At 42.4% G+C, this 72,089-nt stretch overlaps 2 protein-coding genes across 2 annotated transcripts; both read left to right on the top strand.

Annotated features, from left to right (window-relative positions):
* The first annotated feature begins 54,610 nt into the window (after positions 1–54,610).
* On the top strand, positions 54,611–61,480 carry LOC18423887 (disease resistance-like protein DSC1). The gene is made up of 2 exons (XM_020675358.2): positions 54,611–55,337; positions 60,313–61,480. The coding sequence occupies exons 1-2, from the start codon at positions 55,231–55,233 to the stop codon at positions 60,872–60,874; spliced, it is 669 nt and encodes a 222-aa protein (XP_020531017.2). The 5' UTR covers positions 54,611–55,230; the 3' UTR covers positions 60,875–61,480.
* A 4,297-nt stretch (positions 61,481–65,777) lies between these two features.
* LOC18423888 (uncharacterized) lies at positions 65,778–69,210 on the top strand. Its single transcript, XM_011630064.3, has 2 exons — positions 65,778–66,644; positions 68,462–69,210. Exons 1-2 carry the CDS (start codon positions 65,799–65,801, stop codon positions 68,528–68,530), a joined length of 915 nt encoding a protein of 304 aa, XP_011628366.1. The 5' UTR covers positions 65,778–65,798; the 3' UTR covers positions 68,531–69,210.
* The last annotated feature ends 2,879 nt before the right edge of the window (positions 69,211–72,089 follow it).

Below are 72,089 nucleotides of genomic sequence, written 5' to 3'. Positions count from 1 at the left end.
TCTTGGAGGGGCGAGCTGCGACGGAGAATTTTTCAGCAGCGAGGGATTCGCCGTGTTCGCTTGTGAAGTTTCGGTCACCATTACGCCTTCAGGTCGAGTAGATGAATTAGGGGATACTGCCGTGATTTGAGCATGAGGGATAGGATGGGTGGGGATTGTGCCGACACGGTTGTTTGGGCATAGTTGGAGGCGTATTTGGCCGTGGGGGTAAAATATTCTCAGTTTATTCTGACCCAGAGGTGGGTCGTTGAGAAGGCTTGGACTCTAGATAGGGGACTAGTGGCAGTCCTAGATGTTTCAAGGTTTTGGAGGAGGGGATTCTTGGGTCTGACCTGAACTTCCTGCCAGATTGCAGTCGCATTTGATCGACTGGAGATGCAACATATCCCTGATGGAACGCCAGCAAGTAGCAAGGTATCAACTGCGAGGAACTGGGTCTGCCTGGATTCTCCGACGCATTCTCAGGCAAAGGCCGTTGAAAATCCACTGCTACAGAGTTTGACACTCAAAGGCCTTAGGACCAACGTTGTGGTCGGTTGCGACAGCAAAACGCTCGAGATTGGGCTCCCTCTATTTGCTCATGATGGCCTTGAGGTTGAGGGGTTAACCAGACGGGTTCGACATCCCGTGTTCTGACATCGGGACTTTGGGTGACACCATCGACTCCGAATTCCCCCGCATGCTGCAGTGGGTAGAAACGATTCCTCTTTAACAGGTTTTCTGAAGTTTAAAGGCTCACAATAGTCTATTGTGGTTCTCCCCTCTTTGCGTGAGAGGCCGGTCGGGTGGTTACCTTCAGTGTGTCCTTCTTCTGATCGATGGGGCGCCTGTTCATGCACATGTGTGTACGATCTATCGGAGTGCTTGGGATGGTATTAGACCCATCCCTTCGTGCTGCATAGGATTGGGCACTTGGAATGCTTGCCCGGTTGGCTTGGTGGGCCTTATGGCCTTCGACATGCATGTGTAGGGGTTTTCGTGACGTTTGGTTGATCCGAAGGTCATGTGCTCGCCTGGGTCTACCCTCTGGGTTGCCCCGAGCGATGAGTTCATTATGTGGCATGCAGGCGGCCGACGGACTATGTCTATGTGGTGAGTTTGGGTCTAAGGCAACCCACAATGGGTGAAGGGATCGAGATGGGCTGCCATCTATCTTGATTTGTCACAGCGATGGTATGTGCGAAGGAGGATGGACACGTGCTAATGGTGCGCGGTACGGGTAGACCTACTTTATTGGTGCCTGTGGAGGTAGCAACCCCATTGGGGTCCACCGAGCGCAAAGGAAGAGCGGCGGGGAGCCTGCACCTGGGTTTACAGCTGACAAGGTGCTAGTCGTGAGGACGTGGGGGAGTGGCTGCAGCGCAGCCCTTAGAGTTAACCTTAGTCGGTTCTCTCCGGATATGGGCGGAGGAAGGAGTAGGGGCATGGATGCCCACACTTCGAGTTATCCTAGGTTGGACTAGGACAGCAGGACTAGCTAATCTGCTCGTGGAAGAGTGAGTCATCGATATGGGGATGAGAAATTCCTCGATTTGGAGGAGAGAAGAAGAGTGGGAATTCATGGAAATTTTAGAAAGAGAGGAGAAGAGGGTTTTCGTCTGAAAACAGTCCGAGCTAACTACATAGTGGTGTGTCCCCAGTGGAGTCGCCAGTTGGTCGGGGGCTTGATTTTCTCTTGATTTCTCATGCGGGGCACGAGGAGAAAATCGTCTCTCAAACAACTGCTGAAGGCTTGCGCGTGTGACGTGTTAGGTGATAAGCACCCGTACTTTCTCGAGCGTGGATAGACTACCAACAAAGAGAAAGATTTTAAGACGAGAGAAGGTCAATTTACTCACCTCGTCGCTGCGGGTTCGTGGGACACGTCCAGACGGTTCGCCCTCTTAGATCAGTTACGAAAGCCCTCCGACTGTTCACCAGCAAGGTTTGGTCAGGGACTATCTTCAGATGTTATCAACTCTTTTCTCCCCTCTCAAGTTTAAATTTCAATGGATGTCTCGATTCTTCTCTCCTGGGTAGGCTCTCTTCCAACGATGTTTCTTTGGATGGTCGAACCGGCGAGTGGGGGGTTTTCTTGGTTCGGTTAAACTGGCTTGGAAAAGAGGGGGCCAGACACCGCTGCACGTTAGTTTGAGCCCTTCGACTTGCTCGCACCCACGCAGTTTCACACGTGTGAGGGATTACGTGTTTAGAGGGGAAGAGAGAAGGTTCATGTGTATCTTCAAGAGAAGAGAGGTGTGTACCCACACGATCGGGGGTATTTCTCTTTTGTAAAAGTTTTCTCTCTCCTCTCTTTAGGATGCTAGGGTTAAGAGAAAAGACAAGCAAAAGCAAGCGTAATGCATCTTCTTTATTGAATTGTAATCCCCTTTTTCACAATTGACCTAAGCTTGTTTATATAGAGTTCTCACCAAACAGGGGTGGTTACTAAAAAACTAAGCCTAAATATAATTAAAATAAAGTCCCAAAATTGGGTACAATGACCAAACTAACCTTAAACTCTTTTGTGCAAATGACAGACTTGTCCTTTCCTGAGGAGCCCTTTGTCATTGTCAAACTTCGAGAGCTCTTTCCGGGTACTTGCAGCATGAGTTTGGTCAATCTATTGTTATATTCTTGATGTTCGTTTTCTTGTGATTGTTTTGATATATTTTGATGGTGATGAGGGAAGGAGTCCGGTTAGTTTTATGAACTCTTTGGTGGTTTCTTTTATGATCTGCAGTGTCTCTATGTTGATTGCGAGCCTAGGGAAGGTCTTTTCAATGTTTTTACAATAGGTTTAGTTTGCTTTTTTTTGTTTGTCTTTATTCTGTGATATTTCTTTGGGTTTTCGGGAGATCACCAGAAGAGAGATTTTGACGACAGGGGATTTTGTTTTCTTCTGTGGCCTTGGGTTTCGTGCCTTTTCTATTTTGTTTTGAATGCCGCTTGTCGTGTAGACTTGTGTCTCTTTTTGGAAGTATTCTTTTGGTCCTAGTTTGCGCATGGCTGAGTTCTCTATGGGGGCCAAGACGTCCTTCTGCAGATTCCGATGTCCATGGATTCAGGCCATCTTTCTTCCTTTGCAGGGCAGACTTATCTTCACGTTTGCTCGTTAGGAGGACGAAGCCGTTGAGGCTTTGTCGGCGTTTGAGGCCTCGGCCACTCTTGTGCTACAAGGATGGAGTCGCGAACTCATCAAGGAATGGCTAGAAATCTCCATGGCCGTCGACTGGTTTGGTGAGGTTGTGCGGCGAAAACCTGCCTCTACCCTACTCGCGATGGTCCGGGCTTAGTGCCGCTGGGTTGACCTGATTGAGCCCAAGCCCACTTCTTTTGGAAGTTGATGATAGCGGATTTTTAACGTATCTATCCAGTCCTATGTACACAGTGGCGGCATAAGACTTTGTGTCTTGGACGTGCAGGTGTTTTCACGTGGTTGTTCTGGTTCGAGGCTTATTCTCGGCTACTGTTCTCGTGCGATTGTGTCTTGCGTGCCTTTGTGACTAGGTTGTAGCAGGCTCTCTCCTTTATTTGCTTGAGGGACTAAGGTACGTTAAAAATGATGTATAACACACTCGACTCCAGGTTCGTTGGTGGAAAGTCATCAATTTTATCACTAACCCGAGATGATAGAGCTTTTGTCTCAGCAATGTGACATCTAAGGATGACCATGCCAGCCTCAATTCATGGAGCGAAATCCCTCCAAGAGGGATGTCTTCTCCCTCCTCCAGCGTGTAAGTCTGAAGGGTCGGGTCAAAGCCTTCTCTATACAACAAGTCACTCTTCAGCTTCCCTAAGAGACCTTTGGTATAGCCAAAGATGGAAGGTTGATCTGGGAAGAAGTCAAGCAAAGGACCAATAGACAAATTTAGCGTTGGGGAAATCAAGCCTTCTTGTTTCGAAATTTCTCCCGCCTCTTGAGCTAACTCCCCTATGATCCTCTTGAGCTGGGAAGCCCATGGTACACCAAAGGCCGTCAGATTTGTTGTCGTTCTCTCTAAGAAGTCTGAAAGCTGTATCAATTCCTCGAGAGAAGATCTGCCTGGAAGACGGTGGACAACATTTAGAAGTTCCTTCCCATAATCCATCATCCCGATATCAGCACTCAAATAGTCTAACCCCTCTATCTGGGTGGAAAATGGGATCCTTAATTGCTCGAGAATGATACCCCCATGGGTAAACCAAGGGTGTGTGAAGAGCACTCGACCCAATGGCGTAAGTTAGCTATCCTCTCCGATCGTGGTGGCTGATTCGAGGATGATGGCTTGTCTGAGTTGATGTTAACCGCATGCCCCAGGTCCTCTTTGACCATCATCACAAGCGACAATGATTATCGTATCCTCTGGGGTGTTGTTGCCCACAGGATTTCTCATCCGTGGGCCACCAGAGACCCTGGCCACATGACATGTAGTCATTCGACGAGGCATGTCACCAGCAACATCAAAGAAGCTAAGTCCCATATAAGCTTATAGGGCACTATGAGCTTACGAGAAAGAAAACAAGAGAGTATGGGCTTAACAAAAATTCGTCATCATCTCCTCTATAAACAGGACCTTTGACAAGCAAGGTGCTCAGCTAATCCGAGACACCCCGGAGGATACTTCAAGAACTGAACTATGGGACTTACCCAAGCCAATCGAACCCCAGTAGAGCCCCTTTCTATCCAGGTGAGATCCATGCATAAACGCTTAAAATGCTTAATGAGTACTAAAACTGCTTGAAAAGCACTAAACATACCTAAAAAGCATTAAAAAAGCACCAAAAGCAATAAAAATGCTTAAAATGCATTAAAAAAAGCTTTTAAAGCATTGAGAATGCTTAAATAGCATTGAAAATTCTTGTCAGTGTGAAAAATGCTTCAACCAACATTAAAGTGCTTAATGAGCATAAAAAAATGCTTAAGGGGCATGCAAAATGAAGAAAGCATGGAAAAGAAGCGAAAATAATGAGAAAAGATGGAAGATTCTAGGCTTACCAAAGCCGGGTGTGCTGGACATTCCCGCCATCAAGCCCTCCACATTTGAGATAAGCCCCCTTGAAAATTCCTACAACCCACTTTCTCACACTACAAAGAGCTCTCCCACTTTCTCTCACTAAAATTTAAAAAATGAGTGAGAATGGTTGAAAATGGACCCCCTTTAACTCATTTATACCTCTTCAAAAAGGTCACTTTTCCCTTCCTCTCCCATTACTCCTCAGAAGCCAAATATTCCAACATAGACTACTACCTAAAAAGTGGTCATCTTAAAAAAGGTGAGGGCTTTCTATTGAAAGGTAATAAACTAAAAAGACACCTTTACCCTTGGGAGTACCCCTTTGATAGAAATTAGAACATGGGAAAACCGTCAACTACGGGCAAATGACATCGGATTCGCATCGGATTCACATGAAACTGGCACCAATGCGTACAAAAAAATTGGACTAGTGAGAGGGTCCCCACTCATCAGCCAAAGGAGGGCTTCGAGTCGGACTGTGGGCTCACAAAGGAACCTACGGACCCTACTCTCTCGTCTCTCTTCTCTCTCCATTTGCACACGTGCCGAGCCAGGCCTTTGGCCCGAGCCCAAGCCCAAGCCCACCCCTTCTCTCCCTCATGTACACCCCTTCACTCCCTCACGTGCGCTCTCCCTTTCCCCTCTACGTGTGGGCCAAGCCGGGTCTCTGACCTGAGCCCCACCCCGCAGGCTCGCCTCTCTCTCCCTCTTGCACACACGTCACCCCTCTCACGCGTGCGCCACGCTCTCTCTTCCCTGAGCGCCTCTCTTTCCTCACGCTCTTCCTTTCTCTCTCCCTCACGAATTTCTCTCTCATTACCACTCTCTCCCCCTTGCGTGCACGCATCTTTCATCGTACGTGAATCATTCTCTCTTTCCCCAGTCACACATATCTCTCTCCACACGCACTTCTCTTTTTCCTACCCTTCCATCTCACTCATCCCATTGAGACCTCTCTCAAATACCCCTAACTTTCGACTATCCCCAATACCTCACTAAGCATTTACCCCAAGCTATCATACTATTTACCATTTTAAAATACCAAAACCACCATTAAAACCTTCATCAACACCATTAATCACTTTAGGCTACCCAAACCACTTAAATTAACCCCTCCATATTGGAGGTCCATTAACCTCATTAAATTCCATTGCACCAATTTACCCTAAAGCACCGTTCCAAACCACGACTGGGTGCTTATACCCTAAACTGCCATGATACCCAGTGGATCCTCACCATAAATTAAGCCTCATTTAAAATTGAGAATGAGCCCTCTCACCTTAATCGCCACTTTTCATCCCCAATCAGCCTTATCAAATGCACTTATAGCCCTATATCAGCCTCAAAAACACCACTTTAAGACCACCTCCTACCTTCATCATCAAGGTGAGACCTTCCCATCACCCATTCCATTATATATATGAGCGGACATGGTCATGAAACCATGGGTAAAAATATGCAAAAAGAAAGAACCGGACATGGCGAAAACCTGAAAGGGCGCCATGAGTAAAAATAGAAAAGACAGACATAGCCATGAAGCTATGTGCAAAAGCATTCATAAAGGGAAACCGCGTATGGTGAAAACTCGAAAGGGCATCATGTGTAAAAATAGAAATAAAGATGGATGTGACCATAAAGTCACGGGTAAAAGAGCCCAATAAAAGAAGGAAGTTGGTGAAAACCATTTTATAATGCTGCTTTCACTCAGTTCAGGTGATAACATGAAAGGGCGCTTTGACCAATAAGCATGTTGATACAATATTCGTCCTCACAGGCAACTTCAGCCAGCATTCCAGACAAAGTTTTGGTAGTTTGGGAGTCAATACCCCTCAAGAGGGTACCCTACTACTGAAATAAAAAGAGCTCAAGGAAATTCCAATAACTTTGGGACGATCCATGAAAGGGGCCTCGAAGTCAAAAAAATCAACAAGATGGCAAGTCATAACAGCCCCTTGCCTAAGGAGCTCCTTCCAAGAAGTCACCAAAAACAAGAAAGTCATGCCGACAAGTCAAGGCAAGTGCTCCCAAAAGGCAGTTGACTGTCAAGCCAGACCAATACCTCCCCCGACATCCAGGTTAACAGTCTTACTAAGGTTCCCAGTTGTTGATGGTTTAGACTTTCCAGGATGGCCAACAAAAAACCTCTGACTAAATCCAGTAGACTGGGGTTCAAGCCCCAAAGAAGTCGTCTCACCAAAATCCCCAGTTGTCGATGGTTCAGACTTTTCAGGATGGCCAACAAAAAGCCCTTGACTGAATTCGGTAGATTGGGGCCCAAAGAGGCACCCCGCCTGTCAAACAAGTTCCAAACCCTGGTGTAGTAGTTCATAGGCCCCGTAAAGGGCCCTCAACTGTCTATCCGAAACACAAGCTTTAGCTAAAGTGGGAAGAAATTCCTTAAGCAGGGCCCCCACCAAGAGACTGAAAATCAAAAGCCTGACCGATTGGGAAGAAAATCCTTAAGCAAGGCCTTTGTCTATCAGGCAAGCCCTGATTCTGACAAGATTGGGTCTACAAGCCCTTAAGCAAGGCCCTCAGTTGTTGGACCAAAAAAGAACTGCTAAAGTGGGAAGAAAGCCCTTAAGCAAGGCACCACTAGTGGCTCAAGTCCATTCTTCCCCAAAAGTCTTGATGATTCTGGTTCTTCAAGACCTTAAACAAGGCCTCAAGTTGTCGAAGCACCTCGGTCATCCCCCAAGGAAGAAGCACGGCACGATTCCCCTTCAATGGTCGTGTTGGTTCCGATAGTAAAGAAGAAAACGAAAGTTGAATGACCAATTATGATTCTGAGTGTTGCTCTTCTCTCTTCTCTCGAAGAACAACATTCGGCGGGGTAAGCTGTTATAGGATATTTTTCGATAGTTGTATTCTCGGTGCGAATCAGAAGGAAGTCAGTCGCAACCTAGGCCTACAAGTACCAAAATGCCTGTGAACTACAAAACCACTGATTGAATAATGCCTGATTTTTTTGTGAATTTTGAAAGGTGTCAGATTTGTCCCAAAGGCATATGGGGGTAGAATTTGACTCCCTAAGAACACCTATAATGATTCGTCATGATCTGACGAAGCTAAAGTAGATCAAACGAAAAATCAGTTTTCAAATTTGGCTCCTAGCATGCTAAAAACGTGCCTCATAACTACATACCTATTATCAGGGTCTCAGATGAACATCATACTGCTTCCATGGGATTCAAAAGGTCTGAAAATCAAATTTCAACTCAATCGGGTGCTTCTGGACCATTCTAGGGCCAATTTACCCAAAAATGGTAGGTTTTACACTATTCTAGTGCACCCTTTCCATTTTGTAAATTCAGGATCATCTTCCAAGTTCTCCGTTTTAAGCCCGACCTAGCCTAAATTTCAAAAGGTCATTCGCCTTGTCAACGCGCACGTTTTGGTCTATGGCATAGCCCGAGACGAAAGAAAATCTAGAGAGAAGTTGCATAAAGAACTCATGCATTACAAATTTTTGAAAGAAAGAGACTCCTTTGATAGAGTGGCCATTTCACGAAACCCCTACCTCAAATTGCTTGAAAACAGGTCCTTTGCAACCATGACGTCAATGGCATCGAGTTGAGGTAAAGATCAAGCGAGATACAAGACCAAAGAAACCGTATTTTGAGGTTACAAAAGAGGACATTTTCAGGGGACCAGAATCCCGTACTCCGGCAACTTCGCCAATTCGAAAAGTGACAATCTAACAACCAAATCGAGAAATTTTTATCATGAAATAATCGTGACAGCTTCCCTATCAATTTATGATAAAAAGATCGACCCAAAGCATCAAAGATTGGACAAGATCGAGCATTCAAGATTGCAAGTTTATCATCTTTCGCTGGATTTCAAAAGGGATCGAAACCTCAATTCAAGGATCAAATTATAGGTCAAAAATATCGTCTTGTCAAGATCATCACTTTTACAACATTATTTTTATCAAAAAGGCTGCTGGAAGTGCTCGAAAAAGGCTCAGAATGATGATCATGGTCTATGGAGTCTTTTTGGGGACCATCCGGTCATTTTCATGATTCTAGGTGGTGTCATTTTGCCTAAAAAATGGGATTTATTATTTATTATAGAAAAGTGTAATTTTTGACAATTTGGTTTGATTTTAGTCATCCGCTCTGGTTTTAAGGGTATGATATGTAAGCACCTTATGCTCATTTGTAACCCTAAGTTCAAAAGGTTGGAAAAATTAATGAGATGCATTGAGCTTCCCTTTTAGTTTGTGATTTTTTTTACTCTATCTTCTTCACCCCAAAGAGATGAGAGAGAAAACTTTCACCCATCGAGGATTACCCCTAGAACCTTCCACTTCCACCCTAAAACCCCTCATATCCAACTTAGAGCCTTCCACTTCCAACCTAGAACCCCTCACGCCCAACTTAGAAGCCTTCACTCCCATCTTTCATAGTCCCTACCCCATACACCTTAGGGATACTTTCCAAAGTCCCTAGTCTATAAGCTCTAATCTTACACCCTCACTTCCACCCCAACGACTCAACCAACATTGAGGGATACATCAAGAAGACTAGGACAAACCTAGGCCTCAGTCCGGACCCACGATCCACACTAAGTAAATGACCTTACCCTCCTTCTCTCTCCTCTTTCTCCTTCTCTCTCTCTCTTTATCTCTTCTCTCTCTCTCTTTATCTCTTCTCTCACTCATAGCCCATCGAACCAGGGGCTAAGCCATCGATCCCTCTCTTCTCTCTCTTTCTATCCATTTCTCTCTTTCTCTTTCTCTTTCTCTTTATTTCTTCTCTTTCTTTTTCTCTCTTACTCTGTTTCTCTCTTCTCTCTCTTTCTTTATCTCTCTTTCTCTCTTCTCTCCCTCTCTCATACCCCATCGGACCGGGGACTAAGCCCTCGGTCCCTCTCCTCTCTCTCTTTCTTTCTCTTTCTCTCTCTTTCTCTCTTCTCTCTCTCTCTCATACCCCATCGGACCAGGGGCTTAGCCCCCGGTCCTTCTTTTCTCTCTCTGTTTCTCTCTTCTCTCTCTTTCTCTTTCTCTTTTGCTCTTCTATCTCTCTCATACCCCATTGGATCGGGGGCTAAGTCCCCGGTCCCTCTCTTCTCTCTCTTTCTTTCTCTTTCTTTCTCTTTCTCTCTCGTTCTCTCTTCTCTCTCTCTCTCTCATACCACATCAGACCTGGGGCTAAGCCCCTAGTCCCTCTCTTCTCTCTCTCTCGCTTTCTCTCTTCTCTAACTCTTTCTTTCTCTTTTTCTCTCTTCTCTCTAGTTAGATGCCTCGATCTCGCTCCTAGGTCAAGATGACCTGGTGGCACGTGTCTCGGATTTCAAGGGGAACCAGGGACTTGAGACCACTCTCTTAGGAACCTTATTACAAAACAAGGGTAGGCACACCAGTTGGTGAGAGAAGAATTTAATGTGAGGCGGGACACACCTCACCTGGGTCCGAGACTCAGTCGGGCTGACTCGCTCGGGTGCCCCCTTAGATCACGATGGAAAGCCCCTCAGTCCTACAATTGGTTCGAAATCGCCTCTCTTGACCTGTACTCTTCTGTTTCTGCAATCACACACACACGTTTAATTTACAAGACAAGTGGGCCTAGGGACCCCACCTTATCTTTAGGCAAATGCACACAAGCATGCGCATTCATGAAAGAAAGGGAAGGAATGAGATAAAGAAAGGGGTGATAAGAGGAGAAGGGAGAAATAGAATAGAGGGAAGAGAAGAGAAGAAAGAGAAATTTGACCAGGTGGCTAGACTGACACAGTAGCTAGACCAGTACGGTGATTGACCTGGCGTGGTAGCAAGACGGGCACGGTAACTCGGACTAGCATGGCGACAATACTACTTGATGACAGAACCAACATCGACCAGCCTGACATAATGGCTAACTTGTCATGGCAGTAAGATGGGCACGATAACTCAGACCGAAACAACGACATTACTACTCGACGATGGGACTACCCTGACAGTGCTAGTCTTAGCATCCCTTGGTCAAACAAAAGAGGAAGAAAAGAAGAAGAGAGAGAAGAAAGAAGAAAGAAAAGAGAAAAAAGAGAAGAGAGGAGAAAGAAGAGAAATAAGAGAAGAAGAAAATAGAAGGAGAGAGAAGAAAAGAATAGAAGAGAAGTGAAGAGAGAAGAAGAGGAAAAAGAGAGAATAGAAGAGAGAGAGAGAGAGAAGAAGAGACAAAGAAAGAGAAAAAGAGAACAGAAGAGAAGAGGAGAAGAAAGAGAATAAGGAAAGGAAAGAGAAGAGAAAATAAGAGAGAAGAAAAAGAGGAGATGAAGAGAAGAGAAGAGAGAAGAAGAAGAGAAGAAAAGAGGAGAAAATTGTAGAAAAAGAAGAGAAGATAAGAGGAGAAAGATAGAAGAGAAAGAAAGAAAGAGAAATGAGAGAGGAGAGAATAAAGAAAAGAGAGGAAGAAGAAAAATAGAGAGAGATGAGAGAAGGGAAAATAGAGATGAGAAAGAACCGAGAGAAGAGGGCAAATGGAAGAGAGAGAGAGGAGAGAAGAGAAAAGAGAGAGAAGGAAGAAGAAAATGGAAAGAGAAGAGAGAAGAGAGAGAAAAGAGAAAAGAGAAAAGAAAAAGAAGAGAGATAAGAGAGAAGAAGGAAGAGATGTGAGAAAAAAGAGAAACATGGATGATGATAGGGTTCCTTCGTCCATGACAGATGAGAGAGAAAGGGGAGGAATCATGGATGGCGATGAGGTCCTGCCATCCATGACTAAGGAGAGAGAAGAAAGACAAAATCATAGACGGCGTCTGCCGTCCATAACAAAGGGACTCAGACATGACCCAGCCCGCCACTTGGGAAAGGGCCCGATTTAATATCTTTATCAGAGAATAGGGGAAGAAATGTTGTGCACGACGATGAGCATCACCGTGCACAACATGAGGGAAGAGGAACTTTGACAGAGGCCCGGCCCACCACTCGGGTTAAGGACCGGCTCACTGTGCATATTCCAAGAGAAGAGGATGTCGCGCTCGATGATGGTACTGCCACGCATGACTGGAGAGGAGAGAGAAAGAAAAGAATAGAGAGTGAAAAGAAAAGACGGAGATACGTTAGGAAAGAGATTAGAAAGAAAGGAAGGAAAGTGGAGGGGGAAGGAAGGGAGAGAAAGAAGATTACGAAAGAGAGAGAAAGGACTAAGGAAGAAGGAGGAATGAATGAGGAAAGAGAGCAGAGAGAAAGAGGAAAGAAGGGAAAGAAAGACACGCACGGTGGTAGCCTGCTGCCATGCATCTTGAGAGAGGAGAGAGAGACAGAAAGAGGAAGAGAGAGAAAGCGAGAAGAGGAGAGAGAAAGAGAGAAGAGGAGAGAGAAAGAGAGAAGAGGAGAAGAGAGAGAAAGAAAGAAGAGGAGAGAAGAGAGGAGGAGAGAGAAAGTTACCTTCATTGAGGGGTACCAAACTTTTTTTCTCTCTCCTCCCTCTCTCTCCAAGACATGGCCCTCAATCTCAAAGCTAAATCTTAATTTTTACTCATCAGAAAACTGAAGGTTCTTTACAATGTGGCATAACATGATAGTTATAGACTTGGGCCTAAAACTTGGGTGGATGCCCAAAATTTGACCTAATCGATGATAATTACAATTTATTTGAATTAAAATAAAATGTAAATATGGTTGCAAAATTATGGTTTTACCCCTGCCCAACAATACACGAAATTCTGAAACAATCCCTGTTGCACCCATGAAACGTGTGCGATTTTCCTAGCCCGATTCAGGGTTTTCCCAACACCCATTTGCCTAAAAGAGGATCACTTTCTTATTGGGCTTGGCATGACGATCAATTTGGTACTTCGAGCCACAGATCGTGTTTTTAAGCCACGATCACGCGACTTGAAGTTTGTATGAATCTAGGAAACTTTGGATCAATATTGTGCTCATTTCTTGATGTATCTATTTGATTTCTTTGTTGAATTATACTAAGCATGCCATCACGATTGTATTGCAACAAATGCAGCTCGATTTCGTGCCCGAACGAAGATTTTGCCAACTTAGGTTTTTTGCTGAAACTTGGATTCTGACGGCCGAAATTTACAACAACTTCGACATAAGGGTTTTCGACTATGCCAGATCCAATGGCGGTAGTCCCACAGTCATTTTACGCACTGAAAATAAAGTTCCAGTTACGGGGTCCGTTTCAGGGTGCAAGAGATCAACTGTTTCTTTGTCTTTACTACCTTAGACATGTCGGATTGCGACAAAACTTGGAAAGTGGCCTTCTAGATTCCTTCGAAACATCTTCACCCATTCTGGGGCAATTCTGAGACTGTCAGGAATTCCACTGTATATCAGGGCTTTATTGACCGACCTCTCTTTTATTCCGCATCAGGGACCCAAGGTGCTGAAAAATGTTTTCAAACAGCTTGCCCCGCTGAATGTTTTGCTTCGAGAGAAGTGAGAAGGACAACATTCAAAACATTTGCTTCGACTTTATTACTTTTTTCTTCCTAGCCACAAGACCACGTGAACGTCAAGGAGATATCCACGTAATGTTGTAACTAGGATGCTCAGACGTTTGGATGCATTTATTGCAGGTCCATCCATGGAGACTTTGGGGGAGAAGAGACTTGAGCTACTGGTGGGGGACATCTCATGGAGTGTCCATCATCCATGTCAAGAGCTCTTCTTGGGTTCCAACAACTGGGGGATTTTAAAAGATGTTAGACCCAGTTGGTCAGAATTCAAGCTTGTCTGGTAGTCGGGTGCCTTGCCTAAGGGCATTCTTCCCAATCAGTCAGGGTTTTTATGTCTTCTGGTGGTGGTCCATGTTTGAGGCTACGTTTTGGATAAAAAGCCAAGGAGCCCTTGGTGGGTGTGTGTGTTGCTACACCATGTTTGCTTTTTGACAAGCAGGGTACCTATATAGGCCCCATCCGCTCGGATCCAGTCGGGGGCTTTTTGTTGGCATGTCCTGAAAGTCTAGGCCTGTCGGCTAGGGAGGGGTTTAGCAAGGTGGCCTCTTAATGAGGCGTCACCCTGAAGTCTTTAGCAAGCGTTGACCTCGCTTTACAGTTATGAGCTTTTGGAGGCATCTTTGACTTGCCGTTGTGACTTTCTTCTTTTTGGTTGACTTCTTGGAAATGTGGTCCTTTAGCATGGGACCCTAACCTGTCGTCTTAGCGATTCTTTTGACTCCTGGGTCCTTTCGTGATCGGACTCAGACTGTCATTCTTTCTGAAGCTCGTATTTTTTGGTCTGATATCAAGGCATTCTGACACCAAGGATTTTTCTTTTGAATGCGGGATGAAGCTGCCCATGAAGCGTGTGCTTCATCAATCTGCTTAGTGGTCCAAGCTCCCTTTGCGGGTTTTTGCTTGGACTTGGGAAGTGGTGCCGTAGAGAGGGTTTTCACTAACCTCCTTTTATTCGGGGCTCTTTTACCCATTACCTTTCGGCCATGTCCACCCTTATTCTTCCATTTTTACTCACAGTGCCCTTTCGGGTTTTCACCATGCTCGGGTTTTTCTTTTTACGGAACTCGCTTACTCATGGTTTCGTGACCATGCCCGTCCATCATTTTTACTAATGGTGTTCCCTTGTTCAGGTATACACCATGCCCGTTATTCCTTTTTTTTTTTCGTGAAGGCATGTTTAGGGTCATGCCTTCGGGACCTGTGTGAAGCCTTTTACGTCATGCGGCCATGATGTGCACTATAGTTTAAGGTTATATAGCTGGACCGTGGTGGAGATGGATGGCAGTCTATGGGGGCCATGAAGTGAGTATGGTGGTGGTTTGACTCACTTTGGGGAGATGACACGAGGCTGCCTATGAAAGATGGATGGTGAATGGATGGAAGGTGGAAAATGGTAACCCACTTGCTGACAGTGAGTATGGATGGCGGGATGGCTCGTCATTTGTGAGCTCGGGTAAAACTCACTAGGGAATGATGAATAGTAATGGATGGATTCACTAGGGAGCTATGAGGGTGGCGCGCGTACACAGACGGGTCGACTAGAGAAGGCGTGCGTGAAGACGCATGTAAAGGGCATGTGCGCATGTGTGGGGGCGTGTTTAAGGTCATGCCTCCGAGACCTGGGCAAAGCAGTTTAACGACATGCAGCTAGGACGTGCACTATGGTTTAAGCTCATATAGCTTGGACTGTAGTTATGCAATTTAAAGTCATGCAGCTAAGACCATGCAGTTTAAGGTCGTGCAACTAGACCTTCTCTACAGTTTAAGGTCGTGTATTTTGGACCACGGCTTTGAAGTTTAAAGTTATACAGCTAGGACCATGCAGTTTAAGGTCGTGCAACTAGACCTCCACTACAGTTTAAGGTCCTAAAGTTTGGACCATGCAGTTTTAAGGTCGTGCATCTAGACCATTGTATGGATCGTCATGTAGGTGAAGCTCCATGGGGAATGGAGATCCGACTCCCTGGGGATAAAATGGTTGAGGCCATACACAAGCATAGGGCTCGGATGAAGATGGTGGCCTGACGAGGGTTGGCAAGTGGACTTCACTGGGGATTAGGGGGTGAGTGTGACTCCCTGGGGATGAAGGGCAGTGGCATGCTCATTACTCCACTGGGGATGATAGGTTGGGGCACCGGTGTAATTCCTCTGAGGATAACAGTAGAACTCACACGGCGGTAGCCAGGCTTTGACACGTGCGATGCTAATGTGAACGACAACAACATGCACAACGCTAGCATGGGTGGTGGTAACATAGGTGCCACTAGAATGGGCGGCGGTATCACACGTAGCACTAACATGGGCGTTGGTAACACATGCAGCGCTGACCTGAGTGATAATTGCTCGAACGGTGCAGAATGGTCTTTCACGCGCGGCATTAGTCACAAGCAACGTCAGTTACGCGCAGTGTGAGTCACAATTCGGGCCCGGCCCAGTCCCGATTCATTTGTCACTTGATGCTTGGGGTTTCATGGGCAGCAATAACCTATTTTTGGGCTTCGGGCCTGAGCCCGACCCAGTCCGATGCATCATCATTTGGCCTTTAGGGATCTGACTGGCATTTTCACTTTGTTCGGGGCACTTCAGTGGAGCATCTGCTATGTAAGGGGGTAACCCCCTTTTCATCGTTTTACCGAAGGTAAAACGACATGAGTTCAGTGAGAGAGAGTGGGAGCTCTCTGGCTAAGGAATTCCGATGAGAACACAGAGCACATAGGCAGTTGTTGGAAGTCCGACGAGCTATGAGAAACTCTGGCAGAACTCTCGCAAGGGGGTTGCAGTGGTCAGGCGAGCATCACTATTGCCAAGGTGAAGAAAACAGAGGGTTTTTCGGGGTGTGTTGGGATTCCGGCAGTGGTTCTAGGATACCGAAGGAGTGAGAAAATAGAGACCAAGGGTGTAGCAGAGGCCTTTCATAGGCTTCCGACAGTTTTCTGATGGTGTGGATGTAGGGAAAAGGTTCTCCAATAGGTTTTCGATGAGTGGAGGAGTTCTCTGGTGAGTCCCAGCTAGCGAAAGGAGTTTCCCTGTGAGAGACTGAAGAGTTTCAGGAATAGTGATGATCGGGGAAAGCGAAGGGTCTCAGGCAACCAAAGGGTCACAGGAATTGAAGGGTCGTCGGGAGTTGAAGGGACATAAGCAACTGAAAGGCCATGGGAACTAGGCACGAGTAACCGAAGAGACACAGGGAACCCAAAAGTCATGGGCAACTGGATAGTTCCTTGGGAGATGAAGGGTCACAGGGAATTTGAATAGTTGCTAGGAGACGAGGGCTCAAAGGGCATCTGATCGGTCAAAGGTTAACTCATGCGGCGAAAGATTGCACATGCGCTTGCGGCGGTAACCTTGCCCCCTGCACCCACTGGGTGATCTTTTCATGGACAGCGGCAAGTCGTGCCCGCCTATGGTCATGCTCGGCGATGAGTTGCGCACGACGATGATTGCGAACGACGTTAAGTCATGTGCGACGATGATCATGCATCGCACTAGGTTGTGTGCGGTGATGATCATGTATGGCACTGAGTCGTGCGCGGTGATGATCATGCACGGTGTTAAGTCATGTGTGACACTAGTCACGCTCAACGATGACTTGGTTAGGCAAAGGGTGGAGACCAATGGTAAGGCTAGGCTTATGAAGTCTGTTGGAAGCCAAGTCCTCCAACACAACTATGAACTCCATGTTGTTCTGTGGAAGGGTACTCACTGTGAAGAGGGCATGCTCTCCATCATAGGCATGTTCCTTGCTAGAAGGGTCTGCTTTGTACGTCTTATAAACTCGATCTAAAACCCTTCTGCCTTTTTTGTTGTGAGAGCGCTTTTGGCCTGCAACTGTCCTCTTTTCGTCAGATGCGGAAGAGACACTCTGGCGCGGCTACTCTCTTTTGTTCTGATGCGACAGCAAAATTTTGGCCTGTAACTGTCGTCTTTTCCTCAGATGCAAGAGCAGCACTCCGATGTAGCTACTCTCTTTTCTTCTGATGCGAGAGCAATACTGCATGATAGATTTGTAATCTCCCTAATAATGGGCTTTTTGGCTTGTAATTCCTTCTTATGCAATAAAAAGAGTTAAACTTTGTTTGGACTGTCTTGCTTCTTTTTCTTTCCCTCTTTTTGCCTTCTTTTTATTCTTACTTCCTTTTTGCTGGATATTGAGTCTTTTGAGAGCGTATCAAGGATAATACTTCTTTAGGTATCCCCCATTAAAGGGGGGCATCGCCTCCTCTCCATCAGGATGTGCTAGTATGTAAGCACCATTTGGTGAGACTTTCTTGACTATGAAGGGACCTTCCCATTTAGGTTCAAACTTCCTTTGCACCGCCCATGCATAACAATCAGCCTTTTGACGGCTAGAACCAGATCCCCATGGGCGAATGAGCAGACTTTGACTAACTTGTCAAAGGCCCTCTTCATTCTACCCTGGTTGAGTTTGAGATTCTGCTGAGCTTCTAACCTCTTTTCATCGAGTGCATCTAATTCTTGTTAACAAAGCTTGACTCTCTCATCTTCGGTCAGTCCTTGATGTATGACGACATGCAACGAGGCGAGTTGAATCTCAAGGGGTAAAACTGCTTCATCCCCATAGACTAAGGAATAAGGAGTGGAATCGGTGGCATTTCGCATGGTAGTACGATAGGCCGGCAGTGCTTCAGGAAGCTTCTCATGCCAGTTCTTTTTTGTTTTTTGTACTGACTTCCTTAAAATGTTGTACAAGGTCTTATTGAAAGCCTCAACAAAGCCATTCGCCCGAGGGTGGTACATGGTTGAATATTTCCACTCGAAACCGAACTGGTTAACTAAGCGATCAATGTGATGACTTATAAATCGAGGGTCATTGTTAGACATAATCCGGTCAGGCACCCCAAACCGGTATATGATGTGATGGCGCATGAAGTTGGCCACTGTAGCCCCTGGAACTTTCCTGAGGGGGACCGCTTCATCCCACTTAGAGAAATAATCTGTTGCCACTAGAATAAAGACATGACCCATTGCAGAAGGAGGGTTGATAGATCCTACAATGTGCAAACCCCATTGTGAAAATGGCTATGATGCCACTGTATGGTGTAAGGCCTCTGGAGGCTAATGTATGAGGTTCGAGTGCATTAGGCACACTTGGCACCTCTTGGCATAGTTTAAGGAGTCGGCAGCCATCAAAGGCCAATAGTACCCCAATCTGTGTATCCATTCATAGAGCTTAAGGTCAGACTGATGCAATCCACATATGCCTAAATGTACTTCTTCCAACACCTTATCTGCCTCTTGTGTGTCTACACATCTAAGAAGAATACTGTCAAAAGACCGTCTGAAGAGAGCATCTCCGTCAATGAGAGTGTACTTGGTAGACATTCGACGCACATTATTGCGCTCGGCACGATCTTCAGGCAGTCTACCCTGCTTTATGAAATTAATGATGGGCCCTCTCTAATCGTCAACCCGCTCGATTTCTGCACATATGGGGTCGAAGAACTCCAATCCTTGTTTTTGAACATCTGCTCCTTGGCTCTGTGTTATTTCTTGTTCAGCTTTAATAACCTCTACGGCTGATAGAAGTGCTCCGAATGGATAAGACGGGCACTTGGGAAAGAGGATTCTTTCATCATCTACGTTTACTTCGGTTCTCAGTTCGATGTGTCTCCACTCTGCTACCCAAACAAGTGTGGGCCCTGGTGAGGACAATTGAATGGTAGCTCTAAGTTTTGTGAGTGCATCAGCCTGCGAGTTTAATCTCCTAGGGATATGACTCAAGGATACAACATCAAATTGAGCCATATAAAATTTTGCGGTACCATGATAGGGCTTAAGGGTGTCCTTTCTCACATCAGAGATCCCATTAAGCTGCTGAATGACCAACTCGGAGTTACCGAAGATATTGAGTTGTTTCTAGTCTAAATTGAAGGCTATCTCCAACCCAATTATAAGGGCCTGATACTTTGCCTCGTTATGGGAACCAGCCTCGGTGAGAGAGAAGCAAAGAGGAAGTACCCCTCCTTTCGGAGTCATCAATACCACTCTGGCACCTCCGCGATCAGATTGGAAGGCTCCATCGAAGTACATCTCCCATGCATGAGTAAGTTCTACACATAATACTTCTTCGTAAGGGAGGTCCCTTGATAAAGGAGATTCTGCCGCTACTGGATGTGCTACAAGAAAATCAGCCAAAGCTTGACCGTTGACAGCCTTTTGTGAGACATATGTGATGTTGAATTCCATCAGTAATAATGTTCACGTAGTAGGCTGTCCTGACAAGCATGAGCGTGTCATGAGAAATTTTACAGGGTCTTCTTTGGATATAAGCTTTACTTCATGACCGAGTAGGTAATAACAGAGCTTTGGTACCGCGAAGATTAAAGCTAGGCACTTCTTCTCTATAGGGGGATAATTCTTCTCGGCCCCTTGCATCCTTCGACTAAGATAGTATAACGCGATCACTTTCCCTTCAGCATTGTTCTATGCCAATAATGCCCCGAGTGACTCGTCAACTGCGTTCACATACAGGATGAGAGGCCTTCTCAACACTGGTGTATAGAGCACTGGAGGATGGAGTAGATATTGTTTAATGTCATCAAGCGCTGCCTGGCATGCTTCATCCCATATGAATGGGGTATCCTTCTTTAACAGGTGTGTAAAAGGCTTACAACGACCTAAGAGGTTCGAGATAAACCTGCGGATATAAGCCAGCTGCCCTTGAAGGGACCGCAGATCTCGCAGTGTAGTTGGTGGTGGCATTTCCTGGATCGCCTTGATCTTGACCGGCTCAATTTCCAACCATCGATGTCTAATAATGAACCCCAAGAACTTTCCTGAACTCACTCCAAAACCACATTTTAGCGAGTTTATCTTGAGCTGATGAAGGCGTAACCGTTCGAACACCTTTTCAAGGTCTCACATATGAGCATCTTTCATTTCGAATTTCATGACCAGGTCATCCACATAACATTCCAACTCTTTGTGCATCATGTCCTTGAAGATGGTCGTCATTGCTCTTTGATACGTGGCACCGACATTCCTTAATCCGAAGTGCATCATTGTGTAGCAAAAGACCCCTTTTGGAGTCAAGAATACGGAGGCTTCCTCATCTTTTGGCACCATCTGTATCTGATTGTACCCGGAGTATCCATCCATGAAGGAGAAGATCTGACAGTGGGCTGTGGAGTCAATGAGCATCTCCGTAAACAGCAACAGGAAGTCATCTTTCAGGCAAGCGATATTCAGGTTGTAGAAATCGATGCAAACGCTAATCTGGCTGTTTTTCTTCTTGACTAGTACAACATTCGCCAGCCACTTTGGGTACTTGACTTCACGAATGAAACCTGCTTGCCTGAGCTTGCTTACCTCGACATCGATATGTATTTTGAGATCAAGCTTGAACCTCCTTGATTTCTGCTTGACAGACATCTCATGATAATGTCAGGCAAAGACGTCTCGATTTTCTCACAAGAAGACAGTAAAATTCTCTATTTGTTCTGGCTACATATTTGTCGAGATGAAAGTGGACTTGGGGTCAGCTTCATCCCCTAAATTTATCTCCTCAAGTTCATCAACTATGGCATGACCACCTTCTTCCCATTCTTCTGGGGGCTCTTGCAACTCGTCATCATTGGCTTCAGAGGGCTTCTAATTAACCTTCAATGAAGACACCCATACTCCTGACATTTCTTCTTCTAGTCAGACTTTGCTATGGAACATGGCTCTTACATCCTCATCATGTTTGTTGGTGAAAGGATCAACTTCAAGCAAGGTCGATGTATCCGGTTGAGTGAATTCTCTATGAGATACCTGGGATGGCTGTGACTCAGTGATTGTACAGACAGTCAGTGCCTCATAAGGGTCTTCTCAATGCTCCCTTGTCTCCACCATAGGTTTAAGTAATATGGTAAGTCGAAGGTTAGGTTTAGATGGAGGAGGTCTATTTTGGTTTGCTGGCTGACTTGGTTGCGCAGCCGGCTTGGTTTGGGTGGATTGCGTGACAGGGATTTGTTTTAGTGGAGTGGAGGTTTGAGGTTGAGGCTTAAGAGGTGGTTGGGTATATGGGATCAGAGGCTTCCCGAGGAATTTGAGGATGGGTGGATTACTCGGGGTATTTGAGAGAGGAAGGATCCTAGGGCTCTTAAGGATGGGTAGATTGTCTGGGGTATTTGAGTGAGGAAGAAGTGGTGGACCAAGAAACTTCAAGACCTTTGGCTTCTGAGGTGGAGGTTGTAGCATTGTATCCGATCTCAGGCTCATTTGCCCCGTGCTGGGTAATTCTTTCGAGATCTGCACCATATGACAGGCTTCTTGAAAATAGAAGCTCTGTCCTCTCGATTCTCTCAGCCTCTGCTCAAAGTTGGACTCAGGGGGCCACTAGGGTTTCTTCGGCTTTGACCTCTTGTGCTTCTTTGTGGAAGAAGATGGCTCTGACTTGACTCGAGCTGCCAGGGCATCAGCGACTGTCAAGAATCCAGCCACCTAGGCTAGCGTCTTTCTCAGCCGCCTCTGGTGCGTCCTGCTTATATTGGTCTCTGTCGAGGGCCTCGAAGTCTGGACATTCTTGGATTATACCTGTAGGAGACATAAAAGAGGAGGAGGATTAAGAAGAAGAAGAAGAAGAGGAAGATGAAGAGAAAGAAGAGTGGTTAGTAGGTGAGGGACTTTTAGGGTCATTCCTCTCATCAGACCGATTTGAGCAGCTTTTTACGTCATCACCGGAGTTGAACATGTGTAGGGAGTCTTTTAGGTCTTTCCCCTGCTTAGATCAATGGGGGTGCTTTTAACGTCGTAACCCTTGTTGGACATGCCCCGAGTAGAAGATGGCCCAGGGATGTCCTCCTGATGAGATGAGGGAGGAAGGATGATCACACCGGGGATGAAGTCCTGTACAGTTGGCAATGGAGGACGAGGCCTAAGAAATTGTTGCTCAACTGGTGGTTGAGCAATCTTGTTCTTTCAGCGAGCAGCCCTTGGCACCCGTCTCCTCCTAGTTTTCATTGGAAGTGCTTGATTCGTCTTACTAGGTTTGTGAACAGCCCTAGCTTGACGAACTGCTTCTCGTTTTAAGGACTTGAGTCTACTCTGCCCGTGGTAGACTCTCCATGGCTGGGAAGTCGAGGGTTCAGCAGGATAGGAGCCATAAACACGAGATTCTTGCACTGAAGCATTCTCATGGATGGGGACATTGACTTGCGAGTGTTCTTTCACAGCGGCATAAGCAATGTGACCTCTCTGCACCTTCTTTGTGACTATGGCTTTGAACCCATAGCATTCGCTCAGCTTGTGCCCCATATCTGGTGGTATGGGCACCAACGATTCTCAGTTCCCTGAGCAATGTGTGTGGGGTGCCTTGCTAGCATTGGAGTGATGAGCCCTTGTTGGAGCATCATACCGAACAGAGCCTGAAGAAGATCTGATGGTAGCTCATTAGAAGAGTGCAAACCTTCTCTTTCCTCCTGCACTGTCACCGTGTAGCCTCAGTTGCCCCGAATGCTTTTTTAAGTTCTTCGAGTTTTATCTGACCCTTCTGAATCAAAGCCTCGATGAAATCTTTGAGTGTGTAGCATTCTTCTGTGGGGTGGTTTATCCTTCGATGATAAGTACAGTAGTTTGCATATGTTTCGAGACTAGCTTGATCAGGAAACTTGCTCTCAGGCAGCTCAATCATATTTTGTTCTAGCAATAGTCGGAGTAGAGCGGGAACCCACTCTTTTCAAAAGGATAAACCTTATTCTTATGCTTGGCCCAATAATCATCTCGATTAAGGCTCGCAAGTGTACCCGGTTGTATGACTGTTGTTGTTTGCCTTCCTGAGGTGCTTTTGTTGTGCTTACCCCTTTGGAGAGGTCCAAAGTTTGGGAAGAAACCTTCTTTGAATCACTAATGGTGATGGCTGCACTGATTACCCCTTTCTGTTGATTGCCCCGGGTGTTGGTCCGAGAATTACCATGCCTTGGTTGTTTCCCTAGCTCGCAGACTGTTCTCATGACCCTCCATGGTGCCGTGATAGGATTTCTATGCGAACTGACTTAGATATCATCTCTGACATGGAGGTCAGATTGAAGGCCTCAACATGTATGGCAATCTCAGATCGCATGTCTCTGAACTGCTTCCTTCTCAGACATGCAATTAGAATGGTAAGCAGCCAAATCTCTCCATCTTGCTATGAATTGGTCTACAGGCTCGTCCTGCTCTTAGGTCAATGTGAGAAGCTCGATAGTTTGAACCTCTCTCTCGGCCTCATAGAAGCGTTGGTAGAACATTCTCTCCATTTCTTCCCAAGTGTGTACTGAATTCGAGGGAAGCCGAGCATACCACTGAAAGGCTGAGCCATTAAGAGTTTCAACGAACCGACAGAGGAGGAGTCTCCCATCAGCCGCTGTCTCTTGACATGCCGCTTGGAAATATGTGTTATGCTGGTGCAGAGATGTTGTACCATTGAACAGGGGAAGCTTCCCCTTTTGATAATCCGAAGGAAACGGAACTTGATCAATGAGGAGGGGTACAAATTTTGGTAAAGCATTGTACCCTGCATTCTCGAGATCAGTATGTTCTTTAAGCTGTGGATTACCATGAAATCGATGTCTTCCTATGAAAACATTCGAGGGGTAGAGATGCCTTGAGATGCCATCTAGGAAGTCTGCTTTGAAGCTGCGTCTGCCAGGGGATGGAAATTTGCCTCATGGTGGGGCGAATTAGCTACAGATCACATGTTTTCCATGTGGTAAATCTTCTCCGTCATTGCAAGCACCATATGTTTGAACCTGTCCATACTCTCCTCTTGGGAGTTGTTAGGTTCGTTCACAACCATAATGCTGACCATTTCTCTAGGGAGATCAGCCTCAGGTGCAGTTGAAGGCTTTTGAGGTTGGCGGGTCATACGCAGTAGATCGGTTAGCAAGGGCTCAGCATGTCACGATTGAACTCAAGTCTTATATGTCGACCGCGTGAGGACCTGTTCTTGACGGTCTTGGGGCCGTGGCTGTTAGGTGGTTGGGTCATCTTCGACGATGTTGACCACTGTGCAGGATACTCGCACCTCCTCTTCGGGCTCCGAGATTAGAAGAGCATATAAGGGGTTATGGTGAAGAGGGTCATCAGAGCTGGCTGCCCCAACCATTTGAATGACTTCTCTGGTCGGGATTTATAGACCCATGTCGCTCTTGGCTTTGAGGCTTTGATGGACCTCATGACAGAACTGCGATTGAGACTGTGGCTGGCCGGTTTTTCTTATGCAAGAAAGTGTCGTCTCCATCAGATGAAGCAATGGGTGTGAACCAAGAACCGGGATCAACCTGGGCCGGGGATGATGAAGGACTTAATCTCCCATCAGTCTTTGCCCCGAGCTCTCCTATGGGCTCCAGAGACATGACTGAGCTGATGGGGCTGGCTCAAGATGGTACTCTTGGGGAAGGTCTTCAAGTATCAAAGTTGGAGGTGCTTGCCGAAAGAGAAGGGGCAAGCATGGGAAGGATCGACTCATGATGGTGCCTGAGTCTAGAGCAAGGAGCGGATCGTGAAGGCGACGTGTGTGAGCCCCTTGAAGAAGGATCACATGTGACTTTGGGGTCAGCCCGGGCTCGAATAGGTAGTCTGGCCTTAGGAGGCTGAGAACTACGAGCAGGTGTCTATAAGAGAACAGGTGGAAGCTTGCCCCTTATAGGGTGCACTAGTGTGTGCTAAGAGGGAGGACGAGAGGGTCGTCTTCTATATACTCAGGTTGACGTAGTGACGACGTTGCCCCGAGTGGTGCGATGCACATGCATAACGTCTACAGGACCTGACACAAGGAGGCCTAATCCAAGACACTGACTTGAGGCAATACAAGGGTTGCCTTGAGGTGTGGCTCGAATGGACGACCCACGAGCCTTAGGGTGTGTGTGAGAGGTGGATGTCCTAGGGTCTTTACCTCGATGTGTCGAGCCTCTAAGCATAAAGTCTCAAGGTGGTGAGGGAATGTAGGGGGTAGCCTTGTGGCGACCCACAGGAGCAACAACAACTTCCTTGCCTTTTGTAGAGAGGGATTAGGTAGCCTTTCGGCATACCTCAGCAATACGACTGGCAAGTAACTTGCCGGTGACAGGGTGCATGCTGTGAGTGGTAGCAGACCAGCTACCGATGCAAAGTGCTTTGGTGGGGGCTCCACCAGAGCTAGAAGATGGGAGTTAGGGACCTTTTAGTCCCTTCTCACGCCAATCCAGGTCAAGACCTGGGAGCTTGACACTGGGTCTTTGCTCAGAAGAAAAGTTTGGAATGAAGTTCGAGGAACTTGTTCCCGGGGGAAGCACGCGAATGCGGGGATAAGAAAATCCTCGATTCGGATAAATGGGTTAAGAAACCCAGAAGCCATGTGTGTGCAGCGTAGAAAAAAAACAAACAAAGGAGAGACTAGCCAAACAAGGTCGATCCGACAAAGGGGTAGGGTATCCCAAGTGGAGTCGCCAAGCTAGTTAGATGCCTCGATCTTGCCCCTGGGTAGGGATGACCTGGTGGCACGTGTCTCGGGTTTCAAAAGGAACCTAGGACTTGAGACCGCTCTCTCGGGAAACTTGTTACAAAACAAGGGCAGGTACACCAACCGGTGAGAGATGAGTTTAATGCGAGGTGGGACACACCTCACCTGGGTCCGTAACTCACTCAAGATGACTTGCGTGGGCACCCTCTTAAATCACGACAGAAAGCCCCCCAATCTTACAACTGGATTGAAATCACCTCCCTTGACTTGTACTCTCCTGTTTCTGCAATCACACATATACGATTAATTTACAAGACAAGTGGGCCTAGGGACCCCACCTTGTCTTTAGGAAAATGCACACAAGCGTGTGCATTCAAGGTAGAAAGGGAAGGAATGAGATGAAGATTGGGGTGATAAGAGGAGAAGAGAGAAATAGAATAGAGGGAAGAGAAGAGAAGATAGAGAAATTTGACCAGGTGGCTAGACTAACACATTAGCAAGGCCAATACGGTGATTGACCTGGCATGGTAGCAAGACAGGCACAGTAACTCAGACCGGCACGACAGCAATACTACTCGACAACAAAACCACACCGACCAGCCTGACACAATGGTTAGCCTATCGTGGCAGCAAGACGTGCATGATAACTCAGACCGACACGATGGCAATACTGTTCGACGACAGGACTACCATGACAGTGCTAGTCTTAGCGTCCCTTGGTCAAACGAAAAAGGAAGAAAGGAGGAAGAGAGAAGAAAGAAGAAACAAAAGAGAGAAGAGAGGATAAGGGAGAGAAAGAAGAGAGAAGAAGAAAATATAGTAGAAGAGAAGAGATAGAAGAAAAGAAGAGATAGAAGAAAAGAAATGAAGAGAAGTGAAGAGAGAAGCAGAAGAAAATGAGAGAATATAAGAGAGAGAGAGAGAGAGAAGAAAGAGAAGAAGAGAACAGAAGAGAAGAGGAGAAGAAAGAGAAGGGAAAGGAAGGAGAAGAGAAAAGAAGAGATAAGAAGAAGAGGAGATGAAGAGAAGAGAAGAAAAGAGGAGAAAAGAGTGGAAAAAGAAGAGAAGAAAAGAGGAGAAAGATAGAAGAGAAAGAAAGAAAAGAGAAAAGAGAGAGGAGAGAAGAAAGAAGAGAGAGATGAAGAAGAAAAATAGAGAGAGATGAGAGAAGAGAAAAGAGAGAAAAGAGAGAAGAGAGAAGAGAGAGAAAAGAGATGAGAGAAAAAAGAGAAGAGGGAAAAAGAAAGAGAAAGAGGAGAGAAGACAAAAGAGAGAAGGAAGAAGAAAACAAAGAGAGAAGAGAGAAGAGAGAGAAAAGAGAAAAGAAAAAAGAGAAAAGAGAAAAGAGAAAGAAGAGAGAAGAGAGAAGAGAGAAGAAGGAAGAGCGATGAGAAAGAAGAGAAACATGGACGATGATGGGGTTCCACCGTCCATGACAGATGAGAGAGAAAGGGAAGGAAGCATAGACAACGATGAGGTCCCGCTGTCCATGACTGAGGAGAGAGAAGAAAGATAAAAGCATAGACGACGATGGGGATCCACCGTCCATGACAGAGGAAAAAGAAAGAGGGAAAGAATCATGGATGGCGATGGGGGTTCCACCGTCCATCATAGTGGGGAGAGAAGAGAGACATAAGCATGGACAGCGATGGGGTCTGCCGTCGATGACATAGGAGAGAGAAGAAAGACAGAAGCATGGACGGTAATGGGGTTCCACCGTCCATGATAGGAGAGAGAGGGTAAGAGAGAAGAAGAGAAGAAACATAGATGGTGATAGGATCCACAGTCCGTGACAAGAGAGAGGGAGTAAGAAAGAATATGGATGGCGATAGGTTCCGTTGTCCATGACAGGAGAGAGAGGACAAGAGTGAATATAGACGACGATAGGTTTCGTCGTCCATGACAGGAGAGAGAGAATGAAAGTGAACATGGACGGTGATAGGTTCTGTCGCCCATGTCATGAGGAGAGAGACATGACAAAGAAAAGAAAAGACACGTACGGTGATTAGCATCGCCGTGCGTGTCAGAAGGGACTCAGACATGACCCAGCCCACCACTTGAGAAAGGGCATGGTTCTATATCTTTGTCAAAGAATACGTGGAAGAAGAGCATCGCCATGCACAACATGAGGGAAGAGGAACTTTGGCAAAGGGCCGGTCGGCCACTCGGGTTAAGGCCCGGCTCACTTTGCATATTCCAAGAGAAGAAGACGTCTCGCTCGGCAATGGCACCTCCATGCGTGACTGGAGAGGAGAGCAAAAGAAAAGAACAGAGAGTGAAAAGAAAAGATGGAGAGAGGTTAGGAAAGAGAGTAGAAATAAAGGAAGGAAAGTAGAGGGGGAAGGAAGGGAGAGATAGAAGATTAGGAAAGAGAGATGAAAGACTGAGGAAGAAGGAGGGATGAATAAGGAAAGAGAGCAGAGAGAAAGGGGAAAGAAGAGAAAGAAAGACACACATGGTAGTAGCCTGCTGCCGTGCATGTTGAGAGAGGAGAGAGAGACAGAAATAGGCAGAGAGAAAGAGAGAGACATAGAGAAAAGGAGAGAGAAAGGGAGAAGATGAGAGAGAAGAGAGAAGAGGAGAGAGAAAGAAAGAAGAGGAGAGAATATAAGAGGAGAGAGGAGGAGAGAGAAAGTTACGTTCATCGAGGGTTACCAGACTTTTCTTCTCTCTTTCCTCTTTCTCCTAGACGTGACCCTCAATCTCAAAGCTAATTCTTAATTTTTACTCATCAAAAAAATGAAGGTCCTTTACAATGAGGCATAACATGATATTTATAGACTTGAGTGCAAAACATGGGTGGATGCCCAAAATCTGCCCTAATTGATGATAATTACAATTTATTTGAATTAAAATAAAATGTAAAAATTGGTGCAAAATTATGGTTTTGCCCCTACCCAATAATGCATGAAATTCTGAAACATTCCCTGTTGCACCCATAGAACGTGTACGATTTTTCTAAGCCGATTCGGGGTTGTTTTGGCACCCATTTGACCAAAAGATGAAAAATTTCTTGTTGGGCTCAGTATGAAGATCAATTTTGTACCAACTTTGAGCCACAGATTGTGTTTTTAGGCCACGATCACGCGACTTGAAGTTTGTACGAATCTAAGAAACTTTGGATCAATAGTGTGCTCGTTTCTTAATGTATATCTTTGATTTCTTTGTTTAATTGCACTAAGAATACAATCACGATCGTATAGCAATAAACGCAGCTTGATTTCATGCCCGAACGAAGATTTTGCCATCCTGGGTTTTTAGTCGGAACTTGTATTTCGGCAGCCGTAATTTGTAGCAACTTCGACACGCTTGTATGCCAAATCTAACCATTCATCACACGTAGGGTTCGATCCAAATATAGCCCTGGGCCTTACGCACACAATGCAACTAGTTTCACGTTGTTTGGGTATACAAGCGCCATGATATGGCCGCTGGAGTGGGTCATGCTGCTGTTGATTTTCCTACAACCTTGTTCACAAATCGCCATTTTCTCCCTAATTTTTCTCTTTGTTCAGGCATCATTATGAGACGTGCCACTTATCAAAACGTTTGTCTTGACGAGACGAACACGCTCACAAAATTTGACTGCGATCCAACTTGTAACGAGTGAGATATGGATCTTCAAAGTTGATATTCGTGACTGTGAAAACAGCCACCATTAATGGTGACTTGGTGCAGGGATGACACACGGGAATAATGTGCGGCCTACCCCTTTTCAATCTTTTACAAATAACTTTGTCCTGGAGCCCCCGACTAAGCCGAAACTTTAACTATAAGGGTTTTCAACTGTGTCGGATCTAATGGCGTGGTCCCAACGCCTTTTGACACACTGAAAATACAGTTCTAGTTATGGGGTCCATTTTAGGGTGCAAGAGACCGACTATTTCTTTGTCTTCACTGCCTTAAACATGTCAAAATGCGATGAAACTTGGAAGGTGGCCTTCTAGAGTCCTTAAGAACATCTTCACCCATTTTGGGGCAATTTTGAGACTATCAGGAATTCCACTATATATCAGGGCTTTATTGATCAATGTCTCTTTTATTCCACATCGCGGACCCAAGGTACTGAAAAATGTGTTCAAACAAACTCTTTATCTTTATCTTTATCTTTATCTTTATCTTTCTCTTTATCTTTATCTTTCTCTTTCTTTCTCTCTCTTCTCTCTCTCATACCCCATCAAATCGGGGGCTAAGCTCCCAGTCCCTCTCTTCTCTCTCTTCCTTTCTCTTTCTCTCTCTTTTTCTTTCTTCTCTCTCTCATACCCCATCGGATCGAAGGCTAAGCCCCCGGTACATCTCTTTTCTCTGCTCTATCTCTCTCTTTCTCTCTCCCTCTCACTTGTTTTGTCTCACTCTCTCTTGGTTTCTCTCTCCCTTTCACTTGTTTTCTCTCACACTCTCCCTTTCGTTCTCCTCTTTCTCTCTCCTTGTGCTCTTTGTTTCTCTCTCTCACTCTCTCTTTCTCTCTCTCAATTTCCATCACTCGCTCTCTTATCTTCACTTTCTCTCTCCCACGGATCCTCTCTTTTTTCTCTTCCTCTTCTCTCTCTCTTACTACTACTACTACTACTGCTACTACTGCTACTGTTGCTCCTGCTACTGCTACTACTGCTACTACTGCTGCTACTGCTGCTACTGCTGCTACTGCTGTTGCTGCTACTGCTACTGCTACTACTACTACTGCTACTACTGCTGCTACTGTTGCTACTGCTGCTACTGCTACTGCTGCTACTATTGCTACTGCTGCTACTGCTGTTACTGCTACTACTGCTACTCCTACTACTGCTACTCCTACTACTGCTACTATACCTCTCTTTTCTCTGCTCTATCTCTCTTTCTCTCTCCCTCTCACTTGTTTTCTCTCACTCTCTCTTGGTTTCACTCTCCCTTTCACTTGTTTTCTCTCACTCTCTCCCTCTCGATCTCCTCTTTATCTCTCCTTGTGCTCGTTGTTTCTCTCTCTCACTCTCTCTTTATCTCTCTCAATTTCCATCACTCGCTCTCTTATCTTCACTTTCTCTCTCCCACGGACCCTCTCTTTTCTCTCTTCCCTCTTCTCTCTCTCTTACTACTACTACTACTACTGCTACTACTGCTACTGCTGCTACTCCTACTACTGTTGCTACTGCTGCTACTGCTACTACTGCTACTACTGCTACTACTACTACTACTACTGCTACTACTGCTACTGCTGCTACTGCTACTGCTACTACTGCTACTCCTGCTACTGCTGCTACTGCTACTACTGCTACTACTGCTACTACTACTGCTACTACTGCTACTGATGTTACTGCTGCTACTGCTACTACTGCTACTACTGCTACTCTTGCTACTGCTGCTACTGCTGCTACTACTGCTACTGCCACTACTGTTGCTACTGCTGCTACTGCGACTCCTGCTACTCCTGCTACTACTGCTACTGTTGCTACTGCTAGTGCTACTACTGCTACTACTGCTACGACTGCTACTGCTGCTCCTGCTGCTCCTGCTCCTGCTACTGTTGCTGCTACTGCTGGTACTGCTGCTACTGTTGGTACTGTTGGTGCTGCTGGTACTATTAGGACTGCTGGTGCTACTGCTACTGCTGGTACTACTACTACTACTACTACTACTACTACTCCTACTACTACTACTACTACTTGCACCCTCCCTGAACCGTGTCCCGTTTGAGTCATCCTCAACTTGGGCCACGCTCGACTTAGCACGACCTGTGTCTGGTTTCACTGCTTTGACCATACATTCTTAGGGGTTCCACACCCCTCCATCTATATTGTACTACTGCTACTACTGCTACTGCTGCTGCTACTACTACTACATCTACTACTACTGCTGCTACTACTACTACTACTACTATAAACAATATACAAATACAAAAAAAAAAAAACTGATTGAGGATTGCTTGCACCCTCCCTGAACCGTGTCTCGTTCGAGTCATCCTCGACTTGGGCCACGCTCGACTTAGCTCGACATGTGTCTGGTTTCACTGCTTTGACCATACATTCTTAGGGGTTCCACACCCCTCCATCTATATTGTGCCTCGAGTGAGTTTCGCCTCGAAGCACACATCGCTAGGCATGATCAGCACCGAGCGCTCACTTGTTTTCTGTCTTATTGTGTGCCTGTGTGCTTGACTTTATTTTCATTTGTGTGCTTCTTTACACACTCTAGCACACACCGACCGGGAATCCCGAAAAACCGGAAAACAAAATTTTTGAAAACCCCCAAAATCCACGTTAACGGTGTGAGGGGAACCTAACATTGAGAGCTGAGGCGGTTGGGATTCGCGTAACTTTAACTGTGAGCACCCCTCCGTAATCCTTTGCCTCAAAGCAACTCCGCGTATAGTAAGACCTAATGAACATCCTATAATAGGAGGCCAGGACCTATGTGGGAACCTATATCAGCCTAGCCGCATTTCAATAGTTAGGAGCCCACTCTCAAGCTAAGCTTACCCATAATCAGACTAGGTCAAACATTTTTGTGTGCTTGCTTGCTTGTTCCTGATCAGTTAGTCTTAGATCCCAGTCTGGACCCACTTTTGGTCCAAGCTAAAGCTTCTGAGTCCAAGTTCAGGCTTATACCTAGCCTAGCCCAGGTCCGAACCAGGTTTCGCCTTGATCTAAACCTAGGCCCCCTCTTAGTTCAAGCCGAAGGCTCGCTTCTAGCTCATCTTTGATCCAATCCAAGTCCACGCTTGGTCTGATCATTAAAACTCTCTGGGTCAAAGTCCAGGCTTGTACCCAGCTGAGCCCAGGTCCAAACCAAGTTTAGCCTTAGTCCGAACCTAGGCCCCCTCTTGGTCCGCGGCGAAGGCTCGTTCCTAGCTCATCTTTGATCCAATCCAGGTCCACACCTGGTCTGATCATTAAAACTCTCTGGGCCCAAGTCCAGGCTTGTACCCAGCCTACCTTAGGTCCAAAGCAGGTTCACACCCAGGTCCGAACCTAAGCCTCCTCTTGGTCTGAGCCGAAGGCTCGTTCCTACTTCAATCTTGATCCAGTCCAGGTCCACATTTGGTCTGAGTTTCAAAACCCTCTAGGTCCAAGCTCAAGCTTCCACCCAACTCAGTTCAAGTCGAAACCAGGCTCACACCCCAGTCCGAACCTAGACCCACCCTTGGTCTGAGCCGAGACTCGCACCCATCTAGTCTAGATCTTACTCTAGGTTCTAGCATAGGTCTAAGCTTAGAGTTGCCTCTAGAGCTAGACTAGGCTTACCCTAGTTTAGGGTCTAGACCAAAACTCATTGAGTTTAACAAGTCTAGGTTCTTGTCTAGTCTTAGCCTAAGTCTCAGCTAAAGTTTTGCCCCTAGAGTCGAGTTAAGTCTGCCCTATGATGTTGAGTCTAGCCCTTACTAAGTCTATATCCTATAACCCAATTAAAGAGAGTCACCATGTCAGTTACTCAAGACGACCACGATGATTGCTCCACAGCTGACTCTAAATCAAACCTTCCCAACCTAAGGACCAATATGCTGCAATCGCTTGGAACTATCAACCTACCTCATGCAAATCCATTATCCAACACCCAGGTCTTCAGTTGGAGGTAAAGTCTCAAAGGTCCACTCCTAGTCCCGAAATCAGTGTGATTCGAAATGCTAATTCAGCCAAAAAACTTTGAATAGTCAGGGTGTCCGACCAGGCATCATCCTATAGGGCATTTTAGGTAGCCAAAGTAAAAGTCGAGTGAGGGAAGAAATTCACGCGATATCTAACGCCTATTCCCACAACTCGAACTAAGATAACCCCAAGATGCAACGTTCTTAGAACCAAGACCCACCTAGGTCTAGGAGATATAATCCAACCTCGAGCCACCATAGTACTGCTCACGATGGTCTTAAACACTGTACGGAGCAAAGGCATCAATTTAGATCAACCCTTAGGCGAGATGAGCGTCCAAGCTACCCATAAAAGTCTGGTTGACTTAGGTTACACTGTTCATGCCCCAGCTCACGGGTCAAACCCAAACTAAATTAGTGGTATAGGTCAACCCCTGGCACAACTGAGTCACCCGATTCTTCAATCGGTCCCCTTAGTCTATCCGGTTCAATAAATCGTGCCATTTCCACAACCGGTGGCAACACCTATTGGCCAGTATGCCCCTCGTGCACAAATGTATCAAACCGCCCTGGTTACCGTGGCTCATCCATCACAGGCTCAAGCAGGTCAACATCTACCCCAAGTCTCAACTCATCAGTCTATGCTTGGGAACCCACCGACCGGCGGGCCTATTCTCATGCCGAATACCCAACAAGAAGGCACCTTAAAAGCGATAAAAGATATGCTTGTAAGGATGAGTATGCACGAAATCCTAGCCCCGAAGGCCTACGTTCATGAGACCCTTGGAGGCATGGAAGACCTTCCCCTTGGGTTTGTCATCCCAGAGTTTAAAAACAAATTCAATGGGAAGAGTGACCCATATATTCACATCAACGCGTACCTCCTCTCCGTCCGAACCTTGCGAGACAGACCTAACCAGTTGAAGGCCCTGTTTTCAACAACTTTGACCGGTGAGGCTTTAAACTGGAATCGGAGAATAATGACCGCTCAACCACACATAACTCTAGACGAAATGTTCAACCAGTTCATCTCTCATTACCATGGCTCGACTCCAAGATCTCTTTCCCTGGGCGAGCTTAGTGCAACCAAACAAAACCAAGGAGAATCCTTCGAGGATTTTATCAGTCGATTCCGCATGACGGTGATGCGGGTCATCGAATGTCCACTCCCCGACTCAGTTAAAATCTCCATGGCCTTAGAAAATGCAGCTCCTAAATACAGAACCTTCTTTAGCCAGGGACTTATCCCCCACTCTTTTGACTCCATGATCGAGCAGGTGGCACGACATGAAAGGGCAAGATGGACACCCCTCAATACTAGGCCTGATAACAAACCCATCACAACTCCCCAGAATAAAAATAAGAGCAACGACAAGGGAAAAGCTTCTTGTCATGATAACGAAATTGTCATTAACGGACCGGCTTAAGGTTTAGCCACCTAGCACAATAATATGAATCAAAATCGAATGGTCAGCCTAGAGCTAACGCTCAAAATAACAATCAAATGCGAGATGACAACTTCATTCCTCTCAAAGACCCGTTAGAAAAAGTGCTGGAGTTACTCTTGAAGAAAAACAAGGCTCAACTCCTGCCACCATCTGAACCACCATTTGATGTTAAGGATAAGAACAGATGGTGCAAGTGGCATAGAAACCAAGTTCATGATACCCAAAATTGTTTCTACTTGAAGCGGGTGATTCAAAGGTTGATTAATAGGGGCGACATCACTGTCGGACCTAGAAATCAACCTTTTGAAGAACCTAATCAAAAGATGGGTATCTTCACAAACCGTCTCCCCAAAAATACGTCCACAACAACCGAAGAAACCGGAGCTTCGAGTAACTCAAAGGATGATGTTATCATTCACATGATTGAAAATAGAGATGTAGAAAATGATCCCAGCCAATTCATATTTGCTTGTGATCATCATCTCCAAGAAGTTCAAGAAGATCTTTTTCGTCTTCTTAGAGGAAACTCTTTGTCCCCGAGCTCTGGTGATCCTCCTAAGTGGGACCAGTATGACGAAGATGATGCCCTAGAGATTGACCTGGTCAAAGCATATGAAAAGGGTTCATCTTCCAAATAAGGGGCCAACACCCGAGGTCTCCCATTACTCTCGCTAAGGCTGACCCTATCAAGCTCTAGGCAGGCGAAGTTGATTCCTTAACCCTAAGAGGTCGAGTGTTCAAACCCATCCAATTGATGGCAGACTCTCTTGATGAAAGAATGGGAGCCACTTCAACAGTCAAACCACCAGTAGGGGTTGCGGATCATGAACCTAATGAAAGAACTCAAGGATTCGCAACCACATATGATCTACTGACTCATCTCGAGAAGATCCAAGCTCAAATCTCCATCTTGGAGCTGCTTGCGAATTCGTCGGCACATAGAGCGCAAATTGAAAAGGTTCTTGCTAAGACCGACATCCCGAGCAACACACAACCGAATGAGCTATGCGGGATGATCAACCAACTAATGGCACCAATGCCAATCATATTCATAAACGAGGACATCCCGGCTAATGTCAATCGCTTTCACGTCAATCGTGCGTCAAATTTCCCAAACTTCCGCATCGATAGGGGAGATTATCCCATGCCAACATCGATACGACTTTGGGTCCCTCGAATCTTGGCACATGCTCCTCTCCCAAAGATTCCAACAAGCCAAGGCTTGGGAAGTCAAGAGCAAGGCGTAAAGGAAGCGATTTCTGCATCACCTGAAGCTAAAACTGGAAAAGGGGATCGAAGAGGGCTCGGGTGTACTCTCACCTTATTTCAAAGCTGGATAAAGACTTCAAGGCCTCAATGCTTCATATCATGGGGCATTCAAAGCCTCGATCCTCTCGATGCCCGTCCTCCAAAACGGTCTAAATTGATCCTCGAATCCCCAACAGGGTATAGTCCCTCTTCCACATCTCAGCACACACAAGGATTAAGAATTGAAGACCTATTTGCTGACCTAGATCTGGAGGAGGTGTGCACAGTTGGCTCTAACACAGCCAAGGGTGCTCATCTACCAACACCAACCCAGGGACGGAATTGGTTGATCATTCCTTTATCTCGAGAATCGCTGGAAGCATACCAGCGACACCTTCAAGTCCACGTGCCAAAAAACATATAGGCGCTGGGTGGCCATGTAACCACCCTACACGACCAGTCCCCAACATTTCTCTCGTGAGTCCCATAAGGGACACCTCTTACGATATTTCAAAAACCGTGGAAAATTCAAAACATGATAAAGCTGATAATAATGAAAAAGAATTTTCAAAAACAACGCTCACTCAAGATAGCCAAATAACTGGGCATAATACTCGAGACAATGAATTGGACAACCAAGATGAAGATCAAGAGAGTCAAGAGTCTGAAGAAATCTCTCAACTTGAGGAACTTACTTCCCATGTTGAGCAATTTAAGAAAAGGTTCAATAGTGACCCAATGGCTGTCATCGAAAGAGACGATTGACGTAAACCTAAGACCTAAGAAGAACCCAAGGTTAACCAAGATTAGAACCTCCTTATCTTCTGAGGAGCGGGAAAATGTGATTTCCTTTCTCAAAGAATATCGCGATGTCTTCGCCTGGTCATACGATGATATGTCAGGGCTAAATCCCACATTGATGCAACATCCCCTAATATTCAATGAAGGGACAAAGCTTGTAAGGCAGAACTCCGACGTGAAAAGACTCACTTTGAGCTCAAAATTAAAGAAGAAATCGACAAACTACTCAAGGCCAAGTTCATTACCCCCGTCGACTATTCAGAATGGTTGGCCAACATAGTGGTCGTACCCAAGAAAGACGGGAGGATCCGAGTGTGTGTCGATTACAAAGACCTCAATAAGGCATGTCCCCAAGACAATTTTCCTCTACCAAACATAGATGCATTGGTCGACAACACTGCAGGTCACGAGATGTTGTCATTCATGGATGGCTTCTTGGGTTACAACCAAATCCTCATGGCAGAAGAAGACCAAACCAAGATGTCATTCATAACATAATGAGGAACCTACTATTACAAAGTCATGCCCTTTGGCCTCAAAAATGTAGGAGCAACTTATCAACAGGCAATGACTAGCATCTTCCACAATTTAATGCATACCACATTGGAGGATTATGTCAACGATATACTGATAAAGTCGAAGACCAGGTCTAATCATCTCACCAACCTGAGAACCATTTTCAAAAGAATCCAGAAACATCAACTCAAACTCAATCCTAAAAAATGTGCCTTTGGAGTTGAATTCAGTAAATTACTAGGATTTATAGTAAGTCAAAGAGGCATTGAGGTGGACCCGTCCAAAATACAAGCTATCACTGAAATGCCTCCTCCTCGGAACATCAGAGAAATATGTGGGCTTCAAGGTCGCATACAAGCCATAAGACGTTTTATTTCACAACTGGCGAATAAGTGCGCACCATTCACTAAACTCCTTAAGAAGGACACCCCATTCATATGGGACAATGACTGCCAAGAAGCATTCGATCAAATCAAGGAGTACCTCACCAAACCTCCCATCCTTAGTCCTCCTAGTCTAGATAAACCCATGTTCCTATACTTGTCAGTGAAAGACAAGACCATGGGGGCATTGTTAGGACAATATAACGACCATGGAAAAGAACAAACGTATACTATATCAGTAAAACCATGGTCGATTATGAGACAAGATACATGGATGTGGAGAAACATTGTCTAACACTTGTGTAGGCCATGCAGAACTAAAGCATTATGTCAAGCTCATATCACCTAGTCAAGTACCTCTTGGAAAGGTCCGTCCTCAACGGACGTTTAGCGAAGTGGAGAATGCTATTGAGTGAGTTCGAGATCGAGTATGTCACTCAAAAATCATTCAAAGGACAAGCCATTGCTGACCACTTAGCTGAACATGCATTGCCAGACAATATTCCCATTAACACGAACTTCCCTGACGAGAACCTCTTCACAATTGAGGACTCGATTTAGAAGCTACACTTTGACCGTGCAAAGAACGAATACAGGTCAAGTATAGGAGTCATATTATGCTCACCCGAGAATATTTTAATGTCAACAACCATCAGATTGAATTTCTTATGTACCAATAATGTTGCTAAATACAAAGCCTTAATAGCTAGGCTTGAGAATGCCTTGGGAATGAAATTCCAGCAAATACGAGTGATTGGTGACTCCTTACTTGTCATAAACCAAGTTCAAAGGATTTGGAGGGTGAAAGAAGAAAAGATGATCCCATATTTTAAGAAAATCACCTTTTAGTACATGACTAGGGAAAATAATCGGTTCACCGACACCCTTGCATCCCTTGCTTCAATAGTCGATTTTCCTCCATAAATCACCATGTTGTCATTCTACATCAGGAACAAACATGACCCTTTCCCACCGAGGATTGAAAAAGAAATAGAGCAAGCGAATGAGAATGAGAACGATGGGGAAGTGTCTTCAGATGCACTAGTTAAGGCAAAACCATGGTTCCACGATGTTATGTCCCTGCTAAAAGATGGGTTATACCCCGAAGGAGCCACCAAAAAGGATAAAGAAGCCCTTTGAAGCTTTTTTATGGGATTTTTAGTAAGAGGTGACCTCTTGTTCAAGAAATCCTTTGATGGCATCATTCTACGGTGCCTCGATCAGCCAAAAATTGACCAAGTATTGACAAAGCTGCATAATGTAGGAGGTCATTCTGGGGCAGCCACCTTAGCTCAGAAAATCAAGCGCTAAGGATATTACTGGACCACCATGATTGAAGACTGCTGGAAATTCGTTAAGAGGTGTCCCAAATGTCAAATCTATGGTGATCTGATCCATGCACCATCCGTATCACTCAACTCAATATCGCCCGTATGGCCCTTCGCCATGTGGGGTCTTGATATCATTGGAATGATATCACCAAAAGCCTCAAACGGCTACCCTTTATATTAACGGCTACAGAATACTTCACCAAATGGGTAAAGACTGCATCATTTGTTAAAATTGAAAGCCAACATATTGCCCATTTCATAAAGAATAACATTGTATTCAGATTTGGAGGTCCTGAGTCAATCATTATTGACAACGGATCCAATCTCAAAAATGAAAAGGTCACTAAGGTGTGCAAAAATTTTGGGATAACACAAAAATTCTCCACACCTTACTACCCTCAAGGAAACAGACAAGCAGAAGCCACAAATAAAGGACTTCTCATAATCAAAGCCAAAATAATAGAAGGCGGGAAAGATTGATACGAAAAGTTAAATGACTCCCTATGGGCCTACCGGACAACTGAGAAGACTCTTACTAGCATGACCCCATACTCATTGGTGTATGGTATGGGAGCAGTGCTACTTATTGAAGTTGAGATACCATCTCTCCGAGTGCTCATTCATAAAAATTCAGATGAGGAACAAAAGATCGAAGCACGAATCGCTACTCTCATTAATTTGGATGAAAGAAGACTACGAGCAACACAAAATATCTTTACGTATCAGTGTAGGGTCGAGAGGCATACCAAAGAAAAGTTGTTTCTCGACAGTTCAAAGAAGGAGACGTGGTACTCAAGAAAATCTTCCACACTGCAAATCCACACCCTTTAGGTAAGTTCAAACCTAACCCGAGTGCTCACAAGCAATTCTTATAAAATAAGAAACCAGGAGGGGTACGAACTCAACAACCCCACTAATGCAATGTATCTCAAAAAATACTACCCGTAACGGGCGCAAAAATGTCGTGAAAACCTGAAAAGGCATCACAAAGAATAATAATAATAATAATAATAATAATAATAATAATAATAATAATAATAATAATAATAATAATAATAATAATAATAATAATAATAATAATAATAATAATAATAATAATAATAATAATAATAATAATAATAATAATAATAATAATAATAATAATAATAATAATAATAATAATAATAATAATAATAATAATAATAATAAAATGGACATGATGAAAACCTGAAAAGGCATCACGGGTAAAAGGAATAAAAAAGATGTCCAAGAAGGAGCTTTCAATGCAAAGTACTCAAGTACAAACAAGTACTTGCAAGTTCCAATAATACTGCACAAGCAGACCTTGAGGATGAAGACTCCTCCTAAACCCTACAGGTTCCCAATAGAACCAACTTAGAAACATGCAGGATGTTGACATGAATGGAAAATCGAAGTGATTTCGACGAACCCTGGAAAATGTCAAGACCCTCTAAGAGGAAAGCCCGGCAAGAATCCAGAGGACTCTTCATGGATCTGCGAAGCAAAGGATGAAAGCTCCAAACGTAAAAAGACAGCTTCGTGGTTTCTGAGTTCTCACAATCCCATAAGGGAATCCTTTCATCATCTTTAGGTAGAATATAACGACAAAAATAACCACCAAAGGGGCCACAAGTGGTAAAACTGTAAGGCCCATCCCTTTTGAAAATGCTTATCAAATTGACTTTTAAAATTATTCATTTTCAAAAAACAAACCCTTTTTAGAAAGGACTTCCTCCATCACTACAACAGGCTAAACTGTTAGTCAATCTGGCCTCGTTATCGAAGCCAACTTCCCATGTTTGTTATGAAGGCTTGAAACTAGTCAAGCACCCCATGGTTGTATGAGTATAACTACCAACTACCACATATCATAGACGGGTGAACCTCACTGATGACGATATTAGCTAGTCTGGGATTGTTTTTCTCTCGACTAGATCCCCTGAGGCAAGCTCATCCTTGTGTGTGCATATTATGACCCAATAGCAGGAAATTTGAGATAAAAGACCCTACAACGAGGGAACTGAGTTTGTAAAAATTCAGTTTGAAAAGTGTGCGCAAAAAAAGTATTCTGCTATGCTTCGACGAATTAATAGCACATGCACATGTTAAAATTTCCCCAAACAGGGGCAATAATAATAATAATAAAATGGGGTTTATTTTAAGGTGGCGACACAACTAGTGTCGCCCAACCTTCTTTCTCCCCAACAGGGGCAATAAATAAATAAATAAAACGAGAAGGGGTTTTTCAAACTGCCCATAACAAGGGAAAGGTTGCAAATGACCTCCCAATAGGGGTAGAATTCTCCTAAAAGTAACAGTTAAAAATTAATAATAATAATAATAATAATAATAATAAAATATTTACACGCTTTGTGCCGCCCCACCTTTTTTAATTACAAAAACAAAACAAAACAAAAACGTGGGGCCTGGGAGGCACGTCTCGTGCCGACTGGGCGACACGGTCCGTGTCGCCCAGACATGCATGCCGTCCAAACTAGGCGGCACATCTGAGCGACACGAACCATGTCACTTACCTCATTTAAAAAAAAAAAAAAAAAAAATTACATGGGCGGCACGTCTCGTGCACCCACCCCACCTCAGTTTTAATAATAAAAAAAAAAGTTTTACATATGGGTGGAACGTCTCGTGCCGCCCAAGCGACACAAACTGTGTTGCCCACCTCATTCAAAACAAAAACAAAAATGACATGGGCGGCACGTCTAGGCAACACGAACCGTGTCGCCCACCTCATTTAAAAAAAAACAAAAATTACATGGAAAGCACGAGTAACTCGTGTCGCCACCTCTGTAGTGAAAATTATTTTTTTTACATATGGGCGGCACATCTCGTGCCGCCCAGGCGATACAAACCGTGTCACCCACCTCTTTAATCTAAAAAAAAAAAATTACATGGGGGAAACGTCTCGTGCCGCCTAGGTGACACGATACGTGTCGCCCACCTCAGTTATGAAAAAAAAAATTACATATGGGCGACACGTCTCGTGCCACCTAGGCGACACAAACCGTGTTACCCACCTCATTTTATATGTATATATATATATATATATATATATATATATATATATATATGGGAGGCTCGCCTCGTGCCCTTTAGGCGACATGAACCGTGTCGCTCGCCCCATTATCATCAAAAACAATTTTTGGAAAATTTTGAAAAATGAAAGAGGATTCCATCATCCCAAGAAATCAATCAGAATAAAAAACAAAATTTTGGATAGGTCACAATTTCAGATTGTATTCATCCCTTGAAAATAGCTTCATTACATGCATTCTCACGATCAAATCTGATCTTGAGACTGAAATTCTTAACCAACTTCAACTAAACTACTGAAAAATAGTGCTGATCATGAGATCAACTTATTCATGCCAACAAAAAAAAATGTAAAGAAAAGATAATATGTTTGGCTATTTAGTCTTTGGTTTCGAATCAACATCCTTCTCCTTGAGTTCCGCCATGAAGGCCATCCATCAAGCCAATTCAGCTTCAGCATCTTCCAAACTAATACCAAAATACGTCCTCATTCGATTTGATTCATTTATTAGAACAAGTTGCGTTATCTTCCCGATGGGGCACGAGATCCTAAGATGGCGTAGAAAACTCACCACGAAGTCTCGAAGATTTAAGGCATAGTGGAAGAGGGCAGGCACGTTCCCACCAAGAATCATAGTTCGAAGTAATTGTGGGTCTGTCTTGCTTAGCCAGCCCCTCGCTAGAAGAGGACTTCTTTCCTTTCCACGACAAACTCACCTTGACTAGAAGAGTGGAAGAATGCTGATGAAGCGGAAAGATAAGGCGATGATCGATCGCCTCTCCTACAGAGGTATAATTATGAGTATGGCGAAACTGGCGAAACTGGCGAAACACCCTCTTAGGGAAGTACCCCTCTGTGAAGTGTTGCCCCTCCAGAATATGGCATGAATGCCCTGTAGCAAGCAGCAATAGAGACACATTTTCAAGACCCCTGATCACCCAATCGAATGATGACAACTCCTCAAGAATCATGTGATAATAATTGACATTCTCGGGTCAAGTGGTGTCATTGACATATGCCAATCCCAGAGTAGCTGATACAGCCATCGTTGACCGAGGGAGGGCGGACAACAGCAACGTGTTCGTAAGCCCAAATCTACAGAAACTCAGGACACCGTCCTCAAAACCGAGTTCCAGGGGCAAAATAAATAAAATTTTGCTAAAAAATATACCTGTAAAATCAAGACACTACCCTCAATAAATCGGTCACCTCGCGTGACCCTGTCGTGAAGACCCTGGTATATGCCCGCTAACACAGTCGGAACAATAGTGTAATCGCTCATTCCCAGAAAGCATGGACTAAAGGAATAAGGGAACTATAAACCATCTTACGACCACTCGGGAAAAGAATGGAGCTCAAACAACACAAAAAGAAATATACGAATCTGTTCAGTGGTTCGAGATTGCTCGCGATTCCGGACCAGCAACTCCATATCAACCCACTGACCACGAGAAGAATAAGCAGCCCCCAACAGTCGCGCACCCATGATAAAGTGGTTGTCAGTGGCAGTGGAGGGTTGATATGCAATCTCGACCAAGTTCAAGCCAGAAATCCTAGCAACTTCCTCCAAAGTTGGCATTGTCTCGCTTGTAGGAAGAAAGAAAGTGTTTGTCTGATAGTTAAACATTTCGGCAAGAGCTTCAAGAAGTGGAAATTTCAAATGGAAAGAGGTCGTGTTCAAGATGCTTATCATCGAGATTGAGGCCAGAAGGGCCATGATCTCGGGCCATTGTCGAGCGGAAAGAAACCAATCTCGGACCCATGGCCCAATACCAGGGAAGCCATTGACACGTCGAGGAACTTCACCTGATCGAAGGCCCTGTGAAATATGAGAGGGCAGACCTTTAGGGAAGTGCCTGACCCTAGGGAAAAGGGGCAAAACTCCTCCTCTCTTTCATTGTCAACCAGCTCGAGAACCTTTCCTTTGCCCTTAGAGATCGCGTTGTCCTTCTTAGGGGCCATGAAAGATTGAAGTTGAGAGCAAGAAAAATCTGTAAAAACAGAGGGAAGATGATGAAGAAGGGAGAGGATGAAGATGGGAGGAAGAAAATTGAGTTTGAACGATAAGGGAAGAATGGGAGGGGGATGATTTTTATAAAAAAAAAAAAAAAAGAAACCCGACCCAAAATGCATCCTATAGTTATCCACTTTGCCCAACAGCAGGCATGGATAACCCTAAAGCCAAGAAAAAAATAAAATAAAATAAAAAAATAAAAAAAATTTGAGCAACACATTCCGTTTCACCCAATTCCATACTCGGACTCGAGCGACATGGTCCGTGTTGCCCAAATTTTATTACCAAAAATAGAAAAAATTAAATAAATGTTTTGCTTCTCATGCCGCCGAGGTGACACGGTCTGTGTCGCCCAACCTTATGTCAAAAAAAAAAAAAAACATTTACAGTACGTCTCATGCCGCCAAGGCGACACGGCCCCTTGCCATCCACCCCATAAAAAAAAAAAAAAAAAAGAAGAAAATTTTTTAGGTGGGCGACACGCCCTGTGTCTCCTAGCCCTAGCGACACGCCCTGTGTCTCCCAACTCTGGGCGACACGCCCCGTGTCTAATCCCAGGACATTGTAATAATAAAAAATCATCTTTTTTATAAAATGACTTTTTGAAATAAACTGTTTTCAAATGATTTTGAAGTACATTGGCTTCAGACATCCTATTGGACACTCCTTGATGGCATGAGCCTAAACTACCAACCAAAGTTCAATCCAAGGTACAACCACCTTGTTTTAATGGAAAAACGTCAAACTCGTGTGATGTTAAAGAGTCGAGACATAAAAGGAAAATGTCAAACTCGTGCGACGCTAAAGAGTCGAGATAAGAAAACATCAAACTCATGCGATGTTAAAGAGCCGAGACAAGAAAATGTCAAACTCGTGCAACGTTAAAGAGTCGAGATAAGAAAAACGTCAAACTCGTGTGATGTTAAAGAGCCGAGATAGGAAAAACGTCAAACTCGTGCAATGTAAAAGAGCCCAGACAAGTAACGTCTAGCCCTGTATGACGTAAAAAGCCCAGACAAGTAACGTTTAGCCCCGTATGACGTAAAATGCCCGATGTGTTCAGGGTACAACCACCTGTTCAATGTGTTCAGGCCACAACCACCCTGTTCAAACGTCTAGCCCCGTATGACGCTAAAGGTTAGGTATATCTAGTTCAACGTCAAACTCGTGCAACGTAAAAGAGCCGAGACAGGTAATATCTAGCCTCGTATGACATAAAATGTCGGATGTGTTAAGGGCACAACCACCCTGTTCAATGTTGTTCAAGGCATAACCACCATGTTCAATGTGTTCAAGGAACAATCACCTTGTTCAAACGTCTATCCCCGTATGACGTAAAAGGGTCGGGTGTACGATCCATCTCTGCATGACATTAAACTGCTTAGAGGGCTCTATGGTTGTAGCACTTAAAAATGCTAACCAATCTTGTTTTTCAAAATGTCTTTCTCTTTTCAAAATTTTCACAATGTCTTGTGATTTCAAAAAATTTAATTCCTTTGTTAAAATCGTAGCCTGTCCCTGCTCCGAGTTCTACGTCAAATCTCCCCTACTTTCAAAATTTCTAAAACGAAGGAGCTTAGACACCCGTATATGATGAATATCATGTTTAACACGATTGCCGCGTTGTTACCTCATCTCTCACTTCGGATGCGGCCACACAAGTCTCTGCCTATAGAAAGCCTTTCCCTATAGACAGCCTTAGGAAACCCTAAGGAGATAAAAGAAAATGCTAGGGTTAAAAATTGAAATTGTGAACACCCCTGACGTTAAGTGGCATGGTTAGAAAATCCAACTCGAGTTTCAAGCTTGTGTAACTCATCGACATCTCACGCCGAAAACCCTAGGAGGAAAATGCCCTAGGTGGGTGAGCTCGGTGAGCGCAATGACTTGGAGGGATAATTGGTGTGCCCCCTGACCACGTGACTTCAGGATAAAATTTAAAATGTCTACTTTATCTTTGACGTTCACCTGCCCCCCCCCCCCCCCCGAAGGACAAGGAATGTCAGGTGTCTACTTCTTTGCCACTCACCTGTCCCTCGAAGGACAGGGAATGCCAAAGAGGGGCAACTGTAGACACCCCATTTTAAATCTGGCAAATTGTGTGGCTTGTTGAACCCTTAGGACCACAATTAACTTAGTAAACCCAAATCCATTATTCACATAGCCTACCTTGTGATCCACAATCGGTTTTCCTGCCCCAGAACCCGGTAGAAACCTTGTTTGACCCAGATTTCTATAAATGCCCTGTTTTACCAAAAAATTCATTAAAAATAGTAAAAAAAACATGTTTTGACCCAAATTTTCTCTGAGAGCTTCACAAGAGGCTGAAGAACACATCAGAAGTGAAAAATCTCAATTTTCACAAAAATTAGTGTATGTGACACGAGGTGTACCACCCAAGCGCCACGACTCGTGTTGCCCAGGCGGCACGCCACGTGCCGCCTAGATCCGAGACCTCTTAAAAACGCGTTTCGACTAAGCCTTTGGTGGGTTACGGGAGGATATTATCCCCAAAAAATTTCCCCCTTTTTAGCATTCTTTGGGGACCATTTAGGGGGAACGAAGAGAGAAACCCAAGGGAGACTGAGAAAAAAGAGATTTTTTTGAGAGAGAGACGAGAGACTAGAGATAGAGACTGAAACCCTAGAGTATGAGAAACACAGAGAGAAAAACACATAGAGAAAACCCTAGAAATCGCGTCAGGGAGCCTGGGCCTCCTGAGAGAATCCCCATATATACCCTTAGGACCGAACTCACTACTAGAGATTTGTTGATCGACATTTGGACCAGAAGGGCAAGAGGAGCCAGCTTTGATACGGGCGAGCCCCAAGGGCTCGGGAAGCCTGGGCCATCCGACCCGATCCAATAACATTTCTTCCCTTTTTACTATTATTTCTTTTGTTTTCTTCACTTAATCTTGATCTGAATTTGGTTATTTTGACCTAAAATCATATTTTAAATGTTGTTGATCAAGCTGGCTCCGCCACAGATTTGAGAGCAGACCTGCTCATTTATGGGCAGATCTGGCCTTAGATCTGAATTCGATTATTCCCACACTTTTTACCATTTTATTTCCTTTATTTTTTTATCAGTTTAAACTGTCAGATCCGAGAGATTATCAATCAAGATCTCTTTGATTTTTCATGGTAAACAAGAGGTCAAGGATAAAGTCTTCGTAGTGTTGAGTGCAGCTGCAATCCAAGATGTCGAAGACCAACCATGTAAGGGATTTGATTACCATTGCTGACCGGCTAGAAGGTCTCATAGAGTTTGTACTAAGAGACCCCTCACTTATGAGCATGGTTCAAAGACGGATGAATGCAAACATGGTAAGGAGATCATCAAGGTTTTAGGCAACAGTTCCTTGTTGGCCTTCAAGGTACCCTATTAGTGATCTCTCCAATGATATCCTTTGTTGGGACGATGGGTGCAGAAGAAGATAAGCTATGGAGACTGGTTGACTAGATCATCCAAGATGCCAACAGGAAGGACTTTCTCATACATTCCCTCTCGCAATAGTCGAAGGAGAGGAAGCTATTGCCGAGTTTGAAAAAGGCAGCATAGGAGGCCAGGCAAGATTTGAAGACTGTTCAAGATACGGTGAGGAATCTTTGTGAGCAACGTGTTGGAGCGAATGCTCGTAAGGACGTGATTTTGGATTTCATCGAGAGGACTGAAGCTCTCTTGGCTGCTCAAAAGAGGGAGTTCAAGTAGGTGTTAGCTCATTCATTCCATCTTTCTGAGAAGGTGGACCTTGCATTCCCCGAGCTTGAGATTGCACTCTGTTGGGTGGATTCGGTTGCAACGACAACCCTTGCAGCTCATCAGGGTCTTGCACATATGAGGGCTCATATGGAGGAGACCAAGAAGTGGATAGAGGAGAAAATTCAAAGGCTGGAGGAGCGCCTGCGACTCTTCAAGGCTGTATGAATTATTTCGACTCTCCCCTTTAAACATTCTCTCTTTCTTTCTTAAACTATATACTTATTTTGGTTGGTGTAGAAGAAGCCATGTCACTTATGAAGATACTTCCTTTTCTCTTTACTTTCTAACTTTGGTAGCCATACCTGAAGTTCCCAAATTTCAAAGGAATTTCGCAGCATCATATTAGTCATCACGCATCATAGCGATTCTATGTATCCTTTGAACATAGCCTAAAAGGGCATATCCAAGCTTCCCATATCCTTCACAAAGGGGTTTAGGTGGCATGGTACTCATAGCCTTAGGATCTTAAAAGGGACATCGTAGTTTAGAGTCATCCATGAGGACCTTTGTGAAAGGCCTTCTTAACTCTTATACAAGAGTATGGGTGGCCCAATGCTCAGAGTCTTAAGACCCCGAGAGGGTATTATAGTTTAGATTCATACAAGAAGGACTATATGAAAATCCTTCCTAACCCTTCTAAAAGAGTATGGGTGGCCAATATTTAGAGTTATAAGACTCCAAGAGGATGCTATAGTTTAGAGTCATATAAGAAAGACTATGTATTAGGGCCCTCCTTACTCCTTAATGAAAAGGGTATTGGTAGCTCAATGCTCAAGAGTCTTAAGACCCCGAGAGGGTACTGTAGTTTAGAGTCATGCAGGAAGGACTATATGGCGATGTTTTAGGTCATACGTCGTGGACTTATTGATAGGCCTTTTAAGGTCATTCATCTCAGACCGATAAATAGTTTAGAGTCGTATCTCATGGAGTACGGGTGAAGCCTTTAAAGTCATGTGTTAACACTGCATCAATGGTAGCTTAGGGTCATGTCAACCGGACCATAGTTTGAAACAGTTTATAGTCATGTATCAGGACTATTATATTTATCAGTTTATAGTCATGAAATGTGGACTATTATTCAGGCATTCCACAATATCAATGCCCAGCCTTAACAAATTACGAAAAGACCCATTATATGCTAGATGGTTTAAAGTCTTGCAGCTCCAACTATGTGATGGGCAGTTTAGAGTCGTAAATCCCGGACTATATCATTTGTCAAGGATAATATTTATTCAAATACCTCCCATTAATTGGAGGCATGGCATCCTCTCCTTTTTCGGTGCAGAGAAGGTATGCCCCAGCCGAGTATCCTTCTTAATGACATAAGGTCCATCCCATTTGGGTTGAAATTTAGATTGAGGTGCCCCAATAGGGCAACTTATGACCAAAACCCATTCACCTGGTTTAAATGACCGTGACCTTATCTTCTTGTCAAAGGCTCGATCCTTGCTTGGTAGACCTCAAACTTTTGTTGAGTCGCGAATCGCTTTTCATAAAGGGCACTCAGCTCATTGTGTTGGAGCTTGACTCGTTCATCATCGGTTAGCCCATAATGGGTTGCCAGCCTTAAGGAAGGTATTTGAACTTCCAAAGGTAGGACAGCCTCCGCCTCATAAACCAATGAATATGGGGTAGCCAAGGTAGCGTGCTCCCTTGTTGTTCGATACTCTCATAGAACCTCGGGGAGTCTCTCATGCCTATCACGCTGACTCTTTTTCATAGTCTTTTTCAAGACCTTGCAAAGGCTCTTATTAAAGGCATCAGCTTGTTCATTAGTCCTTGGGTTGTACATGGACAAGTACCTCCAATCGATATTGAATTGACCAATCAATTGATAGATGTGATTGTTCTTGAATGAAGATCCGTTGTTTGATATAATTATGTCTAGTACCCCGAATCGATACACAATATGGTGACGAAGGAAGTCAAGCCACTGTTTTACCAGTTACTCTCTGAAGAGGGACGACTTCTGCCCACTTAGAGAAATAGTCGGTGGTTGCCAGTATATAGAGATGGTTGCTCATCGAGTCAGGGGTAATGGGTCCCACAATATCCATTCCCCATTGAGAGAAGGGCCAGGTCATGAGAGTCGGATGCAATGGCTCCGACGATTGGTGAATATAGTCTGCATGTACTTGACATGCATGACTTCTTTTTGCATATTTGAATGCATCTTGCACCATAATGGGCCAAAAATATCCTATCCACTGTAATTGGTGGTATAATTTGGGCCCGGACTGGTGCATGCCACATACTCCAGTGCACGCTTATTTCAAGGCCACTAGCTCCTCCTTGTGTGAGAGACATCTTAACAACATTCCATCATATGACCTCCTATAAAGTTGATCATTAAGAAGAGTAAATCTTGTGGCTCCCCTTTTAACGGATAACCTATCCTCCATAGTTTCAGGGAGTTGGCCATGGACCAGATATTCCAAGAAAGGCTGACACCAATCTGGCTAGGGTGCTCCTACTACGATGATAATATCAGCGGGGGTAGGTTCTTCTATCAATTTCCTCATAGCCCCCTAAGGGTACGAGGGAAACTGTGCCCATAAATTTCCGTTGTCCTTGGGATCTGTTGTTTCCATCTTCGCCATTCTTGTACTAGACCATGGAGCGGAGTCCCAAGTTTGACTACCATCGTGGCCCCGAGCTTGGCCAATGCATCATCTTGCACATTTGATCCTCTGGGTATGTGAGTCAAAGTGACCTCATCCATATTCCCAAGGAGATACCTTGCAGTATTGTAATATGGCTTGAGCTCGTCCTTACAGAACTCGTATATCCCTTTCAATTGTGGGAATATTAATTGGGAGTCCCCATAAATGTTGAGACACCCCAACTCTAGCTCTAGCACCATATCCAGACCATTGATCAATGCTTGATATTCAGCCTCATTATTTGAATATCTCTCATTTAATGAGAAGGCATATGGCAAACGCCCCTTATCGGGTGTAATGAATAACACACCCGCTCCGACACCTTGCGCTTAAGAGGTGCCATCAAAGAACATTTGCCATCGGGCAAGTTCGTTTGTGCCATGACTTTCTCATCGGGTACAAATTAATTCAAGGGTGATCCTTCAGCCGGGGATGAGCGGCCAAGAAATCCGCCAAAGCATGCCATTTAATAGTCTTTTGTGGGACATAAGCAATGTCGATCTCCATAAGGAGTAAAACCCACTTAGCTAGTTGTCCCAAGAGAACATTTCTTGTCGTCAAGTATTTGATTGAGTCGACCTGGGATATCAACTGTATTGGATGTGCCAAGAGATAGTGTCGCAAATTTTGGGCTGCGAACACCAAGGCCAAGCACATCTTTTTAATGGGGGAGTAATTATACTAAGCTGGCATCATGGTGCAATGCTACTTCTTTTCCTTCATTGTTATGTTGAGCAAGGAGGGCACCCAAAGATCCTTCTAAGGCCATTACATACAAGATGAGTGGCTTGTCTGACCGGTGGTTTTAATAAATTGTCCTTAATGTCCTGGAAAGAATTCTGACAGGAATCATTCCATTCGAAGGGGATGTCTTTCTTCATGAGCTGAGGAAAGGGCTTGCAATGTCCCGAGAGGTTGGATATGAACCTACGGATGTATGCCAAACGGCCTTGGAGAGACTTCAACTCATGCAGGTTATTTGGTGGGGGCATCTATTGTATGGCACATATCTTCGTCGATCTATCTCAATTCCTCGGTGTTTCACAATTAAACCCATGAATTTCTCAGATTTTACCCCGAATGCACACTTTAAAGGATTCATCTTTAGTTTATGTTTCCTCAATCTTTTAAACACAACTTCCAAATTTGCAAGGTGAGTGGATTGATCTTTTGATTTGATGACCAGATCATCCACATAACATTTCACGACATCAAGGAGAATGTCCTCGAATATGATTGTCATGGCACGTTGATAACTGGCACCAACATTCTTTAATGCGAAGGATATTACCTTGTAGCGATATATCTTCTTTGTGGTCCTGAAGGCGATCAACTCATCTTCAGGGACCATCCTGATATGATTGTAGTCAGAGTACCAATCCATAAACAAAAAAGCCTCACAGGTTACAATAAAGTCGATCATGATTTCTGTGAGAGATAAGGGAAGTCGTCCTTGTGACAAGCTAAATTGAGGTTGCGAAAATTGATGTAAACACTTATCTGTCAATTCTTTTTCTTCATCGGTACTATGTTGGCAAGCCACTTAGGGTACATTACCTCCCTGATAAACCCGGCCTTTACCAGTTTGTTAACTTCAGCCTCAATCTGAGGCGCTATATCTGGATGAAACTTACTTTGGGGTTTCTTTACAGGCTTGATGTGAGGATCAACAACAAGCTGGTGATCTCCTTCCTTGCCTTTCTCTCCTAGGAGTCCAAGGTCGAACTCAGGAATGTGGGCCTATGATCTCCTTAACTTCCTTTGGGGTTGCTTTACCGGCTTGATGTGAGGATCAACAACAAGCTTGTGATGTCCTTCCTCGCCTTTCTCTCCTAGGAGTCCAAGGACGAACTCAGGAATGTGGGCCTATGGTCTCCTTCTTCGCCTAGCTCAATTTCTATCAACTCGTCCACTGTGGCCTGACCTCCGTCTTCCAGTTGTCGAGGGACAGGCTCTGTCTCAACTTCACTGCCTGAATCTCGACCTTTATGACTGCTTATAGATACCATGGCACATTGGACCATCCATTTTTTCTTATGGACACTTTTCGAGCTAGACTCAAGGGTCAGGGTGTACCCTATCCCTTGAGTGTCAAACCTCTTATATGACACACTTTCAATTGCTTGGACAGGTGCTATAATTCCCTTTCCATTGTTCAAACCTTGGGTAGTGGACAGATCATAGTTCATATTCTCCATAATCTAATGGGTATGGGGGCTATATATCTTCCATTGCGGCTTTGAGGAGTCTCATGTTCTTCTTGGAGTCCTTTCTTGAAGCTCGTGTTTCGGGGCAAGTTGATCAAACCATCTCCAATGTGGTACAGTACATCTCAATCAACATTTATTGGGACGATAGAAGTGAGTGATATGGCTCCTGCTTCAACAACTTGACCTTCAAAGGCCCTAATCAAGGCTTGTTCGATCCCATGATCTTTGTCAGAATCACTTTCACTCTTCGATACTTTAGCAAAGTAAGGATCTGGATTTTCGAGGTTGTAGAATTTGGCATCTGCATAGTGAGATTCTACCCTAAGTGAATGGCTTCCGGTCCACATAGACCGTATGCGGCTTCCCTTCATGGAAATACTAGAAGCATTGATGAAGTGATTAGGGAATGACACCATTATCGTGCAACCAGGGGCATACCAACAACACATTTTAGGATGCTTCAATTTCATCGACCTGAAATGTAGTATATGCCTCCAATTCCTGGTCCTGAGTTTCAACCTGATACTCCCTATAGCTTGTTGAGTTGCCTGATTGAAGAATGTATTATCATATGTCCTTCTTAAGGTACATATCTAAATGATGTTGAAAGATGTTGCAATATTTGAAATCCTTGTGATGGCCTGAAAATTTATTTTCATCTCAAATTAAAAAATTTAGATATTAAAAAACAGTATAAATCTAGTAGATCTACAAGCACTTGTAAATCTAGTAGATCTGCAAGCACTTGTAAATCTAGTAGATCTGCAAGCACTTGAAAATCTTGAAAATAGACGGTTCAGATTATACATTACAAGATACACTATTGAAGGACTTGAAATCCCCTTTTTTTTTCTTATAGCCACACATTTCAAAGTCGAGATGATCAATTTGAGGCTTTGTCAGTGACAAAATGATCTCTTCTTATGTGTTTTTGAGGTACATCTTACTTCAATTATAAGGTTGACAACTTGTATAAATTTTTCCTATATATAAATATTGGGTGGGTTCGATTGTTGCTAGAACAACCCTACAACGGGCATGGACCTACCTCGGCTTAGGTCGGGTACAGGAAGTGTAGGAAAAATCGAACTGGAATGGTTAATCGGATATGGGCCATGAAGTGGTTCAACCGTCCTAACTGATAAACCGGTCGATTCAACTGCTCTAACCGGGCAAGTCTTGGGCGGCAAAAAAAGTGTTAAAAAAAATGCAAAAAAGAAAAATCTAATAAAATTTGAAAAATATATTTAAAGAATTACTAAACAAAGCACATGCAAAACTAATAAAAAATAGATTTTAAATAATAGATTTGGGCTTAGGGGTGCATAGTATTGAATTTTTTTAAAAAAATATAAAAATATAAAAATAAGTATTAAGGGTTGAAATTTTTTTCAATCTTTGTCATTGATGAAAAATATTAAAAAATACATTATAAATAAATTCTCTTATTTTTTAAATTTTATATAAAAGTTTTATTTTTATTTTTAAATATTTGACCGGTCACCAAAATCGGCGAAACCATAACCAGCTAGCGTCATGTTCCGATCTAACTGGGCCGTTAACTGTTGAACCGCCCGAGTTTGCCTTCAATGAGTACAAGGTCCAGCACCTAACCCAACCGGTCCAATTCTTGGCTCCAGACCCGAACACGCTTCGTGTCCACGCGTGTCTACGTTGCCGCACCGCCCGGAGCCGTGCGATCTATCCGTGGACTACTCAGCATGTCCGTAGACTCTTGTAGCTCGACAGTTAGGGAAAAAGTCAACCTATGAGTTTAGGCCTCCATTATCCTGTAACAGGCTCCACGAAAGCTTTGAAAGGAACGGTCGTGTTATTTTTTTAAACTCTAAAAACGGCGTTCTTTCAGTTCCATTTTCTTTAACTGAAAAATGGCTTCCATTCATCTTAACCCTAACCCTAATCCATGCCAATCATCTTCTCTTCAATGCTAGAATTTCTCATCTCCTCGACTTCCTCAACTTTACGTTTCTTCAACCCTTGATTACAGTTTCAGATTCTGGCATTATTGCCAATTCTTGCCCAGAGATAATGGATGAGGTTCTTGTTTCTGAAGACGTTCGAGGAAGGGTGATTCTCTATGATGCGTTCATAAGCCACAGGGGATCTGAGCTCAAGAAGCATGCCGAGAAGATTCATGGCGATCTGAGTGGATTGGGGGTTTCCAGCTTCTTTGATTCTCGTGAGATTAGAACGGGGGAGAACTTAAGCGGTGTGATCGTGGAAGCGATCAGAGTTTCATCGATATGGCTGGTGCTGCTGAGCAAAGGGTTTGCAGAGTCTCCATGGTGCCTGGATGAGGTGAGGTTGATGGTTGATTAGAGACGAAGCGGAGAGAGAAAGGGGATATTGATTCGTGTTTACTACAATGTTTTCCTGATGATTTGAGAGATGTGAATAAAGGGCCTTTCAATAAGGCTTTTCGGATGCATAGAGAGAGTGAAGATTACAGTTTGGAAACAATCGCGAAATGGGAGGAGGGTTTGAAGCAAGTTGCAGAGATATGGGGGCCAAGATCTAAGGATTATAGCAGGTAATTAACCTTTACCTGCTACCCTTTCATTTAATTTGATGAGAACGTAGATTTTTTTAGTTTTGGAATTGGCCTGAATTTTAGTTTTCGTTTTTTTTTTTTCGTGGAATTTGTTTATTGGATATTTGCATGAAAGTGCAGTGTTTTTAAATATTCTTTAAGCTGAAATTACATTTGTGAATCATCTGTTTGTGGACGGTCCAATCCTGATAACCATATATGTCATAGCATACCTTTTAGATTACGTAGGACAGATTGAATTTTTTAAAAATAAAATTTACTAAATGTCCGTTATAAATATATGAAATTTTAAAAAGAAATTTTAGTAAATGTCCCATATAAATATATGAAATTTTTAAGAATTCTCTAATTGAATCATTAAACATGGAAACACCATATATCTTAACACTATGTCCTCTTTTATATTTGGAAAATTGTTTAATCTGGGTTGGCCATATGACTACAATATGCGGTCCCAAGTATAAAGCATCTATCTTAAAGATGAATGCAAATAGGTGGTCTATCTAAAAACAATTGAAACTAATTGTCCAAATATTTTCTTAATAGAATTATTATTTTAAATTTTCAAAATTTATTTATTTATTCATATTCGTGATCTCCATGTTTGATATTACATGTCCTTAAAAATTAGGTCCAATAATCCATCTCAAAATTAGTTTTTTAAGAGATGCCTCATTTCTACATGGACTCATAGAAACCGTGTCCTCTATTTTTATCTCGCAATCAATTTATTGTATACAGTGTACATCAATCAATGCCCCCCTTCTCTCTCTCTCTCTCTCTTAGTGTGCCCATCTCTCTGCCTCCGTCTCCTTCTCTCTCTCATTGCTGGGAATTTTTTCACTTAGACATATTAATCCCATATGGGGCAATGCCAAAGGGTCATGGGGAACAAGTGCTAATAAAAAGGGGTGAGGGAAAGTGTTGGGTTTATGTGGCCTTTAAAGGCCTTATGAGTGTTTGTAATAAAAACATTTGATATAGTGGAACATAAACCAAGTGGGAGTGTGGTCCCTCATAGACCATACTATGCAAATAGTGTTTACAGATACTGATCTGTCCTTAACGATCTAGCCAGTCGGTTGGAAAAAACCCATGTTACCTGGGCATAGAGAATAAACCGAGAAGGGTTCTAATGGGTCATCCCTTGATGAGGTCAGAGCATGTGGGATGAGTGAGTCGAGGGACTATGTGATCCTTGTGTGTGATGGTGGCTTACAGAGACGGGGACCAAAGCCTCATCCATGTACCATCACACGACATGCATATTGATAGATCGTTCAGGAAAATAAGTAAGCCATCTTTTAGAGTGAAGCCTATGCATGTGCGAGAGATACTCCTATGCACCATAGGAGCTGTGGTCGCATCAGGTCTAGGTGACCTTGACCCCTCTCTACGGGAGGACCTGAAATCCACAGATTGGGATTACGACCCCTTGGCTCATCAGCCAGACTTTGGTGACCCACTAATGAGCCACTGCTTGGACTGTGGGTCATGGGACACACTAGGTCGGTTTGATAAAGCAAGTATGGTCTGTAGTCCACAGTTGAAGGTAGAGTGCCCCATGATTGTTGATTTAATTCTTATGCCATATGGATCCATTTTCCATCAAATTAATTTATTTATGTTTGTTTTATGGTAAATATTATTTTAGAATTATTATTTGAATTTTTATGAACGTCTGGATATTTTATTTATGAAATTTGGATTTGTAAAATTAAATATATTGAATTTACAATAGTTTGAATATTCAAATAAATATTTTTAAATTATTTTTATTATTTTTAAATATAAAATAAAATTTCATGGGGGCCTATTGTGCACATGGGTTCGCATGCCTTCCTTGGGTGGCACGCCCATGCATGCCTTCCTTGGCCCATGCATGTTCTTGTTACCATTTTGATAAGATATGGTATGAGGTCAAATGGAATCTTGAGGTTGGAAAATATTTGACTAAATATTGACTTGATATGTTTTGAAAGATTTTGTGGAAAGACTGAGTAGACTTGTGCTAAATTTATGGTATGCACAATATTTGATTAGATTTAATTTATTTAAAATCTATTGATGGGAAAATAGTTTAGGAAAGGGGGATAATGATTCGTGCACCTTCCATAATATTGATGGCCCATCTATGGAATGGATGGCTCAGATCTCTCACCCCGCAAGTCATCATTGATTGACGGTTTATGTTTAATCTCACCTAAGAGGTAAATTATGAGAAACTCTAAACTTAATTTTGCACTATTAATAGGGGTGTACCCCTCTTATTCTCTACACTTTCTCTCTTCTCTCTCTCACAACTCTCTCTCTCTATTCCTCTAAGGGGCATGCCCCACTCTCTTTCCACTCCCTCTCTCTCTCTGTAGATATTCTCTCTCCTAGCCATAGAGGGGGCACGCCCCAACCCTAGGATCTACCCCACTCTCTCTCATCTTATATGCTAAGGGTTGGGAAGTATGCCAAAAAATTTTGGGATTAGGATCTAGGCTTGATGAGTTACAAAAGGGTTATGTGAAATAGTTTGGCTGAAATTTGTTTTCCCGGTTCAAGATTGAAGTTAGACCGTTGATCCCGTACCATCGGATAGTGGTGACTCGATGTAGGGTATAATAAACCCGGTTAAGGTAATCTTCGATACTTTTCCTTTTATTTCTTGCAATCTTACCTTTTATTTCAAGCATAGTGCATAGTTGTTCAATGGCATCAAGTTTTAAGATCTTGGTTTTATTGTTATGTTGATTTTATTTTGAAGTTCATGTTATAAGACTACATGTAAGTGTTTTTTTGCCAAAACAAAAAGGGTAAAAAAAAAAAAAAATTATTTTTTGGTAAAAGATCACATAGGTCTTTCTTTCAGAAAGGAGAGGTTTAGGGAAAGATAGGCTTGGGAGGGTGAGCAACCTAGGTACATGTGGTGGCTCCTCAATCACGGGGATGTGGGCCATCTAAAGTAAAAGGAGGCCCTTCAAATTATGGGAGTTATAAAATATAAATTAAAATAGATGAGCAGAATAAAAAACACACAAATTAAAAGGGTGGGCCCACTACCACCTTCCTTTTCAATAAAAATTTCAACTTTGTATCCAATTCGCAAGAGAACCGTCTAGTTCTTTGACAGAATTGATCGGTTTTCTCTAATAGAATTGGCCGCAACTGTTAGAGAACCAGCTCAAACTGGTCGGTTCTTAGGAGGAACTGGTCGGTTCTTTAGAGGAACTGGATCGGTACAGACGATTACTGATCAGGATTGACTGGTTCCGATCCGGTTTGCCAATTTTTAAAACTTTTTTTTATATAAATTGGTCATTTATTTGAGGGACTAAGTTCACAATTTGCTTCCTCGGCTGCACACCATACTCATTTTTTTGAAAACCACAAAGAGAATGAAAGACTCTAGCTCAATTGTCTTTATTTTTTTATTGAAGGATCATTTATGAAAGACTTGGTTCAGAACTTCAAGTTCCACACTAATCTCTAAGTCATAAAAAAAAAATCTCCTCAGTTCAGAACTTAACAAGGTATATTTTTTAAAAATTAATAAATACCAAAAATGGAACATAAAAATGTGAAAGGCTGGGAGCATTTTTTTGAATTTTGCAAATTATAGGGGATTATTTCCAAAAATTTCCCTTGTTTGGAGAACACTACTAAAATGATCAAATCTCTTAAAAGACTACCTTAGGTAGTCAAATCAACCAATTTAGCATTAAAGTGGTTACTTTATAATATTGTTTTCACTCAAGTACCTCTCTAAAACTATTTTTATTTTAAAATGACCAAATTAACCTTGATCTAGATCGAGAACCTTGAACAAGTAGAAACATTTTGATAAATTTGGCCCCATTTAGGCGGTCCGTGCTTGTCTAAGGTTAGGAAACTAGAACAAGGATTACGAAAAACTTGAGTACCCTGAGCAAGTAAGTATTGTCATTTTACTCAAGGCACTTAATTTGAGCAAATGACAATATTAACCCTCCTTGTTCAGGGTTAGGAATGTTGTAAGGATTTCCTATTAGAAAGTGAGTTCCGGTTTCCAACCCGGAACAAGAGGGTTACAGCCATTTAGCCACTTAAATTCTAGCCGTTGGAATGAGCAGTAGTAGGATCTTCTTGTTGGAAGCTCAGCTCACGTCCAAACAGGTCTTGAGCGCCTTCAAACTGCTGCAGCGATCTTGAAAAAAAAAAGAGAAAGAAAAGTGAGTTTCGGTTTCCAACCCGGAACAAGAGGGTTACAACCATTTAGCCACTTAATTCAAGCTAAAAAGTATGTTACCCCTCCATGTTTTGGGGTTGAAAACTCAGGACAAGTATATTTAATGAAATGAAAGGAATTATGGGGTCCCAAGTCTGAACAACTGAGGATTCATTCGGTGTTTGGCTCGTGTCACCTTTGCTTAAGCCACATAATAAAAACGTCCCTCCTTGTTCGGGTTTGAACAAGAGCTTTTGATATTAAAAAGATGCCCTGGATTCTTAACCTTGAACAACTAGGGCTATTTATGAGTATTGAATTAATTACCAAATTGCCGTACTTGTTCAGGGTTTTGTATCACAAAGGCAGTCAGGGGGCCTTTTAAACAAAATTTTTAAGTATTTGAGTGAGGAACCACATACAGTAACCACTTTTAACTCTAAATTAGTTGATTTGATCATCATAATGACTTTCTTAGCTGGTTTAACCATTTTAGGGAAAATCCAAGAAGGACTTTCAGGAAATATAGTGAAACTTATTTTTTTAGGATTGATAAAGTTCTTTAGCTTCATGACCAATTCCTCCAATCTATGCATGCTTAACGAGAAGTTCAAAACTGGCTTTTTCAGTCAACAGTCTTATCTCTTTTTTTCCTAATAGCTTGAACTAATACCATATATGAGATAGGGTTGGGTTTCAGGATTAAATCTTTAATTTACAGGATGTGCTAATCATCTTTGCATGATTGCACTATTGTAGGAAAGAGGACCTTGTAAGTGCCCTCGTTGCAGATGTGGTTAGAAGAGTGAAGAGTGTGGACATGGAAGTTGCTAAATACCCTGTTGCTATTGATCATAGAGTTAATGAATTGCATGCTATCATAAACAACCACGAATCTCTTGATGGGGCTTGCATTGTTGGAATTGTTGGTATGACTGGAATTGGCAAACCAACAATAGCTAAGAGGTACTTCAATTTGCATCGATCGTCATTCAGGTCTTCGTGCTTTGTTGGGAATATTAAGCAAATGACTGGTGAGGAGCTGCAAAATACACAAAAACTGCTTCTAAAAGAACTGGCATTGTATAATGCAGACCATATTAGTAGCACTGATCAAGGAATCAAACTTCTCAAGAAGCATCTACAAGGACCAAAGTTCCTCTTGATTCTCGATGATGTTGACGACCATCTTCAATTGAAAGCTCTTATGGTGCATGAAGTTCTAAGTCATGAGAGTATTATTCTGGTAACTTCTAATAACAATGAATTACTTAAAAAGTTTTGCCACGCGTGCATTTATGATGTACCATTTATGGATTGAGATTCTGCTAGAAAGCTACTTCTCATGCATGCCATGGAAAGACCTGAATTGCCACATCCGGAACTTGAAGATATCACCGAGGAGTTCCTCAACCTCAGTGATGGATTGCCATTGTCTTTAGAGGTTTATGGCCAAAAGCTTTTTGGGATTACCAGCCGGTTTTATTGGGAGAATACCTTAAAAAAGGCATCCAAGATCTTACCAGCGGAATCACAAAGAGGTTTCAATCAAGTTTTGTCGATCTTAGTGAGATGGAAAAGAATGTTGTTCTTGATATTGCATGTTTCTTGGAAGGAGAAGACAAGGATGTCGCAATTAGCTTTTGGAATTCTTTAGGGATCTCTAGTAATGTGGGTCTAAACAAGCTCACACAAAAAAACATGGTGAAACTAGAACTGGACAGTAAGAGACTCTCAATCCATTTACAGTTAAAACAATTTTTCTTGAAGTATCTTAATGAAGACTTCATGAAAGATCCTAGCTCATGTACACGATTGTGGCAGCAGAAACATGTGCAGAAAGCCTTGCAGCAAAACACTGTAAACCATCCGTTGTTATGCAAGGACATGTATATAAATGATGACAAACAAGTGCTTGTTTTTTGAATTTTTGGCAACTTTCCCCATTGATGGTTTGGTCTATTTATAAAATAGTGTCTTAGATTAATAAAGTAGTTCTATTTCATGTGGTCTATATGACCAAAGTTATTTAAAACCCTTAAATGTTCTCTTATATGACATAGTAAGTTTTTAGTATTACCATTTTCTCTTTTCATAGCTCATTCTGCTCTAAAATGTGCAAACATTCCCATCATATTGATGCCCCCAGGAATGTTGATTTAAATGCTCTATAACTGGGTTCTTAAAATAAATATCATTTCTTTTGCCAATATCTTCTCAATTTTAGAAACGGCCAAAGCGACCCTCACTTTGAAGAAATAATCACATAACACTGAAATTTAATGGATGTGATTGATTTACCCCTTTAAACAAGTAACTTGCAGGTTTTTAACATTTTCTTTTTATTTTAAAATGGCGTTGGAAGAAGAGGCTATGTATCAAATTTCTTTTCAAGTATTTCATGTTTCAGTTTCTGGTTTTTTTGTTTTCTCTCCTTTTTCTTTTTTCGTTTTCTCTCTTTCTTTTTTTTTTTCGTTCTCTGCATTTCTATATTGTATGTTTTTCGTTCATTTCCATGAGGTTTCATGCAATGGATGCACCTAGAACTAGTTGCTTCAATTTAAAATAGACAACAGAGTTCTGTGGTTTCAAATGGTGCAGGGATTCATGAACGTGGAGTATCTCAGTCTGGTGGAAAGAAGGTCAAATCCCTCTAAGATGGCAAAACTGAACATGGTCCCGTCATCTATCATTTGGAAAGAAGACGGGATGAGTCTTCTCAAAGCTTGGCCTGTGCAGTTCTTCACAAAGATGAGTAAATTGAAATTGCTTTTCTTAGAAGATACTTGTATTGAAGGGGAATTCAACATATTATCAAAGGGAATTATATGGCTACGTTGGCAATTTTGCCCTTATGTTACCCTTCCAAAGGGACTTCCCCTATCCAATTGCGAGTTCTCGAGTTAGAAGGAGGTCTATTCTCTCATTTGTGGGATGACCAGAAGAATTCAGAGGTAGTTATTTCTTACATGCATGTCCCATGTAACTGTTGTATGGAGTTCTTCTAAATTTATTTGCTCTCATTGGTTGCAGGTCCCTGTCCAGTTAAGGCACCTTCAACTTCAAGGATATGAAAATCTCATTGCAATTGCAACATCAATAGGAAAGCTAGTGCACTTAAAAACACTGGTTTTGAAAGACTGCAAAGCTGTAGTCACCCTTCCTGATGAGATATGCAATTTGCAATCATTGGTTCATCTAAACATGTCAGGGTGCATCAATCTTGAAAATTTACCATCATTGTTTGAAAATTTAAGGTATCTGAGGATTCCCAATTTGTCAGGTTGTGAAAGATTGGGAAGACTTCCTGATTCTTTTGTTAATCTTGCAAGCTTGGTAGACTTAAATTTGAGCAATTGTAGGCAACTTATGACTCTTCCATTTGGTCATTTAGCTCAGCTAACATATCTGGATATCTCTGGGTGTCAACTTCTTGATCTGCAGCATCCAATTTATTCTCGAAGCTTAATATCCCTTAATTTGTTGTCCTGTATGAGCTTCAACCTTCTACCGTCCATTGTTCAGCTACCTTATTTATGTGTTCTAATGCTCTCAAGTAGGGACTTCATCAAGCTACCTGATAGGTTTGAGCAGTTATCATTTTTGCACCGGCTTGATATAAGAGGTCCTGAACTGGTGGAATTGCCCTTCCTTTGGTGATCCTTGTAATTTACTTATTTTGACCTTGGATGGTTGCCCCAATCTCAAGAACTTTGTTCCGTCAATTGGGCAGCTGAGGAACCTTAAAACCTTGATTTTATCATCATGTGGGCTGGTTGAATTACTAGAGCTGATAGGCTATTTGTGCAATTTAGAGGTTTTACACATAAAGGAGTGTAGAGATCTGGTGCAGTTGCCATTTGGTATCAGCAATCTCTCAAAACTGAAGGAAATGAAATTGATAGGAAATTCTGGCCTCCATTTATCTCACCAATGCTTCTCAAATCGCACCCTTTTAGAGAAGCTAGTTTTGGATGAGTGCCAGGTCTCAAATGAGTCTTTTGCCTTGATTTGTGGCTCGGTCTCTTATCTGACATCTCTAGAACTTTGTAAAATGTCTATTGCCCATGTGAATATCAAGGGTGTGTTTATGAACCTCATCTCTCTTTCTATAATTTCTTGCCCCAACTTCGTTGAATTTGAGGTGTCTCCAACTCTAAGAAAGTTGGAAATCATTAGATGTCCTCTTCTGAAAATTGTTTCAGTCCCTAGTGGGTTCAGTATGGGGCTAAGGGAGCTGACCTTGAGGAACTGTGAAGAACTCTCCATGATACAGTCCATTGATGAACTTCAACATCTTGAAAAGCTTGACACGGTGGGATGCATCGTGTTGCACTATATACAAGGATTGGAGAAGGTGAAGACACTGAAGGAGTTGCATATTTTCATAACAAATTAGGGTTTTCTCTATTATGGAGGTGACTAGTTACAAACCCTTTCGGTAAGTTACTGCTTTATCTGCTTGGATGGTAATATTGAATTTGTTTATTTGGATGTAACTGGGTTTTAGCTTGATCGGCACTAACCAGAGTTACCCTGCTTACGCTATTATTTTGGAAGTTTTATCTCACTTGAAAAATGCATTATATGCTTCATTATGTTCTACTGGTAGATTAAGCAATAATGTATTAAAATTTTCAGGCTGCCTCCACTGCTCACACTTTTGAAAATTTTAATATAATGTTGTTAAATCATTATCATCAGCAGCAGCATCATTATAGCCTTTTCTCAATTAATCGGGGTCAACTACACGAATCTTGATCATCCATACCTTCCGTGAGGCCATAGGTCCTCATATCTTTTCGAACTACTTCCAACCATGTTTTTTTAGGCCTCATTTTGCTCTTTTCAATCCTTCCACTTGAACTAACTCGCACCTCCTAACAGGTGCTATACTTGGTCAGCACCACACATGACCAGTTCACTTAAGTCTACCCTCTCTCATCTTATCACTTATTGGTGCCACACCTAAATTTTTCCAAATGAATTCATTTCGAATTCTATCCCTTCTTATCTTGCCACTCATCCGCCTCAAGAACCTCATCTCTACTACACTCATTCTATGGGCATATTATTTTTTTTCTGCCCAACATTCTGCCCCATAGAGCAAAGCTCTAGCCTCATAGCTGTCTTATAGAACTTGCCCTTCAACTTTATTGGTATGCGGCGATCACATAAAATTCCAGTTGCACATCTCCATTTCGCCCACCTAGCTTTAATTCTGTGTGCGACATCTTCCTCAATCTCTTCATTTTCCAGGATTATCGACCCAAGATACCTATCGAAAGTGCGGTCTTTTTTGTACTTCTTGGCCATCAATCTTAACTACATCCTCATCTCTACTCCTGTTACTACTAAACTTGCATTCCTTATACTTTGTCTTAGTCCGACTAATTTTAAAACCTTTGTATTCTGGAGCATCCTTATAAAGTTCTAACTTTGTGTTGATGTTGTTTCGGGTCTCATCGATCAAAACTATGTCATCTACGAACAGCATGCACCATGGTATCTCATCCTGTAGGTGCCTAATTAAGTCGTCCATAACTAAGACAGAGAGGTAGGGGCTCAATGCTAACCTTTGATGTAGACCTATTGTCACTGGAAACTCACTCATCTCTCTACTAGTTGTTAAATGTTAACATATAATATAATGTTGTTAAATACTGACAGATAATAATACATTTAAGGGAAAGTATATAATGAGATCATTTACCTTTGGTACATAGTGGTCACAATTAATCTTGACCATTGGATGTGAAACTGGGTGGTTGCATTTATTTTATTGACCAATCTCAAAGTTCAAAAGAAATTTTCTCGAACTTTGTGACACACCCAAGCTATCAGATTTCAAATCGGATGATTGTAAATAATTGTGACCTCCCAATACGATAGGTAAATGATCTCATTGTATACATCTCAATATTTAATATTCTCTTTGATCTATATAATGTACAAAATGATATTAAAAGAAAAGAACTCCACAACCATTGTATCCTTATCCAACCTTGAAATATGGACCGGAATTTAAATGATAAATACAATAGTACTCTAGAAATATTGCCTTAGTTTCAACTGTTGTGGACGTTTCCTATGCAAACATGTCGGCTGTCTTTCTACACTGTCATTCACCATATGATGTTAAGTATGGCAGTATTGCTACAATTTTAACACTATGATGACCAAATAAACCACCCTAACGTCTATTATTTGATGCGTTCATGTAGAAACACATATATGCACCCGCTATGCATTTTGCAACAAAGACGGTGTTCAAAAAGCACGAAATTTTCCAAGAGTTCCATATGATGAATTCAGTCTCGATGCAACATCTAGAGTTCACTATGCCGGAATCCACTGTTCCTTGTGCATGGATCAGGGTTGCCTTCATTTCACGTAATTATTTCAAAGTCTATGGAGAATTGCTGCAATCTTTTGGTTTGAATTCAGAGGGAGAAGGGAGGATTTCTCTCTCTCTTAGTAAGGGGGCAATTTCAATGGTGCATGTGCATGAATACCCAGATGTTGAAACCGTGGAGACCATCCATTTCAGTTTCTTCACAAGTGATTTTTGGTTTTATGAACAACTAAAAAGTGGAAGGAAAGTCATTCTTAGGAGTGAGTCCCCATATGTTATCCTGGACTCTGGTTGGGTACGCATTCTATCAATTCAAGAGGAATCAAACATAGAAGCCATCCAAAGGGAGTTCTTTGAAACTCTCAGGATAGAGAAAGAGGTAGACTTTGGAACTGCCTTGGAATCTGGTTGCGTTCGCATGTTATCAATTCAAGAGGAATCAAACATAGAAGCCATCCCGAGGGAGTTCTTTGAAACTCTCATGATAGAGAAAGCGGTAGACTTTGCAACTGCAGAAGAAACAGAGAATGAATTTTACTCAGCTTTAGTACGAAGGAGAAAGGAGGCGAGGATTCAAGCTCAAAATATCACTAAGGCAGAAGATGGTTTGTGTCCTAAACTGCAAAATCTCCACTTAGCACTGATTTCTGCAGAAGATATGAGAGATTTCCAGGCTCTAGATGTTGCAAATTGCAGAATCATTCGAAGCCATTTTCTATTTTCACTTCAAATCCAGGTATTTCTTATCTAATGTTTTTGGGAAGAGTTTTCCATGTAAATTATTAATCACTACAATCAGAATCATTTTTTTTAGGACCTCAGATAAGTACAGGTGATTTGGATTAGGGGTGGCAATAGACCCGGACTTGACCCAAGACCCGATGGGTAGTCTCGACCTTGGTCCAGGTTTGGGTCCAAAATTTGAACCCCGCAGGTTGGGTCCAGGTCCAAATCTTGGACCCCAACACTATTGGGGTCGGCATCCGAGTCCGTGTAGACCCGACCAGAATAGTTATGATATGTAAATAATATTTAACATATAATATTTAGATAATATTTAAATTAATAGAACTGTATATTTAGAGTTACAATATTTACATAAGGGAAAAGTTTATATAAGGTTGCAAACTTAAAATGTAGAATTACAGATGCACCTCAAAATCTATCGGAAAGGTTGTTTTAATGTTGAAAAACCCTCTATTCGATCATCTCGACATCGAGATGTATGAATATAAAAAAAAAAGTCTTTGAGTCTCAGAAATAGTACATCTTGCAATACATTATCTAGGCCGTCCATTTTCAAGATTTTCATATGTTTATAGATCTCCTTGATTTTAACTATTTTTAGAGTTTAAAATTTTCTAATCAGATATGAAAATAGATTTTAAAATAATCCTAAGAATTTTTTACAACAAAATTACGTATTATGATAAAATTTGGAGGTGCGCCTTAATTGGATTGTTTAAGGTGTCAACCTTATAGAAACCGCACCCTTTAAATAATGCGTATATGTATATTTAACATATTTATAAAATATATTTAAATATATCTAAATATACATTTTTGGGTTGGGTCCAAGGACTCTAGACACAGTTGGGTCACCATACTATATTATCGGGTTCGGGTCTGGCCGGACCCGCCTCATATCGACCCGTTGCCACCCATAATTTTGATGGCTGAAGTATGATGATCATAGGAGAGCTGATTTTTTCTAATTTTTTACTTTATCTTTTCTTTATCCAAATCTTCCCAATAAATGACCAAACCATCACTAAGATACTACATATTCTTGAATCCCATGGCATCCACTCATCCTATTTGAATGTCTTCTTGAATAGCACATACCCCAGACGCCCATATACAACTCACTTTCTAGGAAAATATTAAAATTATAGTGTGATTATTATTATTTTTATGCACAATACATGTTTGGGTCTTTGGTTTTGAGTTTTCTATGACATCATAATGTTAGCATAAGAATCTTTTTTGGTTGTGACACTAATTTGACTTTTGTTTTATTTGATGTTTTTCCATGCCATTGATTTGTTTGTTTCCAGTTTTCCACCTTTGTATTGAGAAATATCCCATCATTATTTTGGAAATTCAATATATACAATGTATAAGTGTATAAAATTTCGAAGTATAAATTATAAATTGTTATTAGCTGCATGATGTAAAACTACAAGAAAAAGTAAACTTGAAGAAATGGTGAAAAAGGCTTTGGGAAAATTATTTTTCTTTCTTTGACTTTCAAATTTTTGTATCTTCTTTTGTGTTCTTTGAACAATTTTTCTCCAGGAGACCCTTAGAAAATTCAAATTGTTAGGGGATGTTCATCGTAAATCACTCTACACGAGGGAGATTTCAATGAAAGCAGCCACTTTACCATGAAATACCACAATTTTGTATGGTGGCATGAACATTGTAGACTTCCTGAGCACCATTTTCCCATGAAACAAATATGGGAAAGCAATCTTGAAAAGAGATTTCTGGAGAGAGATTTCCCAAGAAATTCCTAACAAGATTTCTCACTATATGATATATTTCATGCAGGCTGAAATTCTAGCACCAACATACAAAAATGCAAACACGTTTCCCTCAGGACTACATAATTGGAATTGATCATCTAAACTTGCAAATAAGCAAGGCTTGCATGGATGCAATTGACATAGTAGTCCGCTACTCTTACGCCCAAGGTCTTTGTTCAGTCAATGTGCAGAGAGAGTTATGAGGATCACCCCGTAAAATGCCATGAATTCTCTCTTCATGGATCAAACGAGCCTTCTAATGAGTTGGACCTGAAGGCCACTGAGGATCCATACGTTGCCAAGGTTGCAAAACTTTTGATGTCTCATGTTGATGATGTTAAGTTAGGAGAGGAGATTCTAGAGCACTGCAAGATGATGGCAGTCATTGGCTAGAAATTTGGAGATCTTTGCTCATGATGGTGGTGGTATTCGGTATAAAAAAAGGTGATTGAAAGGCTCCTTTTATAGGTTTTGCTTATTTGGATTGCTTTTCTTTGTATTCATAAGTGAAAGGAAGAGAAAAGGGACATCATTGGTACACTTGAGTCATTTAAATTATCCGACGAATGCTTAGGTACAAACTGCGATTGATATGGTTGAGGATACTCTATGAGGAAAGTATCCAATAAAAATAGTGATGTGCTATAAAATCTTGAGAAAAATTTTCTCATACTTTGTGCGGATAAATGACACAATATAGCTCTATGATTTACATTTGACAGCTATGGGTGTTTATGACTTTTGTACAAGATAATAAGTATATATTGTATTGCAGTCCTTATCTTTTTTATACTTATACATTTTTATACTGATATAAGGGGACGATGCTTGAGATTTGTAATATTTTTGGCTTGTCAAAATTGTTTGAGTCAATGATGCAATTTGTATATGGACTTTGGGGGAAAAAAAAAAAATTTATTATTTTATTATTATTGTCATTATTATTTTTACTTAGAAAATAGATTTTGAGTGATGTATATCATTCGAATTGTACACTTATAGTTCTCTCGATCATTGTTAGTACTGTGAACATTGCAGTAATAACAGTACCTAATATAGTGCACAAACACTACAAGCTGCTAATTTAAAATGGAAAAAGTTTATATAGAGCCGAGGCTCTAAACAATCAAGTTAGAACTTGCCTAAAAAATTTCACTAAAAGAAGTTCTTTTGATGCTCAAATATCTTCAAATTGATCTTCTCAACATCAAGATGCATGGACATAAGAAAAAAATGGATTTCAAGTTTTGAAAATAGTGTATCTTGTAATGCATTTTTTGACTATCAATTTTCAAGATTTTTAAGTTTTTGTAGATCGGTTCAATCTACATTATTTTTTAAGCTTTAAATTTTATAATTAAAGAAAAAAATATATTTTAAAGCTATCACAAAAATTTTCAGTATTGAAACCATATTTCTCAGCACTATTTTGAGGTGTGCTTTACTTTGATTGTTTGGAACTTCGGCTCTATACAAATCACACCCATTTAAACTTGTGTAAAGGGGGTGTATAATTTTTTCAAATAAAATTCAAAATTACAAGCACATTTAGAGATGCATCTCTAACCTCTATATTACACATCCAACTGCTAGGGATGATTATAACATTTTTGTACCAAATGCAAACAAACTTACTATGTACTTTTCGGTTTTTAAGTAATTTTGGTGCTGAACGAGAGGAAAAGTGAAACCAGAATTAGATAGCTTCGAGCCCTTGAAATGAAAATGTCGGCTGAACAATAAAAAAAATGCTCTCAAACTATTCAATGGTTTGTAAACGGTAAATGTACCATAATTCTAAACATGTCATTCAGATATTTAGAACTTTGAATCATGCACCTTATGCATTAAAAAAGTTAAGTTTTATTTGATTCCATATTTCATTTAAATATCTTTTATTTTAGAGAAATTCAAATACTGTTGAAAGAAGTTGTTTCAATACTAGAATTCACTATGATGGCCTGAAAATTTATATTCATCTCTAAGTATAAAATTTAGAATTTTAAAAATAATGTGGATTGAGCAGATCTGTGAATATTTAAAAATCTTAAAAAATTGACGGTCTAGAAAATGCATTAAAAAGGTGCACTATTTCTATGTTTTGAAATCCATTTTTTTTTTCATGTCCATACATCTTGAGATTGAGAAATATCGATTCAAGGATTTTGGTGTATCGAAACAACTTTTTCTAGTAATCTTTAAAATGATGCAATTTTTAAAAGGTGCGGTTTGTATAGAGCCTAGGCTCTAAACAATCAAATTAGAGCCTACCTCCAAATAGCCTCAAGAAATGTGATTTCAATATTGGAAATCTTTGTGATAGCTTTAAAATATATTTTCATATCTATTTATGAACTTAAAAGCTTCAAAAATAGTGCAGATCGACATATCTATGATATTTTGAAAATTGATAGTCCAAAAATGCGTTACAAATTACACCTGTAAAAAATCATTTTCTGTTAACTGTTAATTTGTGTTTGTATTTTTCTTTTCTAGTTATTCTCAATAAAAATGTAGGGATTCATGTTAATGATTTGGATGTTGTTTGCTCTGTTCTTCGATTGATTCAACGATTTTTTGTGAAAAGAGTGTATTTTGAACAAATCTGCCTAAATGTCGATTTCTCTCTCGTTTTGCATTCAAATCCATTGAAATTTGGTGCAATTTTTTCTTGATTCATCCCTTTACATTATCCCTATCCTCAATTTTTCTATTTTTCAGTATTTTATTTTCAATATTTTTTGTTCTTTTTTGCTCTGTTCTTGTTTTTTATCTTTTATTTTTAATATTAACATACGACTTTTATTAACTACAAACCAGTGAAGTTACAAGGGGAACAAAATACATAAAAGTATATCACACGAAATTGGTAATCACCAATGAGGATTGAAAGGCACTCCCTTGGCTAAAGAATCAGCTTCAGCGTTTGCTTCACGGTAACAATGGAGTATTTCAACCTCAAGTGACCGAAGGATGTCACCAATTTCATGAAAAATAGAAGAGGGTCTCCAGGAAACTCGCGCTTTTGTTTTACACCATGCTATAATATTCGTTGAATCCCCTTCAATAAACTTTTCTCCATCAAATTTTAAAAACAATTTAATTCCCTCCAATAGACCTCTAGCTTCTGCTTATTGACTGTTGTATTACCACAAGGCCCAGAGTAAGACAATCAGATCTTCCCAAGATGATCTCTGATAAGATCCCCAAAACCCGTCGTTCCTGAATTTCCGAAGGAACTGCCATCAAAGTTGAGTTTATAGGTTCCATACTGCACGCCAGATTGCTTTATAGCTATGAAGATTAGCTACTTCAAAAGGATGCATTATTATAAAGCTTTTGGGAATACCTGCACAATCCTTATTAGTAGAAAACCAATCTGCGGTCAATGCTAGATATTTGATTTAAGGATAGATACTTCCAACACAACTCCCTGGAAGACTCTTCTATTTCGCTCTTTCCAAGTTCCCCAAAACACGCTCACCCAAACTGACCTCCATAGAGCAGTACCTATCTTAGAGATTCCTGGTGTTATCCACTGTTCAAGAAGAGATCTAGTATTTTTTGGTATGGGCACTTGAAGGTTGAACAACTAACGGGCCTAGCTCCACATGTTCAAAGCAAAGGGGCACTCCAATAAAAGATGAGGAACA

Source organism: Amborella trichopoda, chromosome 4, assembly GCF_054954075.1.
Source record: "Amborella trichopoda isolate Santa Cruz 75 chromosome 4, AtrichopodaSantaCruz75HAP2 v2.0, whole genome shotgun sequence".
Lineage (NCBI taxonomy): Eukaryota > Viridiplantae > Streptophyta > Magnoliopsida > Amborellales > Amborellaceae > Amborella > Amborella trichopoda.
This window is presented reverse-complemented; position numbering and strand designations above follow the sequence as displayed.

Excerpts from the sequence above, each read along its gene's own strand:
- LOC18423887 (XM_020675358.2), top strand. The coding sequence starts at position 55,231 with ATGCATAGAGAGAGTGAAGATTACAGTTTGGAAACAATCGCGAAATGG. Across the intron at positions 55,338-60,312 it reads AGATCTAAGGATTATAGCAG|GAAAGAGGACCTTGTAAGTG; the intron begins GTAATTAACCTT and ends GCACTATTGTAG.
- LOC18423888 (XM_011630064.3), top strand. The coding sequence starts at position 65,799 with ATGCATTTTGCAACAAAGACGGTGTTCAAAAAGCACGAAATTTTCCAA. Across the intron at positions 66,645-68,461 it reads TATTTTCACTTCAAATCCAG|GCTGAAATTCTAGCACCAAC; the intron begins GTATTTCTTATC and ends TATTTCATGCAG.